At 40.3% G+C, this 72089-nt stretch overlaps 2 protein-coding genes across 6 annotated transcripts; one reads left to right on the plus strand and one right to left on the minus strand.

Annotated features, from left to right (window-relative positions):
* The first annotated feature begins 9341 nt into the window (after positions 1-9341).
* On the plus strand, positions 9342-36355 carry LOC105939520 (Scm polycomb group protein homolog 1). 4 transcript variants are annotated; one of them, XM_036135280.1, is made up of 17 exons: positions 9342-9432; positions 10013-10122; positions 11722-11790; positions 11974-12051; positions 12562-12635; positions 12720-12954; positions 13495-13583; positions 14428-14674; positions 23841-24100; positions 24865-25050; positions 26275-26401; positions 27606-27806; positions 28032-28202; positions 30502-30624; positions 32154-32273; positions 34411-34544; positions 34694-36355. In XM_036135280.1, the coding sequence occupies exons 3-17, from the start codon at positions 11766-11768 to the stop codon at positions 34811-34813; spliced, it is 2190 nt and encodes a 729-aa protein (XP_035991173.1). In that variant the 5' UTR covers positions 9342-9432; positions 10013-10122; positions 11722-11765; the 3' UTR covers positions 34814-36355. The 4 variants fall into 4 exon arrangements, with proteins under 4 accessions (XP_035991173.1, XP_035991171.1, XP_035991170.1 ...); XM_036135278.1 differs by lacking the exon at positions 10013-10122 and having other exon boundaries at positions 9365-9432; positions 14431-14674; XM_036135277.1 differs by lacking the exon at positions 10013-10122 and having other exon boundaries at positions 9366-9432.
* Positions 36356-49348: 12993 nt separating this feature from the next.
* cited4b (Cbp/p300-interacting transactivator, with Glu/Asp-rich carboxy-terminal domain, 4b) lies at positions 49349-51769 on the minus strand. Of its 2 annotated transcripts, none has more exons than XM_012881764.3 (2): positions 51525-51769; positions 49349-50641 (listed from the first exon to the last, which is right to left on the minus strand). In XM_012881764.3, exon 2 carries the CDS (start codon positions 50634-50636, stop codon positions 49845-49847), a length of 792 nt encoding a protein of 263 aa, XP_012737218.2. In that variant the 5' UTR covers positions 50637-50641; positions 51525-51769; the 3' UTR covers positions 49349-49844. The 2 variants fall into 2 exon arrangements, with proteins under 2 accessions (XP_012737218.2, XP_012737219.2); XM_012881765.3 differs by having other exon boundaries at positions 51542-51767.
* Positions 51770-72089: the final 20320 nt, after the last annotated feature.

Raw genomic sequence — 72089 nt, forward strand, 5'->3', positions numbered from 1 at the left:
AACTAAACAGCGAGCATCCGCCTCATACTTTGCTCTACGGGATGCATTTGTGTACGTGCGTGCATGCGTGTTGGTTGTATCTATGTTTAGGGTGTTTGTGTGTCCTTTCTCCAGCAGGACCCCCAGATCAAAACCGCAACCCACTCTCCCTCCCCATGCCTCGCTCTTTCTCTCGTTCTCCATCTCTCCACCCCCTCTCTCATTAAAAACTGCAGGCCCTGGTTTCTAATTAAATCCCACTTGAAAAGTCTTAAAGTCAGCCTCAGATTGATTCAATTTGCATTTCTGAACAGAGAACATTGCCTAAAAGGATTAATAAATTGGACGAAAAAATGCCTTCTTTCTGCTCTGTGCCGTCAGAGCTTGTAAGACAACATCCAAAGAGAAATATCCCCCCCCCCCCTCAACAAGCGTCGATCCAACATATGCTCTTTCTCTTGCATGTCCCTCCCAGGATGCTAGAAGAGATGGGATGTGTGTATTACGAGTGTGCGCATACATGCATGTCCTCGTCCGTGGAAATCGACGAGAGCAGGATCCCCTTCGAGGCTCAGTTGCAAAAGAACACACACGGTGCGCCGCTCACAGTGCGCATGAGTGTCTGTTTGTGTGCGAGAAGGGTGACTTTGTTGTATCACGCCAAAGTGCCGAAAGTGACAGGGAGGCACAGTACGGAGAAGATCTTCGCTGCCCTGTCTGCGAGTGCGGAAACAGGCCGCGATGATGGAGCCATGCCATTGGCTAGTGGACACCTTCAGCAAGATGTCTGTAAATCCAAAAAAGCTATTTGCCAGCTATGAGAGCCAAGCTTGCTAAGTGTGATAACTGGAAAAGAGCATGGAAGAGATTCCACACAGATAAAGCCCTCGTATTGCTTTCACAAAGTCAGGGAGAAAAGGATTCTGTGGCACTGACTCAACTAATACAGTATTTTGCAAAAGTATTTATGATTCATCTGCAAGGCATGGCTTTCAAAAAAAAGAATGTACCCACTCAGAAACCCCATGAAAAGTTTGGTGCTTTTTTTATCCAACCCCCTTTTCTTTGATTCCCGCAAAAAGGTTACAGTGCAAGTGATCGTCAATTGTCACCTAATTAATTAAATGAGCAGACGTATTTCAGGGTACAATCTATTAGAAATGCAGCTGTCAGGAATAAAGTTGTGGGCGAGTTTAAATTTGGGTTAGGATGTAAAACAATGTCCCAAGCTTGGAGCATCCCACAGAGTACGGTTCAAGCCATTACCTGAAAATGCAGAGGGTATGGCACAACTGCAAACCTGGCAAGGCATGGCTGTCCCCCTAAAGCGACATGTGGGGTAACTAAGGAAAACATTAATCAGCGAAGCAACAAAGAGGTCAATGGTAACTCTGGAGGAGCTGCAGGGATCTATAGCTCAAGGGAGAGAACTTGTCAAAATGACAAATATTAAGGACAACAAACATGTCTAAACAAACATATATAAAACAACAAACATATATAAAAAAATATATGCCAAGTTCATTTTCTATCAAACAGTCCATACCAGTGTTGTTTAGTCACTGGGCAATATGCCAAGCCTCAGTGTGCGATGAGCCATTTTAAACCTACTCGATTCAGAAGCCTTGGTGTTTCTGATAAAATTACCCACTGCAGATGTCCGTTATATGTTTTAGCAAACACTTAGGAAGACATGTATATTGATTAAAGGCCAGTAACTGATACCGCAGGACTGCACTGTGGTGATCTTAATATCTGTTTTCCTTCAGTTGTGCATGTCAAAAGTCTGGGCTCCATGGAGGATTTTCTCGAAGAGAGCACTGTTGAAGGAAAATCATAGTAAATCAAATTTTAGCAGAAAAAGGAGCTCTGGTCGGATGAGACGATAATTTAGCTTTTTGGCCTCTATGCAAAGTGGTGTATCATGGAAAACTAACACTGCACATTACCCTCAACACACATTTGCACTATGGCATCTGGTCATGGTAGCATCATGCTGTGACAATGCCCTTTTCCATCAGGGACAGTAAAACTGATCAGGATTGATGGGAAGATATTGGAGCTAAATACAGAGATGTTTTGGAAGACAATAAATTATCAGACAATGGGAAAGAGTCGAGGACAACCCTTTTTTTTTGAATGGTTTAAATCAAAGCACATTCATTTGTTAAAATGGCCTAGTCAAAGTAAAGACCTAAATACAATCGACAAACTGCGGAAAAACTTGTATAGTGCTGTTCACATATCTATTTAATTCAAACTATCATAGCTTGAGATGTTTTGGAGAAGGGATTGAGCAATTGTTTGGTCTCTAGATGTGCAAAGATACCACAAAGGACTTGCAAATGTCATTTTGTGGTCCACATGTGGTTCTACGAAGTTCTGATTCAGGTGGACTGAATACAAATGCAATACAAAATAATGCAATAAAAAACATGCATTATTTTCCTTTCATGTAAAAAATATAGATTTGTTTTTGTTGGACTCAACAGATGAGACAAAATGTGAAAAAAGTGCAAAAGGCGTACGACTAGATTCATAAGACAGTGTATGTCTTATACATACATATAATACATATATTTTCCAAGTGTATTGCAAATGCATTACATGAATTGGTGAAGCAAATATCTCCTGACCGTACCCCTAGAAATTATTCCATGTCCATTGGGACATGTTAAACTGAGCTGTGTCCACCAACGTGGACTTCGTGGCAGACACCATTGTTGAAAGCAAATCCTAAAAGAGCAGGACTGGAATTTGCCACAGATTTTAAATTGTACAGCCACAAAGCTTCTGGGAGAATTTCCTTTAGACAGATGAGACAAAACTGGAGCTTTTTGGCAAGGCACATCAGCTCCATGTCCACAGATGAAAAAATAAAGCACACCTAGAAAATAAAACACTGTTCATACTGTGAAACATGGGGGTGGCTCGGTTATGTTCTGGGACTGTTTTGCAGCATCTGGCACTGGGTGTCTCAAATCTGTGCAGGGCTCAATGAAATTGCAAGACTCTCAAAAGAGAGAGAGAGAAATGAAGAGAAATGTGCTGCCTAGTGTCAGAAGACTTGGTTTTAGTTGGAGGTCATGGTTCTTCCAACAGAATAATGACCCAAAACACTCAGACGGCTAGACGACTATTCTGAAGTGGCGTCCTATGAGCCCTGATCTAAATCCTGTTGAACATCTATAGAAAGAGCTGAGACAAGCCGTCTGGAGAAAGCACCCTCCAAACCTGAGACAACTGGAGCAGTTTGCTGACGAGGAGCGGGCTCAAATACCTGTTGACAGGTGCAGAGGTCTCACTGACGGTTGCAGAAATTGTTCGACTGCAGTGATTGCCTCAAAAGCTCGCACAACAGAACATTAAGTTACTGGTACCGTCATTTTTGTACAGGCCTGTTTCATTAGGCTACTTTTTGAAATGATTCTGTTGAACCACAGTTAAAAAGCAATGGCAGAGGGACTGGACAAAAATGGCATCTGTGGGAGAGTTTTTAAAGCAAAAACCACTGCTGACCAAAAGGAACACAAAGGCCCATCTCACATCTGCCACAAAAGATCTCGATGAAGCCCAAGACTTTTGGAAAATATACTGAAGAGGCAAAAGTGAGGCTGTGTTGCCCATTACATATGGTGTATGATGAGCACAGCATTTCAGAAAAAGGAACATCATACTGATGGTGTTAGTCTGATGGTGCTTCAACACCTGAACAACTCTCTGCAACTGATGGAAGAATAAACTCTGACAGAAAATCCTGAAGGAACGTGTCCCGCCATTAGTTTGTGACCTTAAGCACAACTACACTTGGATTACGCAGCAGGACAATGATTCAAACCATACCAGCAAGTGAGAACCGCTGAATTTTCACTGGTTAATTTTCAGTAAAGATTTTTTCAGTATTACATTTGTCAGTTTTAAGTGATTGTAGGGTTTTCTTTGATTAACGTAGGAGTACCAACTATGTCCATGACTGCATATATTAAACCAAGAACATCTTCTCTGAAATACTTCCATCCCCATAATGGATACAAATCTTTAAGTTTCATAAATGTTCTAAGAATTGCAATTTAAAGGCTGTTTTTTTGCCATTCTAATAATAAAAAAAAGTTGTTAAACCTAAAGAAAGCAAGGTTTATAAAGAGCAGACAGATAAATGTAAAACACATCGTTATATATCTGAGCCAAACAAGATTGCATGATGGCAAACAGACCTTCATAGATTTTTCTTTTTAATATTCCCGGCTCAGTGTTCTGACGTTTTCTTATAAAGTACTCTATCCACATGGAAATGCTGTCAGTCACAAAATCTTGGTTTAAAGGAGGTTCCATACAGATCAGATACAGATGTCAAATGAATGTACTTTTACATAATGAAAGACGAATGAAAACACGTCATGTAGAGATGGACATTCAGAATCGGGCTAAATGTAGATGAGTTAATAATGGCAGACGATACTGAGTGGTGGAGAAAAGCAGAAGACTCATGGAGTGCGTTGTGGTCAGTTGAGAGCCCTCATGATGAGAAGGAACTAAAGTGCCAGAATTACTTAGCCCTGCTTTATAAAAGACTACACTGACCCCTAGTGGTGCTGATTGGAAGAAAACCCCAATTTTGATCTGCAGGATCCCTTGGTTTATGCAACAGTTTACAACGTAATGCGTTTGCAGGATCAGAATATGCATTATTTCCCGTGTGTTTAGCATGTTTTGTCTTTTTGGGTGTAACTGTGTTCCTGTAAGGATACATGTCTTTGTAGATTTGAGCTTTCTGCACGCGTGATTATGTTCTCCTCTCCGATAAAGGTCTTGCATTAAGCAACACAGACTCCACTTGCAGGGCAAGGCCATGAGGTGTGCGTGCGAGTGTGTATGTGCGTGTTCTAATATTGGCACCCGGTGGACTGGAGCTTTCTTTGATGCGATGAAGGCTGACAAGCGTGAAACAGGTCCAAGCAGGCACGTGGGTGCTGCCAATTAACCCTTTTCACCGTGTGAAACCAAACATAATTGCCTGTGTGTGCAGGGGGCCAATAGGCCATGGCCTGCCCAGCGTAGGCTGAAATGGGCATTAGCTGTGCTGCCAGGTGACCATTACACACAATTGAACTGCTGGGTGTCTCTCCAAATCACATAGTTACAGTTGCTATCCTCAAGTAATTGGCATGATATTACCAAATGGAGCGTAATTTTAATTTTCACACATTTACAGTTTATCTTGGACATCTTTTTAGATAATGTAGAATTCACATTTCTTACTTTGTTACAGGTTCATATAATTTTTTTTAAAAAAGTCTACCGTGGTTTCACCCTTTTAATGTATGAGAAATGAAATTTACCCTTGGCCATTCCATGAATAGCAATATTTTTTGAAGAGAACCTTTAGAGATTACTAAATCAAGCTTTTTGTGTAATGACAATCACATTTTTCATCATATAATGCTCAGGTCAAATGCCCAACATTTTTGAGTTTTTATCTTCAAAAACCTAGAGCAGAGTTTAAATCAAATTAGAGCCTGTTTTTGCACTGTTGTAGGACCAATACTGAGCAAAAATGCTCCCTAATTCATTTGATATTCACCCAATTATTCAATAATTATGTTTATTAACGATGCAAGACTTATTATTATTCATTATTTTTGTAAGGAAAAATACACTTGAAATGTCACTATTTTACAACATTTGTGCAAGAAAAGGTTTCATACCAAAAAGCATAAAAAAAACACTGAAAAGTATATAAGAGACGCAAGAGAAGCGTATGATCCTCATATTTCATGTGAGGATCATATGTAGGCTTAATGCAAAGCATGTTGTAATAATTGTTTGGATTCATTCATAAGATTTCTGAACATATTCATTGTTTGTTTAGCGTGGGAGTTGTCAGAGGGGAATTAAAAGGAAGCGTCTCTGAAATAAACCAGAAATGAATTCAATTAATGAATTATTGAATTACTATTTTTCATACAGCAAGGCCACCAGTCATATACAGTATGTACATGAGAGCATGAAAGTTCTACAACATCAGTTCCTAAAAGCAACATGCATATAGATACCACTGTACTCACAGGTAAATGCTTAGTTGTATTTAAATAGAGTAGGCCAAAAAAATTTGCATCGTTGTAAAGCGGAAGGTTTTAATTTGTTTTTACAAAAAATATCTGAAAAGTGTGATGTGCATTTACATTAAGGTCCTTTGAGTCAATCGTTTTTTAAAACCTCCTTTCTCTACATTTACCGGCACAAGTCTTTTGGAGTCTCCACCAACTTTGTGCATTTAAACAACATCTTTGCCCAGTCAGACTGGATGGAGTTTGTCAGTAAACATCAGCTATAAATTTTATCAAAGATTACCAACTGGAATTAGGTCTGAACATTGACTGGGTAATTTTAGCAGTCCATTTCAGCTGTGGTTGGACATTACGGGGTTGCTGTCTTGCCAACAAATAAAACCTCCTTCCCAGGTTGAAACCTTTTTTGCAGCCTAGATGTTCTGCAAGAACTGTCTTGTATTTAGCCCGAGTAACTAAATTCATAAAGACTGATGTTATTTATGTTAATTATGAATATTTTCTATTTAGAGCTAATGAAAACACGGCATTTAAGGTTAGTATATTACATCTTTCCATCTATCCATTGTCTATACCCACTTATTTGTGCGAGAGGGACGGTACACCAAACAGTCATGCTTTTGAACATTACATCAGATCAAATAGAAAAAAAAACAGAAATTTCGGTTTAAGGAAATGTATTTTTAATACCTGATTAAAGGTTGTTATTTTGAAAAGGTACATTTAATCTGACAAACGAGACTCATCAAAAAGCATATTCTAATTTATTGAATATGACTGTAAGCATCCCCATGGAATTATGGTACCTTCATGTTTTCATGTCAGAATGGTGTGTTCAGACTGATGCATTGTGCTTTTTTCCTGGGTCTTCATGATGATGTTTATTCAATAATGTTCACTAACAAACCTCTGAGGCCTCACTAAATAGATTAAATTACACACTGGTGGATCATGGTTTTCACAGACCAAACTTTGCACTAATAGGTCATGTTTTAAAGCAGTAGGTTGCACTGGATTTTGTTTAAGAGTATCAGAAAAAAAGAGATGATGACAAAAGCAGAATAAACATTTTAGACATTTATTAGCAAAAATCATTATTTAATTAATCACTTTAGGCATTGGTGCATCATTTAAAATCTCATTAAGATTGGATGTTTGAGCTTGTAACTCTATCTTCCATACAGGAAACAATTAGGCATAAATATATTTAAAAAAAATCTTTGTACAGAAAAGTACAACTGCAATTGTCTAGTTCACTCCTGATCAAAATCTGAAGACCAGTTAAAACATTGCATGAATTTGCATTTTGCACTGTTAGATCTTAAGTAGAGCTTCAAAGTGAAGAAAAAAAAAGAAGAAATGGGAACAAGAGATTAAAAGTTGTGAGCAGGCAATTTATTGAAAACAACAATTTAACTCAAATAGGCTGTTCACCAGCTGTTTAAGACCACAGCCCTTAATACCCAAAATCTGTGCAAAAAAATTTGGCTTCCATGTCATTTCCTGTCAAGTAATCTCACTGTGAAGATCTCTTGATGGCAAAGGCCAAAAAAAGCACACCATCTTTGATCGTGGTAGGGTTGTTGAGCTGCATAAACAAGGCCTCTCACGACGTGCCATTGCTGCAGGTTGGACACAGTAAGAGTCATTTTGCATTTCTTAAAAGATCCTCAGGGTTATGGAACAAAATAAATAAATAAAGTGGTATACCCAAATAAATTTCACCGGCACTGAGCCCAAGGATACAAATAAATGTCCATCAAGGGAGCACCAAACATGGGAAATTCAAAGTTGGAGGAAAGTTTTATTCTTTGACGAGAAATAAATTTAACCTTGATGGTCCTGATGGCTTCCAACGCTTACTGGCATGCCACCTGAAATGTTTTCAACATGGCACAGTGGAGGGAGCGCCATCATGATCTGTGGTGCTTTTTCCTTCAATGGAACCATGGAGCTCCAGGTTGTGCAGGGGCGTCAAACAGCAGCTGGCTACGTGGAGACGTTGCAGCGGGCATCCCTCATGACTGAGGGCCCTCGTCTGTGTGGTAATGACGGGTTTTTAGCAGGACAACGCTACAATTCACAATGCCCGTCTGACCATCCATGACTTTTTTCCAGGAGAATAACATCACTGTTTTGGACCACCCTGCATGTTCCCCTGATCTTAATCCAATTGAGAACATTTGGGGATGGACGGCAAGGGAGGTTTACAAAAATGGACATCAGCTCCAGACAGTGGATGCCCAATTCGCGAAGCCATCTTCACCACTTGGAGCAACATTAGCCTTATGCAAACACTTTTGCATCAAGCATGCCAAAACAAATTTCTTGATCAACAATAATGGTGGAGCTTCAGTTTTTGACATTTAACTTCTGTTTTAGGAGTTGTTGTTTTTTTATATAGTTGTGGTCTTACACTTTTGATCAGCTGACGAGCAGCCTACTTGAGTTAAGTTGTTGTTTTCAATAAATTGCCTGCTCACAACTTTTGGTCTCTTGTCCCCATTTCTTCTTTTTGCATTTTTAAGCTCTACTTAGAACCTTCTTAAGATCAAACGGTGCAAAAATGTCAGTCATTTACATTTTTTAACTGGTCTTAAGATTTTGATCAGGAGTGTATGGGCCAACAGAAAACTCCGTGGCATAGCATTGCACTAATGCAATTTTGTGATGAAGCCACAAAATGGACTCTGAAATGCTGAAGCCACAAATAGACTATTGCTTACATTGTTACATTGTTCTTCATCTCAAATGTTTACATAAATTGCTGCTGCATCTGGATACGTGAATAGCACACTGTCCATTTCCCATGCATTGTTTACATTGTTACATTGTTTTTACATAAATCGCTGCTGCATCTTTATCCTGAAAAATACTGTGATTTTTAGAGTGATTTCTAGAGTGATTCTTTTCAAGCTGTATGCAAACGAAATTTCGTTCTGTACGCACTGTGTGCATACAAAATGACAATAAAGATATCTATCTATCTATCTATCTATCTATCTATCTATCTATCTATCTATCTATCTATCTATCTATCTATCTATCTATCTATCTATCTATTGTCGCCAAGAAACAACATACATTCAAACAAAACCATGTAAAAAGGTGTATATATATATATATATATATATATATATATATATATATAAACGATATAAATGTTTTAATGTATATATTATTTATTTATTTATTGCTGTAATATATATTTATGGCCGCTAGTAGGCGTCGTTCTGCACTTTCTTGTTGCCACAGCCTCCTCGCCGTCCGCCTGTCCAAATAGAAATGCTGGCAAAACACCCCCTCCTCATCTTGTTGAAACAAAAAAAATGGCGGACGGGCGCTAAATCTACGTTTGAAAAACATTCCCACGTTACAGCACAAGGTAAACGTCCTCGGACCAACCGACGGGCGTCTCGCCGTTTCAGGTTCCGCTAAGCCTCGTGTCGGGACGACCGTTGGATAAACCCAGCGGTCCTGCCGGGCTCGCGCTAATATCTGCGGTGGGGTCAGGAAGCTAGCAGGCTAGGTTAGCCCCCCGTCCAGGGCGCAGTGGGCATGTCTGTGTGCATGTGTTGAGCGTAATCCTGCTGGATGGCGCGCCACCACTAACTGCATGCCCGTTGTGTTTCATTCACTCGTGTTTAGGTTTAAAATGACTACGGTACTGGTAATATAGAGCGTTTCGCGTGTTTATTTTTGATGTTTTTTGCCGTTAGATGAAAATATATTATGCAAATATAGCGCAGGAGTAGACAGAAGGAGGGGGGTTTCCATGTGTTTGGCTTTTGTGTTGGGGACGGGTATGGATACAGTTATGGAAATGTGAGCCGTTTGACAGTAGCACGCAGTCCACAATACAAACCACAGACGGGTTAAAAAAGCAGCCGAAGCCGTGTGTCAGCACCGGGAGGGAGCTTTTGTAAACCGCAGTCTTCCTGTCGCCTCTCCGGCTTGGAAAACAGGGAGCGGGGTCGCTTTAATTCGGACGCCATCCCCCTTGGCGGAGGAAAAAGGCGCCCTTCTGTTGAAAAGGGGGAAGCGAAACGCTGCCCAGCGGCTATGAAGTTCTAAGGTAAGCTTGTTTATGTGACTTGCCCAGAGATCCAATTCAAGCCACGGCGTGCATTCCCTTATCATAACATATTCTACTAGCTAATCGACGACGTTCACGCAGTGTTTTCTGTCTTTTACCCGATGCGTTCAGTGATTCGGCTTTTATTTGTGTGGGTTTGCATGCTTTTATGCTTTTTTTCTCCTACAGTAACGCTGCAGCAGTCTCGCCTCTGTGCCATAGGCCAATAGATTTTGGTTTTTGATACATCAGGACAGTTTTTTTTTTTTTATAAAATGTTTGTGTTACTGAGCTGACAGTAGGATGCTGTATTTATTGGGCCACTTTTCTACATTGGGTGACTCATTTGTATTAATTATTGTTTTTACAGCCAGCAAATATATATTTTGTACATATTTTTTGTTTATTGACCTCTAAATACGCAAGGGCCTCCCATTCTAATATGCAATCCTGCCTCTATTCTTGCATAGTTGGTACAGTAAACAGGTGTCAGGATGGGTTGGCCGATGCCAATTTATGGTTTTCTTTCAAGGTTTGATCTGCTGGTGACATATTTGAACCCCTTTCGTCTTTAATGAAGAGTAACAAAAGAGCCACCTCTGTGACACAGCTCAGATTCTTTTAATACGACTGAAAATGTATGAATTACAGGATCATCCCCATTTGTCCCCAACTAAAAAGTGCATCAAAGTACTCTCCATGCTGGTGGTTCATGCATTAAAATTGTCGGGATTACTTTTAGTTTCAATGCACTTAATAAACAGGCACTTATCTGAATTTTTGGTCCTGTGTGTGTGTTTGATTGGCCAGTGAAGAGAAAAAAAATTGTCAGATTTCATTATTTTGTATGTTTATTGTTGCATCTTTGATAAACTGCAGATGAAGAATTGGGACATTTGCTTTGGTGCGTAGGATAAATAGAAATAGTTTTTTCAGGTTCCCTAATTTTGTAAAAGAGGTGCATGTGACTGAGATGTGCTGAGCTCAGTACAAAAAAATGAGATCTTTTTGAACATTTGATAAAAAGGGGAGACAAAAATGTCCTTATATAGGACATTTTTGACCAATCTGTATAATCTGACCCAATCTGTATAATATGATTGAACTTGACTTTGTAAAGTGCCTTGAGATGACATGTTTCATGATTTGGCGCTATATAAATAAAATTGAATTGAATTGAATTAAATTGAATGATAGGAGCCATTAACCAGATCACTTCAATCAGTTGAAACGAATGAGGGGATGATGTTTATGTCAGTTAATGCTTAATCATCATGTTCTTTTTACTCTGAAATGTATAGAAATCTCAAATGTGAGATTTTGTTTTACCTGTAACATTGTTCCTTGTTAATTCTGAACTCTCTTACAGTTGTATGCTAATCAGTGATGCCCTTTTTAAAAGACAACATCCACTCCTGTTATTTATTTTTGCTTAGTAGTCAGTTGCATTCTGGGCTAGTCACCCAGTTAGTTGTATGTAAATTTTTTCATTGCATATTTTTGATTTTGTTTGTTAAATAGACAGATCTCCTGCATTTTGAAGTACCCTGTTAGATGATTTATTAATTTTTGTTTTATGTCCTTATTTTGTCTTTACAGTGGAGAACACTGTTGTGTTGTTAGCCGGTCTGAATTGTTGGAGCATGAGGAAACCCGTGCCACAAAAAGGTAGGAATCCAGTAACTATAAGCAAGTCAATCGTCTTTCACTTCAATCCATTTTTGACGTGGACTTTTATCGCTCAGTTTAAGTAAAGAATTACGGTGTTAGAACCAATTTAAGCTGATACTTTGAGCTGGTATATGAGAAAAACAAATATGTAGAGCTTGTTTTCTGATCCTTGCTTTGCAGCTATAGAATGGAAAGACGCCCGAATTATCAAGCATGCTCGGAGTGGACGGCCCTCCCGGGTGCCCTCGCAGTATCAAGGTACCAATAACCTGTGCTAGTCCCCGCTTTATGACGGGTGTTTTGTGTTGTTTATGTCATTTAATATTTATAAGTGCAGTTTTGATATTGATAATAGAAACCTTAGGGCTTTTTAACGTTGCATTTTGTTTTGTTCGACACACAATAGGCAGGGTCCAAAATTAACAGTCGCCAGACGCCAAATGCGAGTAAATTTCAGAGGGCTAGCTCCCTCTTGGCGAGTAAACGTTTGCACCAAATAAGTTGTGTTTTTCACTCACACTTGAACAGGTGATGCGGGAACTACAGCCACTACATCATGTACGTTTGCTAACTACTAGCGTTTAAATCAGGCTAATTACGTAGCGGGATTATGTGGGGATATTTAGCAGGGGTCAGTCAGAATGAATATAAAAAAATATGCTCGGCCGGTCGATTCTTACATCTGGAAGAATCGACCGACCGACTCAGGAAGGTTCATTTCGGACACTGACAACAGATTTGCTGTCGTACTTGCATCTTGTTCTGCAGCAGGGCACTTCAGCTGGGAGAAGTACTTGAAAGAGACGGGTGCTACGGCTGCTCCTTCCTCTTGTTTCAAACAGGTGACCGCGTTTTGCAACTTTCAGAGAGATTTCCGACATGTTGTAGTGCGCGCGTGAACTCACTCGCTTGTCTTCGCCGAACAGAGTCTGACGCCTCCACTTAACGAGTTCAAAGTGGGCATGAAGCTGGAGGCCCAGGATCCGAGGAACACCACGTCCACCTGCATCGCCACGGTGGTCGGCCTGACGGGCTCGCGGCTGCGGCTGCGCCTGGACGGGTCGGACAATAAGAACGACTTTTGGCGCCTGGTGGATTCCTCTGAGATCCAGCCCATCGGCAGCTGTGAAAAGAACGGAGGCATGCTACAGCCCCCGCTTGGTGAGAGGAAAAAATAAATAAATACACAGGCTCACTGCTTTGCATCAGCAGGACTTTTTGTAGTAGTTTGTCCTCTAGAGGTCAGTACCTGCATTACATTCCTGTATATCAATACGCAGCTTAAAACGCTAGCTCAGTCATTTCTGTATTGATTCATGGGGGAAAAAAAACACAGTTTTCTTCTGCTATTTTTTGTTCCTGCAGCACAATGATACTTTTGATAAAGGAGTTCCTTTTTCTCCTTCTTTTCACTGTTAACCTGGAAAAGAACTTCAGCAAAACGTCAACAAAAATGTTGAAAAAACAGGAATCTGTTCCACTTTTGTGAAGGCTTGAGGCTTTATTCCATGAGAAATATTTGCATTTCTCAAGGCTGAATAAAGTAAAAAAAAATACTCTTAACGAAACAATCTATTTTTTCCTTATTTAGCTCAACACTCATCGAGTTTCCTGTTCATTTATTTATTCTGCCTCCGTGTTTATCATTTGCTGTTCCAATAACTCAGATTTAATCCTCCTTCAAATTATTTTCTCATTCAGGTTTCCGTCTCAATGCGTCTTCCTGGCCCATGTTTCTGCTGAAAACACTAAATGGTGCTGAAATGGCTCCCTCTCGCATTTTTCACAAGGTACCTGTACAAAGCTCGAAAGCCCAACGTGTCCAGAAAAACTCTCTTGACTGTGTGTGGAAAGTAAACCAAACATGTGTATTATTTAGGTCTGCTCTCATATTTCTGCAAACATTAAAAAAATGATAAGTTGTGCAAAAGAATGGATTGGAGCAGCGAGGTGCTATCAGCTGTCTCCTAAGAAATAATCAAATCATTTACAGGATGATCAGTTGACCGGCGAGCAGCTGGTCGAAAACTCGAGGATAGTTAACTTTGTGTCTATTTTCAGTATCAGCAAGGTGTTTAAATTGAATTTAGAGGACGCAAATAGGTGTAAGAACCTATTTAGGAGGAAATTGGATTTACTTGTTGCACTTGAAGAGGTCTGCACTTCATTATTGAGGCTGCGAGGGAGAGAGTAAGACTTTTAATGTTTGTTATGAAACAACCTAGATTTGTAAATGTTAAGAATCTTTATTAAGAATCTTTATCTAAATTTTCAAGGAAAGAGTGGCTGCAGTTTTAATAATCAGAGCTGTTAAACAGTTCACCAGTTCAGATATCAGTAAACCTCTGTTTAATACCACCTGCTCTCTCTCTCTCTCTCTCTCTCACACATCACTGTTGTGTTGCTTCTGCCCCTAATATAAATAACTACTAAATGCTCAGAGTACAAGGGTTACAAAAATGTTTTGAATTATTTCTTTCTTACATGCCAAAGTGGTTATTTAAAAGAATTTGCAAGAGCTGCCGTCGTTACATAGAACATAAATCCTGATCTCTAGTACAGGCGTATAGCAGATATGTTCTTGGCACTGCGTAATCTAAGCCTGACGCCCCTTTGTGTCTCCATCTTCCCCAGCAGGAGCCGCCCGCTCCGGAGCAAAACTCTTTTCAGGTGGGAATGAAGCTGGAGGCGGTGGATCGGAAAAATCCCCACTTCATCTGCCCAGCGACAGTGGGTGCGCTGCGTGGAGTCGAGGTGCTGGTCACCTTCGACGGATGGCGCGGAGCCTTCGATTACTACTGCCGCTACGACTCGCGGGACATATTCCCGGTCGGCTGGTGCACCCTCACCGGAGACAACCTCCAGCCGCCTGGCGCCAAAGGTTTGCCCGCTTATTTCTGCTGGTACCGATAACTTGGTGCCGTTTCAGCACCGACTCCTTACTGAGCCGAAGGGAAGAGCCACTTTTCTCTGAAACTGAAAAACAACCGACAACGTGACAGCAGTTTAGGACAGATAAAGTTAAAACGCAGAGAGCTCAGCAGATGAGTACAACATAGTTATTATTCATTTTTCTGCTGTTTCGCCATTACTCATCATTTACCAGTTTAACAAGGCCAGTGTGCTGCATGAAGCTATGGTTACAGGTGTCTCCATGAAAATCATTATGTAATGAGCTTTTAAACACAGTCACTCTTTTTATATCGTCAGTTACAAGTAGAGATATTAAATACAGTGTTAAATTCTGTTTATATCTATCAGAGAGCAGCCAGACAGGAATGCTTGGGAGCTCTGCAAGTGTTAATAATGAACATGCAGGCTAATCTGTTTTTGGGGATACTGAGATAAATAGTGGAAGACACTAGGAAGACGTTCATCTTGGCGCACTGCATTCCTCCGCAAATAATCAAAATACAAGAGACGAAAGGTTCTGTTAGGATTGCTACGTTTATATTTGCATAAAGGCAAGGCACAGAGCCAGCTTCCTGTTTCTACTTTTACTTAAAAAACAGAATGACAAAGTCCCGATGAGGAGGAATTTGATTCAGTGGAACCTCCAGATAAACATTTAGGATTAACAGTGTTGCATTAACATATTGTTTGTTTTAGCCCCCATCCCTCCCCCCCAAAAAATAAAAAAAATAAGAACAGCTCTGCATCGTTGCAAAAGTTGTACAGTATACTCAGTAATAAAATTTGAGCCAACAGTAACAGAGTGGAATGGGAATCTAAATCAAAACAACTACTATTCAGTTGAATACCTAATATGAGGAAATACTTAAGCAAAGGAAAGGATTCCATGTGTTGACAACATTTATTATATCAGGGGTGTCAAACTCATTTTTATATTGGACCACTTTAGCATCATTAAGTCATTAAAAAGGCCGGTTGCACTTGCATAGATGACACTTTTGATTTCATAATTTCATAATTTCATTCCAGTTTACATAAAAATGTAAAACAAAATCACAGTAACATAAAAGTAGCACCCTTAGGCCCTTTTGAACAGTTTATCTGCAAAAAAAAAAAAAAAAAAAAGTTGATATTGGGGTGAGTTACACTTTAAACTCATCATTCTGCATCAGTTTTTTTCGCTTCGGACATTTCTGGGTTGTTTTAATGTGTTGTGGGAAAACTGTTATCTAGTGGCAGGATGCTGTTACTACACAGTTTAAAAAAATAAACATTTGCTACAGGAGGCATGATTTTAGCCACTTTATGCACTTTAAAAGGACATATGCCTCTACTTTATGACATGAGATGCCTTTTTTGGCTCTTGAGGACCGGATAAATTGCCTTGATGGGCCGGATTCGACCCACGGGCCTTGAGTTTGACACGTGTATTATATAATATTGTTAATAAACTGATATTAACAGTTTTGGCTAGGGGAAAAAGAAGTCATGACTGAATAAACTAAATGCTGCTTTACTAATACTCCCCGTTCCTTGTTAATGGATCACTTATAATATTTAAATATTAAACTTCTTGTTTTGTCTCTTGTGCCTGATTTGCTTTTGGGGGGTTATTTTAAAACTTAAAAAAAAAAAAAAGCGAAATACTAAGTAATGACTTGCACCAATCAGCCTGAGATTGGAATCAAGCATTTTCCTTTGATTGGCTTTGATTGGTAATTGGTGAGAATTTTTATCTTCCTCTGCACTAAATTGATGCTGGAAAAACTCCTCGACATCAACCAAAAATAAGACGTTGGTTTTGGCCAGAAAGCGTCTGATCAATGCATCTGTGGATATTTTTAACAATTCTGCTTTTTTTTATCAGTGTTAATGGGGCTCCAATCCTGTCTAACCCATTCTAACACCGCGTCGTTTTACAGCAACTTTTTTTTTTCTTCTTTAAGCCTGTGCGCTGGTCTAAAAATGTGTAATTGTTAACAGAAACCATGATTACGCAGCAGTGAGGTCCTGACTCCTCTTTGACCTGCTCTGTGGTAACAAGCTTGCTTGTCCAAACTCAAAACCAGGAGTATGTTTACCTGAAAATATACTTTTACACCTTTTTGTCCTCATTCGGCCTCTCCACATTGGTGAGTCTGGCTTTAAAATTTTATGGCAATGAACACATTTTTTCGTTTCGTTTAAGCAGGAAAAGTCTGTAACTTTTCAGAAGTGGCAGCCATTTTTTTTTGTTTTACTTATTTTTTAGCTCAGGGCATGAGATTTGAGACAGAAGTAAAGCCGTTTTATCATGCAGGAAACTTGAAAGGAAGCGGGGACACCAGGGCTGTCTGCCACAAGGTCATCTGTAGAGTCCCCCGCATGTGGAGGAGGGAGAGAAGGGGGGGGGGGGGGGGATGTTGAGGCAAGACTCTTCTTTGTAGACTGCTAGTGTTTTATGGAGGTCTGGCAGCCACCCAGCTGGCAGAATGGACCGTGACGTGGTTGAAACGAGCCGAGGTGCCCCTCCACAGGCCTCTCCTTTTGGCGCTCTGGCAGCCAGAATCTGATTCGACACCTAGAAAAGAGTTTCCCTCAGAAGAGTGGTGAGGAGCGGTGAGAAAAAGGCAGGCAAATGCCTCGAAAGATGGATTGTTTACATTGTTAGTAGATGGTGGGAGGAGAGCAGAAGAAAAGGGTGGAAAAACGGAGGAGGGGAAGGAGGAGCAATGCAGAGGAGGCGAGGGAAAAGAGGAGCGGGCATCAGGAGAGGGTGAATCTGAGGACATCTGAGCAAGACAGCCGCATACGTTTGGGGTTTTGTGTGTGCTGCGGGGTGAGTTTATTTCTTAAAATTACAACAGCAGTCATGGTGAGAAATGGAAATCTAGTTCATAGAAGTAACGTTGCTGTAATACGATGCTGGCAGTAGTGTCACTGTGAACTCAGTGAACTCAAAGCACTGAAAGGAGGGGGGTTAGACAAGAGCTTGCTTGTTAACGCATTCATTCGCGCTGTATTTACAACTTATATAATTGATTGTAACCTTTAAATATGCTACCAGGAATTTGTCTAAGCAGCTTGGGATCAATCAGGTGATTATTTTTTATTTTTTTTTTCTTCCAGCCTAGCTGTTGGTCCCTCCTGAAAAGCAGCAGCAGTCTGCAGACGGGCCTTTGCATCGATTGGTGCGGCTGTGTCAAAGTGTTTATTAAATACAGCCCCACGGGCCAAGGCCTGCGCTAACGAACGCGGCCGCATGGCTCAGGAATCTGCGGTGAATACCGGTGCATTTTGGGTTTGTGCAGCGTGTGTGTTTAGGCCCGAAGGGGCATTCGACGGGAGAAAGCTTCACTACACCTCGTTTCCTTCCCTTTATCTCTGCGCTTGTTTTCGTACGCGGCGCACACATTCCTGACGTTTTGCCAGGCCTGGTGGCAAAGTGCACAGTTTGCTCGGCTTGTTTGAAGCGCTTCACGTAGGCTCGCTTTAGTGTTTTACCGTGTGCTCGTTCTCGCCGAGGTTGATTGGAGTTTTGCCACCGTCGACGTAAGGGTGCCTTCTTGGAGCGGCGTTTCGGAGATGCTGTTCAATGCTCCCGCCTCGCATCAGACTGAGGCTTTTGTCTGGAACTCTTAAATTTTAACCCCCACCTTGTTAGGTTAATCGTTTGTCTAATCCTGGTTTAGATTTCAGGTTTCCGTTATTCCCAACACGCCAGTATTGTCCTCTTGCATGACTGTATAGAGAGTTTACTGGGGCGTGAGTTAAATGCGTGACTGGCGACGACAAACGGACAGTTTTTAAGTGTCGCTGCAGTCACTAGTGAGCAGCGGATGAAGCCAGGACAGAAAGAAATCATGTTCCCGCATCTGTTTCAAACAACCTCTAAAGCTGCAATAATTATTAGACTTTAATGAGTACCAGTGCCTGGCTGTATGCCGTTAATAATTTGCTGATGCCTCTCGGTTAATGTGACAGAACATGTTTTAGGAGGGCATTAAGGTGTTCTAGTAAAGCTATTATGACACTAAAACTAAGTTGTGTCAGCAGATGGAGCTAGATACAACTTAAGATCAGTGTTGTAGTCAAGTCACTATGCCTCAAGTCCGAGTCAAGTCCAAGTAATAAAAAAAAAAACCCGAGTCGAGTCCGAGTCAAGTCCACTACTCATCCGAGTCAAGTCCGAGTCGAGTCACTACTGATCCAAGTTCGTTGTAGGAACATGCCGTGACGTGTGATGTATGACATGAAGCAGTAACATTCCATTGCACTAAATGGAAGTCTGAAAAACCATGGTTTTTAAACATTGTTGTTATGGAATGTGCAACAGCGACTCGAGGTACGCTGATAGGCCGCATATGAAGGATGTTAAAGCCGCAAGCGGCGTCGATCGGCCCTTGCAGCCAAGCGCGCTCCGGCCTATTGGCCACCGGCGTGGTACCGGCCGGCCGGCGGGGTTCGCGCACCGCCGGCCGGCCGCCACCGCAGATGCTGTCACGCATTTTCCTCGCCCGTCCACCGGGCGATTCCCACAAACGCGTTCGGCAGCACCCCCCCATGACTCACAAAAAATCTGGTGCAGACCGGCCGATGCAGCGAGGAGATACAGCCGTTGGATAATGATAATGCATTTGGCCACCGGACCGGACTAAATTGTTCGGCGGGCCGGACAATTTATACCGATTCCTGGACGGTGACTAGCCTCGTGAGACCATCCTGATCTCGCGAGCTTTCAAGGTTTCACTCGCAGATCAGTCTGGCTACTCTCCGTTAAAGAAAATTTGGAGCCGTTCACCAAACGAGCGTCCAATCAGCGATGGCTTTGAGGCGGGTTGAGGTGTGACGCAACGAGAAGCGCGACAGTTCAGTCTAAAGAACATGGCGGCTTCAGCCGATGAAACTAGCGTTAGCGTGGCTATCGAGCAAGTTTTATCGGAATTACAGAATATTTCTTTGCTGAGCTAACGACCCTTTACCTGCAGCAGCAAGAGTAGCTTGGCTTGTGGTTGTGTTTTCGTCGTCGCTCGTAACAGAGCGACGACGAATCTGATTGGTTCATTTGGCCCGTCTATCACCAACATAGGCCAATCAGCTAACCAGTATTTTCGCCCCTTCCCAAAATTACTTCAACGGAAGGTTTCCAGATGGATATGCGGAGCAAATCTATCTGGCGGAGTCAGGTAAGACGGTGACTACAAACAGAAAAAAACGGCCGATGACGCCATGAACGCCGAGCAGGAGAAAAACATCGACTTACCTTTCTATCAACTCGGCCCGCTTTCCAGTCTTTCTAAGCCCTCGACACTCAAGCCATCGTTTGAGCTGAACGTTGGTATGTTGTTCCACAGTTCTACCAGTAAAATGGGCGCCTGGACATCCTCTTGTGAAAGTTTAACAGCTAAAAAGTCGGTCATATCGTTGTATCTGTTGCATGTGTAACGGCTGGTTGCTACGTGCGCTCTCACACTGTTTGACCTACTTTAGCGGCAAGGGGCGTTGCTCATGAGATGGTGACGTCACGTGCACGGTACGACATTTACATATTAAAATCATACACCAAATAATATTCTAATGACATATTAAAATGATAGCCTAATAATATAAAAAAAGTTGAGTCTTTTTCTCAATTTCCGAGTCAGAATGATGTGAATGTAGGAGTCCAAGTTCGAGTCATCAGTGCTCAAGTCCAAGTCAAGTCACAAGTCTCTAAATTTAGCTAATGACTCGGACTTTAGTTCGAGTCTCGGACTCGAGTACTACAACACTGCTTAAGATAAAACCAGAGATAGAAAATAAAACAGCAATTCCCCCCCCCCCCCCATAGTTAGAAAGACTATTCACCATATGTTTGGAAAAGCAGAAAGACGTGAGCCCTGCTTTATTAAGTATTTTTTATGTATTGTAAACCAAGTCGACGCCGGCATTTACCAACATTAGCGTGTGCTGTGTGTGTTTTTTTAACGTTTGGCCCCATTAATGTTTGTTTTCACCCTCGTTTCCAGATAGATCACTTTGTGGCAACTCTCATAGATTGTGTGCGCAAGGTGGCCATGCCAAACATTTATTAGTCAGATTCAGGCATACTTTAATGATCCCAGGGGGAAATTACTTTTGTTACATGCTCCAGAATACACACATTGTTTTTTATATATATATATATATATATATATATATATATATATATATATATATATATATATATATATATATATATATATATATATATATATATATATATATAAGGTATTACCATCTAGTCCTCACTAGATGTTCAGCAGTTCATGATTTCAGGTCATTTTGTGGTTGATATTTCACTTTTCTCCATTACTTCAAATATAAGGGAAGCTGAGAGGCCTGCACAATATACTGAATTGCAGTTTTCAATATGTGTGATGTTGCAAAGAGCTGCTCAGATGCAATATTTTATATGCTATAATATTATTTTATGTAATGCACTCCAACTGTGCTTACCAATATTATATCTGGACAGTTGGATGGACTTTTACTGTTCTTTACACCCACTATTAAAATGGCTCTTTTCTGGCTGAGATGCTAAAGCTCATACAGCACGATGGAGTCATTATGATCAAGATGGAAAAGAGAGAGAATAGTCAGGAAAATGCAGGTTATCGCATTTGACTCCATTATTGCAATTTCCAAAAGCAATTTAGCCATCTGATTTTTTTTTTCCCCCCCCCTTAGGCTCTAGAGCTCTAGAATCAGCTGTAATAAAAGGTATTTTACAGCTGAACAAAGTTGGCAGGTACTGAATTTATGATTTGTCTGGATGTACTTAAGTTATGTTACTGTATGAATCTGGACTGTACGAAGGATTAATTACCGACTGCTTAAATTGAACATTAAGTCAAGTAATGCTCTTTAATGAATCCGCCCACAGGGGACACTGTTGAGCTCCACTGCTAAGGGTGTTGCAGTACCATGGACCGTAAGGCACACTGTGAATTAACGTCTCTGTCCACGTATAAGGCACACCGCATTATAAGGTGCATTAAATAAGTGTGTAATATCACTTCGCCCCTTCACGTACACAGCTCTCTAACCGTCTGTCAGGAGGACAGAGTAATTGGACGACACTGCCCTGTTTCTAATTTAAGGCCAAAATAACCGGAACTTTTATGTTGAATTAACTTACTAGGTTTATTGTTGCTAGCGCGTATCTGTCCAGCACATTGTGCCCTGGATTTGCCTACATTTCTTGTGGCAAATTCCCACAATTCCCACACTTTCTGCCAGTGGGACGAAGTGGCAGAACGGATCGTAAAATTTGTGATTAGCTAGCTGAGCACCCAGTGCCGTTTCTTTTCCAGCAGGCGGCCACCTCTCAGTGGAAACAGAGAGGGACGTGATGCGGGGCGTCCTTGCGACCGCCTGCTTGGAGCTGCTCAGGTTATCGAGCTCAGTGTTGCATATAAAACAGTTTTATGTAAAGACTTTGTCACCGAGAAGTCGTAAAAATTTAGCTGTGCTCGTACCTGTACGCACGGACCTCCATGGAGTGACCTACACCCGAGTGACACGTGTACCGTAATGCTCCGAATATCCATTTAGCAGAGCACCTTCGTTACTAACCAAAGTCATACTTACACATTTTAACAGATTCTTGTGTGCATTGTACCACATAAAATCGGTCAGTAAGCACAACTTTAATCATATATATGTATATATATATATATATATATATAAAAGGCACACCATTGATCCTTTAGAAAATGTAAGGATTTTAAGTGTGCCTTATACTCCAAAAAATACGGTATCAAACCGAACCATGCTGCCGTGTAGTGGCCCAGTCTGGAAGCTCAAACAAAGATCAGAATACTTTAAGTATGACAGTTAAATCGCTAGTGTTTGGTGTATGTGACACTCAAATAACAAGATGTTAGACATTACATGCAGTGTCTTTCTGGTTCGATGTGTCATTGACCCTCTGTTTTTAACTCTTGTCACTTTTAGATCTGGGAGAAATATCTCTTTTACCCTATGCCGTTCATTTGTCTGCTGGTATCGGTCGGCATATGCACCATTCCATAAACCACGCATGATTTGATAAATGAAGCCCAAATGATACTAAACTCCTAGGCTTCTGGTCAAAATAGGGAAATATTATGATTTTGTTACAAAGTTCTTTATTACAGGCAGCAGATTTTATTGAGATGAAATATAAAACTTGTTGTATTATGTTTACGACCTAGATATGCTCGTTTAGGCGACTTCCCAGATCTAGTAAGCAACTGATTTGTTCATGCGTCTGATTCCGCATGAAAAGAAAAATAACTCTTGATGTATTTCCCCTTGATGCCTTGTGTCTAGAACTCTGCAGGTTGAGGTGTACTTTATGCGAGGTCATTTCTGGTGCAGCCTTAAGAGAGGGAAACTGTCTGAGTCTGTTTCATCTTTGTGTTGCACTGCTGAACAAGTTCAGGTTGTTTGAGAGGCGCAGATTTCGCTCTGCAATGAAAAATCTCGAGTGCTGATGCCATGGAGTATGGACATGTGAAATGTTCTGGAAAGTATGCAGACAGGTCGCTCTGTATTTTCTTTTTGGGTTGCAGATTCGCTGTTGTAGAAATACTTTCTTTTCATTCTGTGAAAAGAGTTGGATAAAAATTGTTTCTGGTTTTTTTTTTTCTCTCTACTGCACGGTCCAAAATATCATCACCAAGTGAGCGGAAAGCTACGCACAGGTCAGAAAGAAAACGTGCGAGAAGCTATAACTCTCGACTACACACGCGTTTAAGGTTACACAGAGAAATTCCTCAGGGACTGGCTGCACAATCTCAACTCGCAACCAACATGTCGTCCTCCCGGAACGTCTTTAAACATTTCAGGGAGAAAGTGGATGTCTGTGAATAAATCAAACGAGCGTATGTGACTCGTCTGAAAACTCGCACCCAGAATTTTCTTTGCGCTTTTCTGAATAAAGCAGCCGCCAAGATGCCAAACGCGTCCTACTTTGTGCGCCGGGAGCTTCGCCTGTCAGCCGGGGTTAAATCGAATAGTTTTTGGGTTTTAAGTGAAGGCGTGTTTATCATTTTTGCAGGAGTCAAACAGATTGATACTCGGATACAGACGATGTTTACACATCCTGGTGATGGAAGCTTTATTCTAACCATACACTGTGTGTTCGTCAGTGTCTGCCTATTCAGCTGTGCTGCCAAAGAGCCTCGGGACGCTGACGGAGGGCTGTGGGGAAACCCCGGCGATGAATCCCACCCCGGCAGTGGGCAGACCTCCGGGTCAGAGGGGTCGCAAGCCCGGCCGCAGGAAAACAAAGATGACCGGATCCTGGGGCCAAAAACCTTCTGCGTTGGTATCACAGGGCATCCAGCCAGGGAAGGATTTGGAGCCCATCAAGATCCCTAAGAAACGAGGACCCAAGCCTGGCAGCAAGGTAGGCATGAGTTGTCCAGTACGTGCTTCTGCGTCTGTCGTAGAGTGGTGATCCATGTTGCTGCCACTGGGGGCCGCTCTCGGGACTGCATGGGGCAGTCTCGTTGAGGGTCGACTGCATAGAGTGCAGAACGAAAAAGTGGCCTGAAAGAGGCTTTGGTTATTTGTGAAATCATTATTTTGTTGATGAAAAGACAAAAACATGGTTATTTTTATGCTTTTGTGAAATACCTCAGATCAGAAATGTAATTCTTCATGCTAGCTTTAAAACAATCAGTGTTATGGGTATAATTTATTGCTCTCTCTTTTCTCTGAAGCTCAAGTGCTTTTAGCCCTTGATTGGTTCACCAGGCTCTCTGGTATTTTGCACTGTCGGTTTATTTTGAATAATTGTTAAAAATTTGAACATCTTGATTCCTGACTGGAGTCCTAAAAATAAGACTGCTCTGTCTCCAGTTTTTAACTAAAATTATGGGAACCATTAGTAAGACTGCCCTATGAAGTAGAAGCTCCTGGTAGTAATAGTAATATGTAATATCTTAGATTTCATTATAAGGTACCAAGAACTCTCTGAATGTTGGACAGGCAAAAGGAAAAAAAAAAAGAAGCATTTTCATGATTGATGTGTGTAAACTTATTGTGTTTCAGTAGCAGATATTGTGTTTGTCTTCTTTGCGAAGCAAATCTGAAGTTTGTTTTTATTTTTTTTAATTGAGGGCCAGCAGTAATGAAGTTGTTGCCCTGACCGTTCCACTGTATTTGCAGCTGGGGTGGGGAAAGAGAGACGGCTGGTTCGAGGACGCCCTGACCGGCCCGGGACGGCCAGTGTCTGGACCTGGGAGAACCAGAGGCAGACTTCCTCCCAGTTGGACCCAGCAGATCGCTCTGCAGCAGGCTCAGGCAGAACCAATCAAGATCCCAAAGAAAAGAGGGCCTAAGCCTGGCAGCAAGGTATTCATCCTGAAATGCCAACGTGGTCTTAATTATATTTCTAAGCTCTAACATTATAGATGATTGTTTTGTGGTAAACCGCTATTAAATTATAAGATTTCCAAAATATCCGATAAAATGTACCTGTTACTTAAATCAGAGATGGTTGGATGGATAGATAGATAGATAGATAGATAGATAGATAGATAGATAGATACTTTATTGTCCCCTCCGGGGACAATTTGTCTTGGACATTGTACGCTAAGCAAAGCTTCTTCACCAATTAAATACATTACAAACAGTAAAAATCACATGGATAGAATAAACAAATAAACACATATTGCTCGATAAAAGCTGATCCATAAAAGAGCTTTGACCCATTCAGACATACAATAAGACCAAAGCATCAGAAGCATGACAAAATACTATATACCTGCTTTATTTTACAATCTGATGGAGGAAGGGACAAATTAGTTTTTAAATCCCTTAAGTCTGCAAGCAGAGATTGTAAACCGTTTGCCAGACGGTAACAGCTCGTGAGTTGAGGATGTGAGCGGGATCAGACGGTAACCTCTGAGCACGTCTGAGGACAGACTGTTCATAGATGGACTGCAATGAGGAGTTATCAGTCGTATGGTACAAACTGCAATGAAGGTGATAGGTAGGACTACGTTTAGCTTTTAGTTGGACAGAGAGGTTGTCGTACCATGCTGACGTTCCAATACGGCCTGATAGAATAAAAACAGGACAGGAACATAACGTATTGACATGAACTTCCCACTAGCTGTGCCTTCTGTGGTAATCCTTCTCCTGGAAGGTTAATATTGCCATCTCTTTATTAAACTTAGCAACTGCTGAACTTAAATTGTTACATTTTGTTATTTATGTCTTGTTTGAAACTCATTAATAAAAAATGTATCACACACAGATTAAATTAAATTTTGTTAAGTCGGCACAGACGTTAAAAAGATAGCAGTAGTTTGTTGTCCAGCCGGACACAGCCCTGTGAAAATATTTGTACCTTTTTGAACTCTTTCACATTTTTCAATGATAAAACTACAAACTTGAATGTGTTTTATTCGGATTTTATATGATATACCAACATAAAAAAGGGCATATTTTTGAAGTGGGGAAAAAAAAAGAGGAGTTTTCAGATTTAAAATTTGTAATAGTGGGGTTTGTGTTAATTGTATCATTAAATAAGCCACAGGTAATTTATCACTTAATTTTTGTATGTTTATACAGAGAAAACCTCGAGTGCTACCTAATCCAGTCCCGACGTCTCCTACCAGCAGCACTCCAGAGCCGGACACCAGCACTGTACCTCAAGATAACGCTACCATCCCCAACTCAGCACTTCAGGCTCCCACAGGTAAACAAACACACTCTTGGATCCAGATATAAGGTTTATTATCTTTTTTTTTTTTTTTTCTTTTTATTAATGTTGAGTGAATTTCAGATCAGTACATCTTTCTGCTGTGTGTCAGACACAGTATCACTAACTCTACTGTCTTAGCACAACCCAAAAGAACCAGCTGGGAGGTTTTTGTCACAAGATAATGACGTAATGCTCTAATATAATACCTGCATGTCCACTGATCAGGATTGTGTATTCGTACTGAAAATGTCCTGTACAGCCCTTTAGCAGATATGCCCCTCGGTACACGCGTGTGTCAAACAAACACAGAGTTGGTTTATACCTGAACACATGCAGAATGTTTATGTGCTGCACTAATTTTGCAAGGCAAGATTCAAAAAGTCACCCCAAAGCAACACAGACGACTTCCTGCTATCTCTAAACTCTGCTTTTTGGAAACATTAGTGTCTGCTGCAGCTAAAGTGGAGAAAGAAAGGTGGACCGTACTCAGGTTTTATGTTAGCATACGCAGTTTTCAAAAGCTATAAGGTGCCTAGTCCGCTTTGCACTTTACTGAGTTACTCACCTGAAACAACATCAAGCTAAATGTAAACCTCGCTGCTACTTTATTGACCAATGTGAGATTAATAAAGCTTATCTTATCTTAAAAATGAGCTACAGACTAAATCCATGTGCCTGCCCCACTCAACCAAACCAAATCTCTCCACAGCATATGAGATGCAGCAACACACTGGTGCTGTGACCAGAGGGGGGTTCCCCAACAGCTGCACAATTATGGTGCATTCGAGTTCATCTGGTACACAGATCGTCTAAATATCAGAACAATTCCAAAGCTTTTTTTTAATTCTCAAATGTCTGCACAATTTTATATAAAATAAAAAAAGCACTAAACAGCAACGTCCAACATTTTCAAGTTGTTTCATTGTTGCGTAATCTTCTATCCAGTCTGTGGCTGTACCCACGTATATGCCCACTTTATGACCAAAAAAATATATAAAAAATCAAACCAAAACTCCAGTTTTATAGGAGCGGCTTCTTTTTTTTTTCCTCAATTGACTGAAGCATATAGAAAATGTTGCGTGTGTCCCGTTACACCCCTGTGTATTACAGAGAAACGGGTTTTGATCTAATGTGTAATAAAACAGTGTAGCCATTTGTAAAAGGTTTATAAATGCCGTTATTTTTTTCTCTCCTAAAGTTTGTGTGTACCTAAATAAGTACGGGAAGGTGGGACCCCACCTGGACCAGCGGCGCATCCAGCAGCTCCCGGACCACTTTGGTCCGGGTCGAGCCTCCTCGGTACTGCAGCAGTGTGTTCAGGCCTGCGTGGACTCTGCCCACAACCAGGCTACAGTCTTCTCCTGCCTCAAGTCGGGACAAGGAGGCGAAGTCATTTCAGGTGCTGACTGAACCTTCTTGTTGTCTGTCTTTGCTTTTAAGCTCACCCATCTGTCTGAACCATTGTTGTTTTTCAGTCAAAGCAGATTGCATTGCTTAGGAGGAAGAACTGTTTAAACAGGGGAATGTTTGGACTATAAATGTTACATTGAGATGTTAAAAATAGAGTTTAAACCGAAATGAATGATTTGCAACAACTTTCTATCATGCCGTTTGTATTTTTCAGCCTTCTTCGACCAGCAGCAGCACACTCTGACCCTCCCCACTGTCAGTAGTGTCACGTACGTCCTCCGTTTCCTGGAAAAACTCTGTCACAACCTCCACTGCGATGCTCTGTTCGGCAGCCAGCCCGTGGCCAGAGGAAGCGTCCACTATGACAGCGTCTCCTACGCTGCAGGTCAGAACCATTGTTCTCTCACTTGTTGATGTTTTAGGCTTTAATTTAGTGTCTAGACCAGGGCTGAGCACCCTGTTTCAATTCAAACAGCCACTTTTACCCCTGCTGCTACAAAATAAAGTTTGTCTAGAGCCGCAAAAAATATATCTTTTATAGACTTGTATTAAATTAAATTATTTATTTTGAAGAATAAGGAAAATAAACTTACACTTGCCTCTGTTTTCATATTTTAGAACTGAATAATCTCTTACTATGTAAAAAAAAAATTTGTTTGTTGAGTGAACACCTTCCATAAATATAGAAAAAAAACAAATGTAAGTTGCCAACTTTAAACACATAGCTTGAGGCTAAAACGAAGTACTTCTACTTCTGTCATAGACAATCTAGGTAGATATTGCCTAAAAACATACAGAACTGCTAAAACCACCCTTTCTTATTCATTTAAAAACATTTCTTGCTTGGTTTTAATAGAACCACAGGTTGCAGACCCCCAGTCTAGACTTTAATATTAAAAAAAATCTCAAAGGTGTAACGAGATGCCACATTTTTCAGACAGAGCTTGAAGGCCTTAAGTTAGTTAAATTTGGACGAACAGAACAACAGTTTTTAAGACATAAAACTCAACGGAATTGGACACAATCATCCTTTCTGTATAGTCTATAATTGTGATTCTCAAAGTACGAACTGTGATCTGGATCCGAAGTGAATGGAAAACCAAGTCGGACCTAGTTCTCACTTTATTTCTAGGGCATGCTTAGGTGAGGCTCAGTCACACTGCAAAAACTGAATTGAAAATAAGTAAAGATTTCTTTAAATTTGTGTATTTGTCCTTAATTTGAGCTGATAAATAAGACGATATGCCAATGGAAAGAGTATTTTGACCCCTAAAATAAGATAATTAGATAAACTGCACTTCAAATAAGATGATAAAGATGAGTTGCTCCTATTATAAGTGCAAAAATCTTATTCCATTGGCAGATAATTTAAACTTGCTGCTCAAATCAAGGACAAATACGCTAATTTCAAGAAAGCTTTACTTATTTTTAGTCATGTTTTTGCAGTGCAGCCTTGGGAAGAGACCTGACGTCAGTGCAGACTGCTGCTGTAACACTAGTCATTAAGAAGTTCAATCTTTAAAGCAAAGCTCTTGGTTTTTGAAGGACAACAATTCTTCCGTAGTTTTTGTCCACATGATTAATGGAGTGTGCCCTAACAGAGCACATCATTAGCTGAATTTATTAACTGGTCATATCAAAACAGAAGAGGAGGTGGACAGGTATTAACCTGCTGCTTATGCAATTTCCTCCTACTTCAAAGATCCTCAGAAGAGTGGGATGTGCTTACTGCCAAATCAAACGGTCCCTTTAGACATAGCTGATAGATTGATTGTAGCTTTCTGAACCACGGTTAACCCTGTGTTGGGACAGAAAAGTCTGACCAGAAAATCCAGGGTGAGGAAATAATGTTTAATAAACAGTCATGTTACTGTTGCAGAGACCATAGCCAGACTGATGGTTGTCAGAAATTCATATTAACAAATAAAGGGCAGGGGGTATCTAAACAAAAAGATTGTTTCTTCACTTTTATATGAATTACGCATCTTTTCTTATTATTTCAAAACAAAGAGAGTTTTATTAGGATTCTGAAAATGTGAAAATGATTCCAACAGGGTGATTATATAATTTAATAGTGCAAATAAAGGCTTAACAATTCAGAGCTTTTGATGGAACAATGTCTTTTACTTTTTGGTTCATTTCATTTTTGGGCTTCTTTGTATTTGAAGAAAGGCACTTCATTAGTCAAGGCACAAAAAGTGATAAAGTTGATCAACTTTAAGTAAAACCGTTTTATAAAATCAGAGTCCTCGTTACTCTCTAATTAGCAGGCCGTAGGATCAAAAACTCCTGGATGCAGAAAGTGCAAATTGAATGAGGGATTTTGCTCATCACTAGTTTTTCCTCTGAATTCAGACTTATATGGTAAATGTAAATGTACTGAACTTATATTTCATTAAAAAAAAACTGTAGTGCAGGATGCCTCTTATTAGATCATTGCGTTTCTTTAATCTTTTTTCTCTGGCCTTGCCTGGTTTCTTATTGACATGGCTCCCTCCCAGCTCTGCTCACTAACTGGGGGAAACGCTGACCCAAACAGCCTGTTTTCCTTACACTTTACAGGAATAATAAAAAAAAAAAAGCCATCTGGTCAGCTCATTTGTATCTTTATCACAGCTTGTTTTGTGGATAGCCTCTGCCTCTGAACCAGCTATTGATCTGTGCTCCATGTGTGCCGATTTCAGACAGGAGAGGTTTTGCAGACGCCCTGACCACTTGCCCAGGCAAAGGCACAAAGCGCTTCCCTCAGGACTTCAGTGGTCCTCTATCTCCGAAACTACCTAAACTCTCCAGACACTCCACTGACGGTATGCAAGACCTGTTTTTATAGTGATTTAGTCCAGCAGGGGACCTTCTCTTTGTTGATTTTGTGTTGCAGCACATGTAATACACTGTTATTACCTATATTGATCATATCAAAAGGTTACCGTACTTGTGAAGGGAATTATAGTTTAAATGCTAAAATCATGCATTGCTAGACTGCATGGTTACTATTTTTTTTTAAAGGCTTTTGTAAACATTTTTAAAATTAGGTTAAGCTGAAGTCAGTTCTGTCTGTTTTGTTGACATTCTTTCATAAATATGATTTATATAGATCATAAATTTGTTGATTATTGTATATTTTTTAAATGTCCCAAATGACATAAAGCAATGAAAGTTGTATGGCCTGGTGGAAAATAGTCATTTTAGTATTTCACTTTTTACTCTAGATTTCTTGAATTCACAATGGAGTTGACTTTCTCAGAAACCTGAATAGGTTTATGCATATTCAGTAGCTCTAAGATCTCAGTGCACCACGTTCTACGTAAAGAGTTTAATTTAACAAAAGACTACTTTGACTGGTCCAGTAAAGCTTTAAATAATCATATATATAAAAAGGAGGTAGTTAAATCTCAGCTCATAGCTTGGGAGAGGGTGATATTAAATTTTGGAGCAGGAGGTTAATCATTTAATCATCTTTCAATTTCCTCCGACTTTAATTAAGCTAATGGAATATTTGAAGAGATTTCTATAAACGGGTAATAACCCCTTAAAAGGCTCTTGCTCTATTACTTAAGGCCACAAAACACACTTAAACCCCTGAATGTTGGAGCAATATCCCTGTGAAAAACTGTCTCAAATGACTGATTGACTTTTTTTTCCCCTGTTGCTTTCAGGACTGTTTCTCCTTCTTCTTGTAATTCATTTCAGTTCAATTAAATCTTATTTATATAGCGCCAATTCATGAAACATGTCATCTCAAGGCACTTTACAAAGTCAAATTCAATCAGTTTATACAGATTGGGTCAGATTATACAGACTGGTCATAAAGTTTAATCTCTAAGGAAACCCAGTTGATTGCATCAAGTCTTGACAAGCAGCATTCACTCCTGAAAGAGCGTAGAGCCACAGGGACAGTCATCTGCGTTGTCCATGGCTTTGCAGCAATCCCTCATACTGAGCAAGCATGAAGCAACAGTGGAAAGAAAAACTCCCCATTAATGGGAAGGAAAACCTCCAGCAGGAGAAAAAAAAGGGAGAATGAGGAAAAATGAAGAAATTAAGAAAAAAAAGAGTACAAAAAGTTAAAAGCTGAAATGACGACAAGCAATGCAAAACTGGAGAACAGTAATGAGTTCTACTGTTCTCCAGTTTTAGAGTGAGAAAAATAGGCCCTGATGTCCTCCAGCAGCCTAAGCCTATAGCAGCATAACTATAGAGGTAGCTCAGGGTAACATGAGCCACTCTAACTATAAGCTTTGTCAAAAAGGAAAGTTTTAAGCTTAGTCCTAAAAGTATACTTGGCATCTGCCTCACAGTAATTTTTAATCTTTTTTTTTTTTTTTTTTTTCTACAGGTGAGAACAGTGTTTCTGCATCGGAGCACTTAAAAAAAATCCCATTGTCCCCGAACTCTCCGGGACTGACAACTGGCCACAGGTCTTCCTCCAAACTGCTGCATCATAACAGCTCAGCAGGTAGAAAAATCATCATCAGCTTTTGCTGGACTTGCTTTCTGTTCAGTGTCTTATGTAATTCTTGTACATTAATGATCAGAAATCAAGCTAATGTGCAGCATTGGTTTCTGTGTATGGACGGTGTATGGACGATGTGGGTACATCTCGACCAATCTTAATTGGATATTTTAAAATTGTGTAATTCTATAGATTCATTACAAATAGTGATGTAGTTCCCGTGTTTATTTCTATTTATCTTTAAAAATATAGTTCACAGCTAATGAAAAAGCCAAATTTAGTATCCCAGAGTATTAAATTAAGTTTTTAAAAATCATAAAGGTTGTGTTGTGCCTTACATAATCTTGGGGAAGACTGCTGACCTGAGTTGTCCAGCAGAAAGCCGTTAACACCCTACGCACGCGGCATAAGTCATAAAAGATCATAGCAACAGAAGCAAAGTGTCGTATCCAAGCTCACTATTGGAAAGTTGAGTGGAAGGAAGAAAACCGTTGCACAAATTGTTGCATTCCTTGTGTTAAGCCTCTCCTGAACCAGAAACCACTTTGAATCGTCTTACCTGGGCCAGGGTGAAGAACGACTGGCTTCCTTCATTTCTCACCCAAGCTGCAGGCAGTTCACCTACAGCATGCCATCACCCATGATGCAGTACTTTATGTAAAAGGAGCCTTTAGCAAGCGTTGAGTGAATGTATGATAAAATGCATTGATACACTTTTCAGTAGGCAGATATATGTAGTAAAAATCATTTTTTTGTGTATTGGTCTTATTTAATGTTCAAATTTTCTGAGTTTGTTGTTTTTGGTTTGATTTTGCTGTAAGCTATAGTCATCAGAATTAACATAAACAAATACTGTTATATTCAATAAATTAGGATATTATTGAAAAGGGAATCTATTTCGGTAAATGGTAAATAGCTTGTACTTGTACAGCACTTTATCAAGTCCAACAAACCCAAAGCGCTTTAAACTACAGTCAGTCATTCACCCATTCACACCCTGACGGTGGTGAGCTATGTTAGCAGCCACAGCTGCCCTGGGGCAGACTGACAGAGGTGGGGTTGCCATTCATCGTGGCCCTTTGACCACTGCCAACAGGCACAACGACTGAGACGGTCAGAGCGGGGGGAATTGAACCGGCAACCCAACAGTTACAGGACCAATTCCCTAACTCTTGCGCCAATGTCACACTCAGTCCACTAAGTTAAACACATCATTTAGAATAAACACAGTAAGACTGATGTTTTAAAGCCTTTATTTGTGTTGTGATGATTTTCTGCTTACACCTTCAGAATGAACATCAGAGCAATAACAAAAATATGCAGAAATGTGGGCTTAATGAAAAGTATACTTAATGCCGTTAAAAATTAGCCTCATCTGCATATTATATTCTGAATATTCTGATTTATTAAATATGTCTATATCCCTTTGTGTGTTTATTACACATCTATATAACACAAGTTTGCCTTCTTGAAATTAGGTAAATTAAAGAAGCAGTCTAAAGGTTAAATTATAATTATTTTTCTTTCTCATACAGTCCCATGCAGTCACCCAATGTGTAAAATGAGTTTTCCTCTACTTACCTCAGTTGCCTCTATAGGCTCCATTACTCAGTTCATGAGAGAGTGATTCGGGTCGTATTTTCTGGGGTGCAAGTGGGCGTGACGCACTGCGTGCTGTCGTTCAGCTGACTACTTTGAGCGTCCGCCTCCATCGGCGCATTAGCAAGAGAGCATTGGCTAACGTCAATATTTATAACTTTCTTACCTTAGAAGATATTACTCCACTAAACAAAAGACCTAAGGAGTTGCAGTGGCTTTTCCTCTTTTCCCATGCACATGGACAACACTGGTGTCATTTCAGCTTTTCGCCAGAGGGGGGCAAACTTCTGCTGAAACTCTGGAACTTGCGCTTTGCTCCTTTTAAATAAATGTATTTGTCAATGATCACATTTATTGAAATGCACCTGTATTAGATGGGGAATGTGGATTTAGCTCCCTGTCTTTATCTCCCTGTTCTCATTTTACTATATATGAGGCCTGGGATCATTGCAACTTGAACAACACAAGTAGATATTAGAACCAACAGCTGAGCTTCCTCATTAACTTTATTTTGTGCTTTTTTTCTTTCTTCTTCTTCTAGGTTCAGGCAGTTTCCGGGAGAGCCCCAGGCCCAGTGGTCAGGATCCAAATCTTTGGACTGTCGAGGAAGTTATGCAATATATTCGTGATATTGACCCAGTTCTGGCTCCGCATGCTGACCTTTTCAGAAAACATGTAGGTATCCATTATACCACTGCTTTTCTTTTTCAGACATTTTTTTTATCGTAATTGCCATGAATTCTTTTTGTAGAAATAAATATTTCTGCAAAATGCATTTCTGTGGTACTTAAATTGGTTCATCTGGTTTTCTCCCTGTCTTGCAGGAGATTGACGGTAAAGCCCTTCTGTTGCTGCGAAGCGACGTAATGATGAAATACATGGGTCTAAAGCTTGGGCCCGCTCTCAAACTCACCTTCCACATCGACAAGCTTAAACGAGCTTAAAGAAGCTATAGAGCAGCTGCAGCCTTCAAAAGGGCTCTCCCCTTACCCCATCTCCTGTTTCTAGTGTCGGTATACCATGCACTTCACAAAGGACATATACTGACCACTTACATGTAGCAATTTTCATCTGACCATCATATATCTGGTCTTCGTGTCCTCCTTTTTCCTCATCGGATGAGGAATGTTTATTTTGTGTCGCACAATCCAGCTAAAAGGCAGCACGGGATATGTACAGTCGTTGGGTGAAAAATCCATTTCTGTCAATATAGTCCAGGAAAATCTAAGTCCAACCCTTGATTTAGTTGTTTGTAGAGCCACAGTTGGTATTATGTGGTTTTCTTTATATGCTATTTTTAGTTTTTAACCTAACATTGTGCCATGCACGATTGCCAAACACCTACACTTTAGCCACATCTGTTCAAAGCCTCAGATGTTGTGCTGCAAATTTCTTTTTTTTTAAAGAGCAGAAGCATTTGTGTGGCAATCCTTCCAGATAAGCTGTGTGTATTTAATGTTTTTGTCTTGACTTAAACAATCAGCGTGCTAACTAAGGTGAACATGATTTTCACTTTAAAAGGCTGAGATTCAGATTGTTTGGACATATCCTTATAACCCGTACGAGCTTCATGGGCAACCACAACAGTTCCTCTTTAGCAGGGGACACCAACATGGTGCCCATGGGCACCAAGTAGCCCCCGAGGACCACATGTGGTGCCAACGAACCTGTTCTTAAAAAAACAAAAACCTTGCTCTAAAGTCATCGCTAATATCTTTTCCACCTTGGATTTGTTGTAATCCACACTGATGATGAATAGATATTAAAGTGCATTTGATTCTAAGTTTTCCCTCTTGAATGCTATGGAAGCTGGAAGGGTGTACTTGATTTTTTTTGTTTTTCCAGTGTCTGTATTGACAGTCAAGGAAACTCACATTTACGTCTCAATTCTTTTATCATTTCAGTCTCACTTGAAAACTGCTGTGGCTATTTTTTTAAAGTTAAAGGGCTTTTCAGCCTGTTTTCATAATGTTACACGTAATCTGTACATTTTCATATTTTGTACTTCTATAATGTATTTTTCAATATTAAGTGTTGGGTTAAGTGAAAAATCAAGAAACCCCTAAAACGAGTAGAAAACACTACATGCATCCCAATAATTGGGAATTTTTCTATTGGTCTCAGTTTGAGGCACAACTTTTGCATCTACAAGATGAATCTTGTTTTGAGGGGGGTGTTATCATTTTATGAAAGAACGATTAACTTTTATTCCAGAATTGCAGTTTTATTCTCTTTTCTACATGTTGTTTATGATGCTGTGTTATTTGTACTTTTTTTAAAAATTTTATACTTCATTCGTGCTCCTACGGAAAGAGCCCCATCTTACTCGGCATGTTAATAAATTCATATTTCAGCTGTTTGTTTTCTGTTTGCGCTGCAATGTCTACACGGTATGTACGGTAGTTGTTTTGTTTATACTCTTGTGTTAAGTTTGTTGTCTCAAAAAAATGTTCAGTTATTTAAATTAAAATATATGCTCACGATGACGGGTGGTTTCATCGAGACTTCTTTTTGCAAATATCACAAACGCAGGTTTTTTTTTACTGTTAGAGTTGAATTTACAGTGTGTAACAACATGGCTCACAGACAGGGGGCAGTACAGACCTGTTCACCAATCCTGAGGCATGCTTTAACTCTGCCATGTTCTACCTTGGGTGGCCATCTCTCCATCTGGCAATCTCAGCTTGATGTTTTCTGATATTTTTGCAACATGTAACTGCCTCCTTTGGTTGTCTCCATTATCAGTGCTTCGGAGAACTTATTTCATTAATTCTCTGCTATTTAAAGGTCCCCCGCAGGCTTGTTTCAAGATAGAGAAAATAATTTGAGTCTCAGTTGATTTTCTTTTTTATACCCATGCTTTCCACCTCAGTGAAGACTTCCTTTAATTGTACCGATATATCTAATTTTATAGAGTTTATGACCTGACAGGTCCAGCTAGCGTTTACTATTAAAAAAAAGAAGATTCTACATTTGCATACAGAAAGGTCCCAGACAATCTAATGGGTCTGTTTTGACTGCAGAATAATGAAACTTCATGTCGTTCAACTTGGATTTAGAGTTAAACTTGCCAGCTCCCTGTTGTAAAGCTTAATAGCTGAGGTGCAACCAGAAGTGGCTGCCAAATTCCCAGTTCTCCAGTCAGCAAAGTAACCAACTGCTGCAGCATTTTTGAGAAATTGATGTTTATGCATGTATAGAAAATAATTTGCTGCAAAGGGTGAACTCGTTAAAGGTTTTAAAGCAAGACTGTGGATCCTGGCTCAGCTGGACGGTGACTGTTATTCCGCATTAAACTAACCAACTCTGGGCCGGTTAGTTTCCCCGCCTTGTAGCTCTGGAAAATGCTCCCACTGTTAGACCTAAGGGGAGGAAGTCAGATTTAAGCACAGCTACATAATTTTTCCTTTTCTTCAATCAATTAACTCCTTCTTATGAAAAAAAAGAAAAGGCCAGACATATGCAATCATGCTCCTTAATTGGTATTCATGATAGACTCAGGACTCATTTAAATTGTTTAATTGCTTGTTACGCCAATTGTGGAGGGTTTTCCAATTATCTTTTTAAACCCTTGACAAACAGGTATGCACAACCTTGCTTACTTTTGTGGATTACCCTTTGGTTTAATGGCCTGAAATAGTTGATTGCTTTGAAATGGCAATTATATACAGTGTGTCTTCCGAAACTAGTCTTTCCTCGTGAACCTTTACATATTTTGTTACAATTACAAAACCTTGATGTATTTTATTGCCATTTTATGTCAGACCACCAGAAGGTATAGTGCATAATGGTGATGAGAAAAAAGGATGAACGGTTTCAGAAAATATTCGCAGAAACAAGAATTAGAATTTTTTTTAAAGAAAAATGTGTTTGTATTCAGTTCCCATTACCCTGATACCATAAATGAATTCCAGTTTGACATTTAGTAGGCACCTAATATGTAAATAGAGTAGACTTCCAACATTCAACGGATAATCATCTGCTCAACAATGGCTGCCTAACTCAACTAACAGGGCGGACAAGGAGAGCAATGATTCAAGAAGCAGGGATCCGCATCTAAAGTGAAAGGATATGTCAACAGGACAACTGTTATTTACAAGAGTTAGACAAAATCAATAGAGACTTCCATTTGCAATTTGTCACAAGCCATGTGGGGGACACCATGAACAAGACAAAGAAGGTGCCCTGATCAGAGCAGATCAAAGTTCAACGTTTGGGCCTACAAGTAAAGTTCTGTATAGTGGAAATCTGACAAAATGGCTGCAGTATCATGATGTGGAGATACTTCAGTATAGAAAATTGATGGAGCAAAATTTAGGAGTCCTGGCAGAAAACCAGAGGCTGAGGCAGAGTTTCACCTTCCAGCAGGAAACTTGTAGCAGACCTACAAGTTCTACCAAAGTGTTGACCCTGGGAGGCTGAATACAAATGCATTCCTCACTTTTCTGGCTTGTTTTTGAAGACATTTTGAAAACCGGCCGTCCCTTTTCTTCCACTTCTCAATTATTCATGACTTTGTGGTGTATCCCAAAGGTTTCTGGTTGTAGAGTGACAAAATGTGAAAGGGGGGATTTGAGGGGGCACATATATTTTTTTCCCAAGATAAACAAGCCAAACTGAATAGCACACAAGATCCTTGGTGTTAGAGCAAAGTAAACGTCACCCATCAGCTTTAAAAACGCATTCTAAGGTAGGTTTTGTCCTTAAATGACTAGATAACTCAACACGTGGCCAAAGAATAACTTCCAGTGAAGCCACTCTGAGCAAACAGAAGAAATCAACCACACCCGCTGAGTCAAAACAGGAACGCATACCGCATAATGCTGCAAACAGCCACCAAGGTTGTTACAGTTAGAAGCATGAATGCGTGTCTGAGTGTACATGAGCATATGACACACACACACACACACACACAATCTGTGCTGTGTTTGTTATGCTCTGGCACATGTGACGGGCTCAGAGCTCGTGGTTGATGCATGCGCTCGTTGATGTGTAATAGTAGCCAGCGTGTTGAGCTTTTTATAGATGTAACGGCTCCTTGTGGTGCCTGTTGTTTTTGTGAAGACTGCAAAGTCAGATTTTAGTTTGGTTCCTGAGATTACAGTGGGATTTTTTTGTTCTTTGGTCAGCAGCCACTCTTGTTTCATTTGGTTCTTGTTGTGAGATACAGTGACACCTGGGGAAGTCCTGCCCTTAGTATGTACCATTCACGACTCCCGAGCTCCTTCATCCACCACAGTCATTGCCCCAACAGTCAGACACTCTATGAAACAGCAAAACAGTTTCACTATGTATAAAAGGAAGTCTTGTGGGCTTGCAGTTCAGGCATAACTGTGACAAAGATAAACGACTTTCTCAGGTCCTTACTTTAGGTTTTGTACTGTGCCATAGAGGTGCATTCTGTTCTGTACAGGTCTGGCATGTTGTGTTCACCCACTTGATAACAGTTTGAGAACTAAAATTCAAAAAATAAGATGCTAATTACACTAGCCTATCTCTGGATGATGAGAGTTTCCATCAAGCCAGATTTCAGTGGGTGAAAAAGCCACGGCTTTTCCTAAATGGCAAGAAAGTTTCGCGTTCTTATGCAGTTTGTCATTGTGGTAATTCATTGGTTTATATGGTAAACTTTAGTTGTTAAAGTCTCAGTAATGGCACACTACACATTTCAGTCACACCGCTAATCAGTCTGAAAGGGTAGTTTTATGTTAATCAGTATTAATGTTTGGTTGTAATTGTCATGCTTTTCAGTTCAAGAGATTCAGTACAGTGAAGAAAACATGTATGTGTTATTGATTTCTTGTCACATTCAAATGTTTAGGATCAATAACCTTTTTTTAATATCAGACAAAGATAACCTGAGAAAACCCCAAAATCTGTTTTCAAATGATGATTTAATTTACTAAGGGGGGAAAAAAAGCTATCTAACTCAACCTGGACCTATTTTAAAAGATGAATGCATCCTAAATCCGATTGGTTGGGTCACCCCCTCACATAAACACTCATTGTCATGCTGTATAACGCATAAGTGCAGATTAATTTATGGTTGCAAGCATTCCACATAGATTCTCCTTCAGGATTTTCTGGTAGAAAGCAGAATGTATTGTTTACAGCCAGTCCTCAAGGTCCTCATCCAGCCCCAGACCCTCACACCACAGTGGCCATGTTTGGCTGGTAGTCTGATGTCTTGTTTATTAAGTTGTGTTGGAGATGCACACTTTCTATAAGGTTTAAATTTTTGGTTTGCTAGTCCAAAGAATATTTTCCCAAAAGTCTCATTTTTTTGAATGTTTTTTTTTTTTTTTTTTTTGTAGCAAATGTGAGAATTTGTTTTCTTTTTCTGTTAGCAAGGTTTGCCATCTTGGAACGCTCCCATAGATGCCAGTTTTACCCAGTCTCTTTCTTTTTTTAAAAACACAAACACTGACCTTAACTTAGGCCTGAGAAGATCCTCGGGGTTATTTTGTCATGTCCTGGATGAGTTGTTGATGCTTTCTTGAGTGTTTGTGATAGGTTGGTAGGTCCTGGAAAGCTTTACTTCTGTTCCTTGTTTTCTCACATTGTAGAAAATGTCTCTCACTACGGTATCCTGTTAATCCTAAAGTCTCTAAAACAGCTTTGAAACCTTTTGCAGATTCATAGATGTCAAAGAATGTGTCTCTTGTCTGTTCTTGTATTTCTTTACACCATGGCTTGATGCATTGCTTTTAGGGACCTTTTAACTAATTCATGTTGTCAAACAGGTTCTATTTAGGTCATTTCTTGATTCTGCAGGTCTGGCAGTAACGAGACCAGGGTGTGTCTCAAGAATTTGAACTCAGCTTTTTTTTCCCATTAGTTTAAAAAATTGATGGTGCAATGGTCACAGTCAAGTCATGACTTAACAAGAGGGTGTGATTACTTTCTGACACACTGTTGGTTGGTCTGGATATCTGAAAACTGCATTTTTTTGTTCACTCAAGTTATCTTTGTCTGGAACTTTAGTAACATTTTAAAACATTGAAGTGTGGCCAAAAACTAGCAGAAGTTTTAAAGGGGGCAAACACTTTGCTTATTAGTCCCCTATCAGAGGTCTATATCTAAACAGATTTAACATCTGAGTTAACAAAAGACGCAACTGAAATGGGATGTATCTTGTTTCAAACCTTGATAATATCTTACCTTGAGGAAATAACATATATTGCAAAAGTCTTAAAGGTGACCTATTATGCTTCCTTTTAAATGTTTTAGGATATGTCTATGGGCTATACTAAACATGTTCTCTTCATGTTTTGCACAAACAATTCTCAGATAAGGAGATTTCATCTTGTCAGTTTCACCTATTTTGAGCTCCTTTCAGAATGAGCTGCCTTGAGACTCTGTCACCCTTATGCAAATAAGCTGTAGCTGGCCGCACCTGCCAACTCAGTGTTTACACTCGCACTTTATACACGTGAAGACGACCGCAAACAGATGCACAATAGTACATCTTGGACCCTGAGTCAGACCTAGAAGCAGAAGAAGTGGTTTCTCCTGCACAACCAGCAAAGATGCAGTATGTGGTGTCTGAATGGACACATGGCTATCAATAGCCTATTGTTAGCTTTAGCTTGTGCTAAATACTAAATCATGTTCATGCTGAAGAGCAACACAAGACAAGTACTTACATCTCCATCACCAGCAGCTTTACAGCAAATAGTAGGCCAAGAACTTTCCTTCAGTCAATGTGTTTGGCAAATCCTGCCGTGTGCGGAGCTTCATGTGGAGTTTTGGTGGCTAGCTTAGGGGTTGGCCTCGGCTGTGGTTGCTAGGTAGTGGGCAGTGTCTGCAGATTGTGATGTAATAATCGGCAGGTTTTTGAAACGGCACGTTTTCCAGAGACCAACAAAACATTAATTTATTGCCAAAAAATGACTGAATGATGTTTTTTTCCGCGCTTACATTGGGTTTACAAGTACAACAACGTTCAAAAGGTGAATTTTGCATAATAGATCCCTTATAAACAATCCTTTGTTTTTCTATATACTAGTCTCCAAAGATACTGAAATTTCTTCTTATTTTCTGAAGCGGGAGCTCTTAATTTGTTTTTGGTTTTTTTAGTAAATTGTAGGTGCCATCAAATTTTAAACAGTTATAAAGATAAGTATAAAATACAAAAATAAGCTAAACTCTCAATGGGTGAAATCTTCCTGCAACAAACTTGCACACACACTTAAAGCAGATATGCTACTATGCACAGGTGCAAATATGAAAGCATAAAAAAGCTAAGATAAATTGGTGCAGCTGCTGATGTATAAGGATTTCTGCAATGTGAATTCACATAAATAAGCACTACATGAACAAAGCAGTATGTGCACTCTGCATCTGATGATGTTACACCATCAATTTAACCTGCAAGTAAACATTCAACAAGCCTTGTAAGAGCTGCTCAGCGTAACTCCACCTCTCATTGCTCATTAGTCGGCCTTTGGTAGCATGTGCTTGTCACTGTCACCACCAGATTAGCAAGCAGGCTTTAAGCCCTGCTCACAAAGACACTGTGTACAGAACATAAACGGTGCTAATACTGTTCGCTTCCATTTGATCCCTATGAATCCTTCTCTCCTGGGTCCGCCCAAATAATTTCCCAACTGGCCTTAAACGGGTCAAATGCAATTTTTCAGAAAGTGCAGAACTTCTCTATTGCCTCACAATGAAACGTTGCAACAAAGAGCACCTTTTGTGAAGCATTACTTAGCACACTTTGCCTTGCAAAAGTGTTCATGCCACTTGAACTTTTGTTGACAGAGAACTTTTATTTGTTTCACATTTGTTGCAAAATTTAATGTAATCTAATCTAGTCTGATGTGATAGACCTGCACAAAGTAGTGCAAATAATACGAAGAAAAGAAAATTATGCATGGTTTTCAACATGTTTTACTAAAATAACATCCTTTCTTTACTCTGTTACCCCTAAATTGAGTCCACTGCAATCAGTTGACTTTAGAGGTTGCCTTATTAGAGATCACTTGTGTGTAATTCAATCTGATTATAAATACATCTGTACTGTGAAGGCTTCTGTTTGACTGACAACATCGCAGCATTGGGAAGACCAAGGAACACAAAAGGTCAGCAGGTTAGGTTATAAAACAATATCTCTAATATCCATAACCTGAAACTGCGAACAGTATGGCACATAGTATGGCACACATGTGAACTTTCCAAGAGATGGGCTATCATCTAAACATCCTGACTGGGAGGAGACGGCATGAATCAAAGATGTAGCCAAGATAGCCACAGCCACTCTGGAGGACCTGCAGAGATCCACGACAGGAATCTGTTGGCAGGAAAACTTTTTGTTGTATACTCCACAAATCTGGTATTTCTGGAACAGTGGAAAGAAGAAAGTGAGTGTTGCAAAGAAGCCAATAGAGATAACATTGGTAGTTCAGCACAAGGCATGTAACAAAAGCAGAATACTTGTGGGAGTTTCTCTGGTCAGATGAGACCAAAACTGAACTTTTAAATCTGCATCCAAATGCTATGTGGATTGAAGTAAAACTAATACTCTACATCAGCCTGAAAACCTCATCCCCACAATGAAACACGTGCTTTTCTTCATCAGGGACAGTTAGAGGCTGCAAATGACTTGAGGGTTGGGGTAGAGGTTCCCCATCCACCAGAACGACTATCCTTAAGGCACAGATATAGCTACAAAGTGGCACTGATTAGGACATATTCATGAGCCACACTGATCCAGTAAAAGTTCTATCCTGAATCCTATTATGAATTTATGGCAAGACTTGAAAATTGCTGTTAGCTGATGCTTCCTATCCAATCTGACTGAGTTTGGCTAGGCTTCTAGATTTGAAAAGCTGATAGGGACATGCCCCCCAAAATCTTGCAGCTGTGAGAAAGAGAAATGTGATTCTAGAAAGTATTTACTCAGGGGGATTGAATGCAAATGCACGCTACACCCCACGTCACATTGGTCTTTGTAAAAAAATAATAATAATTTGAAAATCATGTAATACTGTCCTATTTCTACACAGTTGGACATTGTGTTGGTCTACCATTTCAAATCCTAATCTAATAAAATGAAAATTGTGGTTGTAACGTGGCAAAATGCGAAGAAATTAAAGGGACATGAATATTTTTAGCAGGCACTGTATAATCATTTTGCAATACAACAGGACTACTCTGACCTACAAAAGAGGATGTAAGATTGTTTTAGTCGTTGAATCACTTTGATTGCAATCAAGCTCTTTGTGTTTTGTAATATTTTCAGCAACAGGCATGATATCTTTCTTTCTGCCGCTGTTGCGAAACTGCAGCTCCAGATCCGTTGCAGCCAGCTGTGAAAAACCGCACGGCTCTTCGGTCTTTACCACCTTTAACGTAGTCAGGACATCTTGGTGCTTTAGCCGGCCAGACTGAGAAGTGTCAGCTGTGCGACGGCAAATAAATTATTTACACCACCTCCCTTTGACTTCAAAGAGCTGGCAACATGCACTACCCCACATTTTGGTAAGGGGGTTGGAGGAGGAGCTCCCAGTCACTAGGCAACGTCACCTGCCCCAACATGCAACAATCAGCTTTTCTTAAACTGCCAGGGCTCCAGAGGTAAACCGGCACTGAGCCGTAGCTGGATGTACCATGCTGTGAAAAAGTATTACCCCCCGTACAGCTGTCTACTGTTTGTTTAATATATATATAGTTCACTGTCACACCTAAATGTTTCACAAAACAATTTTCCATGGAACAAACATAACTTGAGTAAACAAAAAAATCCCATTTCAAATGGTTTCAATTACTAAAGGGGAAAAAACGACCAAAACCAACCTGTCCCTATGTGATTAAGTAATTGCCCACTTGTTGAATCATAAATTAACCGTGATTAGATACATTCTTTGGAGAGCGTTGGAAAGCCAGGCATGAATAGTTTCTAGCCTGTAGAGTAAAAAATAAATAAATAAATAAATAAATAGAACCTGTATGTCTGACAATGAACACAAAAGCAATACACCATCCCCATCTTCCATAAACAGAGAAAACATGGAACAGTGACTGTCCTACCAACATTACTCCAAGAGAGAATCATCAAGAACAAAAACATTTAAAGCACTGCAGGGCTAATTTGCAGTGTTCACAATTCAACATTAACAGGTTGACTGGGAAAAACTGGCATTAGTGGAAGACTTCCGAGGCTAAAAGCACTGCTGACCTCATGGGATGAGAGCCATTCATTTATTAATTCATATTATGTGCATATATTTTCCTCATAATAAACCAAATTATAATAAGAAGACTGTAATTTGTATTTATTCTGGTTATCTTTCACATAATACGTTTCAAGATCTGAAACATTTAAGCATGGCAAAAAAAAAGCAAAAATAACAGAAATCTGTATAGAGACAAAGATTTTTTCATGACACTGCATGTGATCAGCTGATGAGAGACTGAGCTTTCATGTGCAACAATTGATTATCAACAGGTCCCGGGTCACTGCTTGATCTTAAGGGGAAGAAAAGGGAAGAACACGGCGCAAGCCGACCAAATGTCAAGTGGACAGACAAGGTGACTGTTGAGCTAGAAAATCAGGAAGTTCGGCTTGAGCAACGTGTCCACTCAGTGAACCCTGCCTGTCCAGAGGGAGCTGCTGTTTATTTACCCCCTGCCAACACAAACACGCAGACAAGGTTAACGAAAAGAACTCTAAACAGAGAGGGGGGAAAAAAAATTACCTCTCCTGTGGTAAAGCAGTCACGCTCAAACACGTGCCCTGGCCACACAATATTTACACATGCAAAAACCTTCCCCTTAATGACAGTACTTCACTTCTCATCTGATAAAACCAAACGTTTCTTCTCATTTTCTTTAAAAAATTCCCCCGCTGGATTGAAGGAATATAATGACAGCTACTGTTAAATTCAATCACACTGAGTTACAAAAGCCAATTTACGCAACCTGAATGCTCTTTCACCACTGATTTAGTGGTTGCATTGAAGTCAGCCCACCCGACACCCTTCAGGAGAAGAGAGGTAGGGACCACAATCTGCTGAGATGAGACATAAATCTTTTATCTTCTCTCCTGGATACACACCGATACCGAGCTATCCCGGCTAGCCTGTTTGATCAGGTTGTGCACAGATTCAGTGTGTGTGGACATGTGAGAGACCTGGCCATGCGTGACAACAGCAAATGACCAACTATCCGTCATTGGCGCCATGGCTGGAGATTAACGTGAGCTCAGGCTCGGCACCAGCTGGACCAGAGCCTGGAAAAGAGGGAAGAAAAAAAAAAAAACTAGACAGCACTTGCTACAGACCTGCAGCAAGAGAGATTTATGTTAAACTCTGTTGTGAGGATGTTCAGAGAAGGGTTTTGAATGGAATCCTAGAGGTTTTGTGGGAAAAACCCAGAGAAGCAAGAAAAAAAAAAAATCCCCAGGTAGTAGAGATGAAAAAAAAATCCCTCCAGCTAATTTCTAATAGTAAAACTCCTCACGCTTTCTCTCCTCCCCCCTTCTTAACGTATGTTATTCTGTCTATCGCGTTGCCTTTCTGTCAGTATGTGGCTTTTGCGCCTCTGACTTATACAGAGAAAACAGCGAGCTCCCACAGGAAGACACACTGTTGTGTCGAGCAGTTGCTGTGGGTGGGTTGAAGAAGAAAAAGAGAAGACATAAGTAACTGTAAGCGTCCCACCCTGCTTAGCCTGCGTCTAGACTGGCCTCTGTGAAGCCCGTGGCAGTCATAACAAGGGATTGGGAAAGCAAACAGGGTTGTTCGGTGCAGTTAACAGGCCGCCTATAGAATTACAACCGAGATACAAAAGCGCAGCATTTAATTGGGGCAAAAACAAAGCGCTCCAAGAGTAGCATACAATTATGAGATATACACGGAGACAGAGCATTAGGTGTGTGCCAGCACACCAGAAGACCATCTCACCAGATTGGCACAGGGTAAAGAACTTGCGACGTGCCAAAGACTGTTGGCCTACTTATGAGCCATTCTCTTGTCAACGTCAGACTAAAGAAGGAACCATGCTCACTTTACTCGAATCAAACTCCCCCCATTTAGTCAAACACGTCTCAATGTGTGTCATCAGCGATGCCGCTTTTCAAACCGAGCCCCACGGCTATCAGCACAAGTGGATAATTGAGCCAAGGGGGTTTGCTTTAAGAGGCGAGCCGGGTTTAAAAAAAAAATTGAGCAATCAGCTAGCACTATTTTTACAACGCTGCTCTCATTTCCCCCTTGTTACTTAGGACGCCGCTAAAGATGCCTCTGTTGACAGTGTGGAAAGAGCTAACTGTGGTGATGACATTCCCAACATGACCTCAATCAAGCATTTTCACAGCCCGGAGTCACAAAACAATTCCGGCAACTCTGCCACCACAGAAAGTCTATTTACCCTCATTTCACAATTAATACAATTATATTAGGAGAATGGTTTCATCCCTAAAATGGCAATCGGGCAGCAGGCTAAATGGTTGCCATTTTGGAATAGTGTAAACCTTTTGTTCACTTACTGCTTGCAGCCTATAGTCAGATTCTGAAACTATTCTCTATGTGTGCTGGCTAGGACTATTTGCAAAAAAGATTTTCAAGAGTTAATCACTTAAACTTCACCCCTGTGTGCTTTTCTGTCACTGGAACTCTTAACATGGCTCATTTCCTTTTACTGCATCGCCTACTTTATGGTGGCATCAGCAGAGCTAACGTCCAAGTAAAGGCAAATCCAATTTGAGTATAATTACCCGACATGTCAGGTCAGAGTTCAACTGACAAATACAGCTTCCCTCATTGCCAACAGTAGAGAAACGCATATATGCCAAATTGTCACTTAGGTTATGTTCGGTAGCAAGTATTACAGGATTATGATAACCTGCAATTCCATCAGATTCGTCAGAAATAGCATGCCATGTAGGAAAACACGTCAGCAGCATTGCTAAAGGTGTTGTGCTTTTGCTTAGATATAAAATGAACGCAGCACATAAGCCCATTTTTCCCTAAGTCATCGGCAATTAGACTGACTTCCCTTCAATTGCTCAGGACGGTAAGAGAGGTAGGGGAAAAAAAAAGGCTCACTGCTGGATAAATGCTGCAAAAAAGGGTCACCTTATCGTCACCAAGTCACCATAACAACCACTGGAGGTTATTTACAAGCCAACTGGTCACTTGGGAGGCTTGCCAGGGAAAAAAAGCTTGCCAAAACAAATGTAAATGTGTGGAGGTTACTAAACTCTACCAGGGCTTTTTGCTGGAATGGTTTGCTTTGCTCCGGTGAAAGTAAGATAGAGCTTTTTAAAAGCGACATTCTGTGGAGTTTTGCTTCAACAGGAAAAAAATAAAACTCCTGGAAAAAAGGATCAGTGAAATACAGTGGAGGATCTGTAATGCTGTGGGCCAAAGACCCTGGGAACTTGTAGCACATGGCAAAATTATACCCTTTAAAATACAAGAATTAGAGAAATATTTTGGTCACGGAAACAACAGAAAGGGTAATCACTGGATTTTGTGGCAGAACCAAAACTGAAAAACATAATTCAGCAGACACAGATTCAACCAGCTCACTGTCCAGTCCTGAATCCTATGGGAAACCTTTCGGTCAAACTGAACAGAAACAAGCGTAAGAGAACTATCAACCACTTATAACCATGGTACTTTTAGTTGTTCCTCAATGTCACAAATTTGGGTTTTCAGTATTTGCAAGGCAGAACATTTGCCTTCATCTAACCGGAAAAAAAAAAGCTTCCGACATTTAAAAATGTAGTTTCCAGAAGTGCCCTGAACAACAAATGAACTGCTAGAGCTAAAAAGCAGACGCAGCCAAAAAGACAAAGTAGTTCCAACACATCAACCTAAAGAGAAAACAGTGAACTGTGCGTGGGAACTACTCCATTTTCCTCTGGAGTTGGAGCTGGGAAAGACATCCAACTCAAATTAGTTGTAGTCTAGTACCAAGCTACGCACCCACTGGGAATTGGTCATTTATATTCTCAATGACCAGTCACGCCACTATTAGTTATGAAGACTCCAAGTCACCAAGTTGTTAATGCAAAGCAGCCATGTTGGATTTTTAGACCAGGAAGAAATGTCCTGACTTCTTCATCTGGAGTTTCCCCGCGACTTCAGATTTTCACTGCCTGAGAAAGGAGCTATGCAATGAATTGAAAGGCAGGCCACACTTCTATCCAGGCCATTTTTATTGATCGTCAACCCCCCCCTTTCACAAAAACCACCCCCAAAAAAAATGGGAACAATATAAACAACCAATAAATAAAAATCTGCATGATTAAGGCGGTTCTACATCTCCAATAGAACACAAACAGTGTGGACATGTTGGAGTTATACAGCTTCATACAGTACAAGCAGTAGATTTTGTTTTGAGAACATCACGTCTTAAAAAGGCCGCACTTTTACCAAAAGTTAACCATTTTTCTCGAAAGTGTGCATTTCACCATTCTAATGATCCACTGTATCACTTGTGTGATTAGAGAGAAAAGTGATCATTGCTTTCTTTAATGAGCTAATTTTAATATTAAGCCAGACAGAATAGGAAAGTTCATGAGCAGAGAACCAAAATTTGAATAATCCTTTCAAAAAAAGATCATAAAAACCACTTGGATCCCAAAACAGAGAAGGTGGCTCTTCTGCTTATCAGTTTTCTCAGATAGGAATAAATAAATACACCTTTTTCACTGGTTAACTGTCACAGAGTCCAGACTTAGAGGCTACATAGTGTCATAGTATTGTTCAGTGGCTTTTGAGAATTTAAGGATTTCTTTGTTACATTCATGTCCGGGATGAGGAACTGTCTCCAGCCACAACCCAACACAAGCTGTGGATATCCAGAGTTCTCTTCTACACACCCAGCACTGCAACTTCAGTTTAGTTGTACTGGTCCGTGCTCATGAAAAATCAAAGCCCACCCAACCGCCTCTCTCCGTCCTCCCTGGACAATGCTGACACCTCCTCCTCCAAGTGTGGCCTGTCACAGACAAAGGTCCTTTCAGCAGCTGACAGTGCTGGGTTGCTGCTTGCTCACAAAGTCTGAGATAAAATCAAACTCGTTCTGGCCCAGGAAGAGTTCTGGTAGCTCCTGGACCCGGTCCAAGCCCAGTTCCATGACTAGTGACGTCAGGACGTCCTCGTCAATCATATCTGCGTCCATTCCATTCAGGGCCAGCGCGGGCCCGGCCATGTGCTGCATGCTAGCCAGTTGAGCTGGGTTCATTCGGTACTGGTTTGTAGGCCCCATGTGGTTCCCACCCATAGGTCCCAGCGGGTGTCCATGGTACTGGGTGTTTAGCTTCTGGAGCTGCATGCTGGCCATGAGCTGCTGAGACGTTAAACCTCCATTCATGAACTGTTGTTGTTGCTGCTGCTGCTGCGGCTGGGCCTGCTGCTGATGCTGCTGCGGATGCATGTGATGCTGCTGCTGCTGCTGCTGTTGCTGCTGCTGAGGGTGGTGGTGGTGGTGTTGGTGTTGCTGCTGCTGCTGAGGCTGTCCATTGTACATCATGTTACCAGAGGTCATCTGGTGGTGACCTATCTGGGCCCCGTTGAGCTGTCCATTCATGGGCCCGCCCACCATGGCCTGCCGCTGCCTCATGGCGGCCTCCATGCTGGCCTGGTTGCCTCCGTAGTGCATCATCTGGCCGTTGGGAAGCGCCCTCATGCCCTGCTGGTTGGCGTGCTGTTGGTGACCTGCCTGCAGGCCGCCATTCATGCCCATCCTGTAACCGTGGAGACCGGTGCCTGCTGAGCTGTGATTCATGGGCATCATCATATGATCGGCCATGCCTCCTGCGTATGGGCAGAAAACAGTGTCATTTAAGGAACAGACAAGCAGCACAACTGTCTCACGGCACGTTCAACACTTAGATGTGACGCCATCCGGTGAAGATAAACAATGTTATAAGACTGGCTGTTTAAATCCAAAGCGAGACTTCTTGGGAAAAAAAATAAATTAAAAATAGGCAAAACTCTTAATAATTAGGCGCGTTTCCTTATAAGGGGAACATCCTGGCGGAACAAAACATGTGCATGGATATTTTGCCTGCCTGCCTGCCTGCGTGCGTGCGAACGCACACACACACTCACACACAACCCTCCTGGTGCGCTTCAATCTCCAAAAAGCTTCCCCCTTTGTGCCAAAGCAAATAACGCCCAGGTTTAAAATGACCGCTTAACCATAGGCTGGGCGCGTTTTCAGATCGAGAAAAATCTAAAAAAAAAAAAAAACTACAACGCCGCTTCCGAGATCCCACCTACAATGCACGCCAGCTGAGGTGTGTATCTGTTAAGATTTTTTTTTTTCCCTTGCACGTAAGGTTGCAACAAAGAGCACTGACATCATGCAACATCTCCCTAACAGCTGAATCACCACAAAACCAAACGAGGCGTGCGAGTCCAATTAAACCCGCGGTTCTGTTTCTGTGGCTCGTCGATATTTGCGGCTCCGCGGCCAAAACATCAAATCTGTGTAAACGTTTGGATTCAACATTGCAGCGCGATATATTTCCGTTTTGTTATGAGCGACTTTGAAACAAGGGAACGCAAACAATGGAGCAGCAAGCACGCGTCCCCTGAAACCGACAACCAGCGAAAACCTCCGATTTGTCCAACAAATAAATCCGATTACCAAAAAAAGAAATAAATAAGAAAAATAAAAATAAGAAAAACTAACCGTATATATTCGCTCACCCGTGTCCGCTGCGTTTTCTCAAAGTTGCGCGACTTCAGTTTCCCTGTGCGAGGCGAAGGTCCTCCGGATTACAGGACGTATTCCTCGGGGTTACACTTCATGCTCAAAGCGGGGACGGTGCGCACAAAGACTGCCGCATCAGATCTTGAAACGACTGCCTATTTTCTGGGTCAACTCAGGGATTATGTACATCTAAAAAGCTCAGAGGATGGCAAGTCAGAGGGGAGGTGGAGCCTCGGCGCTGCCGCTTCTTTGTTCCTATTGGCCCTACTTGATATAATTGTGCATGGGCGTAGAGAGAAAAAAGGGTCCGTTGGAGAGTTGGGGAAACAGTAGTCAATTTAAATACCCTCCACCCCACTCTTTCCTTTTAAAAGACCCTTGTTTGTACACATAGTGATTAATTTAGATAGATAGATAGATAGATAGATAGATAGATAGATAGATAGATAGATAGATAGATAGATAGATAAATAGGTTTATACCAGAACCTTTTGAAAAAATATTTAAATTAAAGAAAATAGAGCTGTCTATTTGCTGTAATTAATCACTGTTATTTGGTTTGGTTTATGTAGCCAGATATGTGGAATCAAGACATCCTTTAGTTTAGAACCTTTATTGCCACACGAAGTAGGCTAAAACATATCCAAAAACAAAAAGCATACTCTCCTAACATAAAAATCCAGATCAGACGAGGAACTAATGGACATCTATCCGCCCAGAAAGGGCAAAACTGTGTTTAAAATCTTTGGGAGCCACAAATGGAGAATACAAACGGAACAAAGCGGAAACAAAGGATCATGGAAAAACTTTTGCAAGACGCTGAGTAACGACGGCCCATGAGAGTTCCAGGGCCAAAGGCATGGCTGACCACGAAGAACCCAACACTTGTTGAAAAGTATTTTGGCATTCCCAGTGATTTTCAGGAAAATGTTCTCTGGATTGTGCAGACTGGAGTGGAATGTTCTGAAAGTTGTGCTGCTCGTCTAGTCTTAAACCAACAATTTCAGAAAAAGAGCATCATGCACACAGTCAAACATCTTGATAGTGTGAGAGTCTGGTGCTGGTTCACTGTTTCACATCCAAGACAATTGACATGATAGCAGAACTAAAATACAACATGAAGAAAAATGTCTTTAGCAGATAATTATCATATCATGTCTGGCCATCGGTTTGTGACTCATCCTCAATCGCGCTTTGACATTCTTGAGCTGGGAAGAAGAAAAAAATGCGGCTAAAAAAAATGAATATGGCTGATTGGCAAAATTAAGCCAGAAGCCCATGACCTTGTTTTGCAAATACTGTGATGTAATTGTTCAAAAAAAAAAAAAAAAAAAATTAATAGAGAGCAGAGAAAACTGAACAGCCTGAAAAACATGACTCAATCAGTAAACAAAGATATATGTGCAGCACCTGGAAAGACTAAATTCAAATTGTTTGCATTCCTAGAGACTCCAAGTAAACATCAAAATGTAATTAGGGGCCAAAAAAGTGGATTTTACATGATGTATCCCCTCCTATAAAGGAACAAATACTTTTTTTTACAATTAGATAGATAGATAGATAGATAGATAGATAGATAGATAGATCTAGTCTGTACAAGTTTACTTCCTTATTAAATTAGTATTGCTAGATTGTTGCCCGTGTGTGTGTGTGTGTGTGTGTGTGTGTGTGTGTGTGTGTGTGTGTGTGTGTGTGTGTATTCACACTTCATCTCTAAGATCCATGAGATCCCTTTTAGTACATGTGACCCAGCAGTCTGCTGGCTGGCTGTGGAGGGAGGGCAGAGGAATGTAGCCGCTGTGCTATTCTAAGCCACTCAGGCTGCAAGCTGCAGTACAACCACAGTCACTCATTGATGTTCACTTGCCTCATTCATGTGTTTTACGTGACACCGAATGCATGAGTGTGCTTTTCTGCATGTCAGAGCATGTGTGTGTGTGTGTGAGAGAGTGTCTGCACATCCACTCCTTACATGCACTTGTGTCTTTATTGCTCACTTCAGGACAACGACCCCTCTCCTGCTGTTGGAAATGAATGAAAGCCGCTTTGGTTGAAGCAAGCCTGCCAATTGTCAGGGGAATTTGTCTAAAAACGAGCAGCCACAGGCAGAGGTTTGTCATTGTGTGACATTGTCCGGTTAACTAATGTTGTAGTAGGCCACTCCCAGGTATGGACATTCTCTGAGAAAATCACCCAGCCAGGCAGTGCAAACAAAAACACAGAATTCACATTGCTTTTTTAGTACGGTTGGATTCACATTCTTTGAGTCAAGAAAAAGGGGGCTGCCAGAGACTACTGGCAGTAAATCAAACAAAAAAACAACAACTTTAAAACTTGCATCAAAAAGTAAATTAGTTACATTGTTGCATTACTTTGAATAAGGAGTGTAATGATAGATTCAGTTTATGAGAACAATCCAAGATCTTAACATTATTTCCGGGAAAGATAAGATTTTCCTTTTTTTGTTTTACAAGCAGAGTAAAAGTCTCAGAAATTACAAATGATTCTTAAAACTATAGTTGGTAATCCTGTTTAGAAACACTTTTTGTTATACTGGATAAAATCATCCTTCCATCCTGAAAGTAGTTATTTAAAAAGGGACCTGGGGAAATTTCTTGAGAAATCACAGACTCTACATTTAAATAATCTGTAATTAGTAAATTATATTCCTATCCTTTTTTGACCAGTCCATATTTTGCTATTTTTATCTGTCTAAGGCGGTCCTAATCCTAAAAATCTTCAACGTGTTCCATTTTTATGTTTTCACAGTCTCATGCTTGATCAGTTTGAGTAGATTTTGAATCAGAGCTGATCCAGTGTGTACAGACTCATCACAAAAATTGTCAAACCTCCACTCACACTGCTCCTAGGGAAACAGTGGCCAGCTGCGGCTCCAGCTGCAGAAAGGGTGCTTGCAAGAACAAAAGTTCACATGGTCCGTTCTGTTGCTGTCCCTAATAAATGATTAAAAATTGGTTATCCGTGTGCATAAATAACCCATTTCATCCTCCAAAAGCCCCTCTGTCTCCTCGTGTTTCTGTGTTGCCGTTTTGTTTACGCTAGTCAAAGTTAGCGTAAGTTGGCTGGGTGATTTTACTCTGAGATTCACTGGAACTTTACCCCATGTGGTGCCCGATGTTTCCTGTTTGGCACGTGAAATTCAGGAGCTTGATCCGGGGACAGTGTGGCGCCTGGTCAAACTTCCCTCTTGCAAATTTTTCGCAGTACCACACGTCTTCGGTAACTGGACCCCCAAAGGCACGTGGCTGATGTGAGTGTACACATTGAGTTTTATTGATTTGGGTTCTTTGCGGTGCCAGAACCCTATCTGCACCATGTACAGTGTGAGCCCGGCGTTATAAACAAGTATATATACATACAGTACACTATATTGCCAAAAAGTATTCACTCACCTGCCTTGAGCTTGAGTGACATCCCATTCCTCATCCATAGGGGTTCAATATGGCATCAGTCCACCCTTGCCAGCTAGAACAGCTTCAATTCTTTTGGGAAGGCTGTACACAAGGTTTAGGTGTGTGTTTATGGGAATTTTTGACCATTCTTCCAGAAGCGCTACTGATGTTGGACGAGAAGGCCTAGTTCTCAGTCTCTGCTCTAATTCATCCCAAACTTGTTCTATCGGGTTGAGGTCAGGACTCTGTGCAGGCCAGTCAAGTTCATTCACACCAGACTCTGCCATCCGTGTCTTCATGGACATTGCTTTGTGTGCTGGTGCACATTCATGTTGGAAGAGGAAGTTCTACCTGGTTCATGTAGTGTTGGCTGACTGAAACAGCGTCACTTCTGGCTCAGTAGGAGTGAGTGAATCACTCTTCAGTGCTGATTCACTCACTCTTGTACTGGATGAATCAGTTTGTGTATTTGTTTCCGCTATCACTGAATCAAGATTTGCAAACCTACTGGACACACCTGGAACTACCGCTGAGGAACAATTCACAAACTAGTACTGTGCTGCTTCATTCGTTCGCCGGTGAAACCTCTGTTACGACGTGAATGAACTAACGGCTGTGCAGTACAAAATGGTTCTGAAAGTGCCGCTGTGTCATTTACTCTCATACTATAACGATGCACTAAATTAGGAGGGACAGGCATGATTTGGGATAGATAATACAATGATTTATGTAATGGATTTTTTTCTGACATAATCTGAAATTCTATAGCAGAGGTGTTACATTTTTTTTTTTATACAGAAGTCATTTTTAGAGCTGTATTTTTCATTTTTCTATCTGAGCTGACTGACTTCCGGTAGCTAGAACTTCAAAATGAGTTAAGGAGAGTCACCAAAAAATGCAGTTTAAACTCTATAAATAGGAGACTAAATATAATCTCAGCCACGCTGACTGCGTAATATAATTTTAAGGAACTGGAAATGTAGTTACATGAGCTGAATGATTCGGTGAAGAAATGTTTTGAACAAATCATTTTAATGCACTAATTCTAATGATTCAAAACACTCAAATGAACTGTTGTTTCCATCACTAAATCAGATATGTAACTTATGATGGATCTTGATTATAAAGGGCTCCTTATATGTGAGGAGATATTAAATTTTATTACTAATTTAACAAGGAGCCAATAAAGGGAAGACAAAATAGGAGAAACATGATCTCTCTTTTTAATATTAATCAGAAGTCTTACTGCAGCGTTTTGGATAAGATTAAGGCTTTGAACTGTACTTTGTGGGCTTCCTGATAATAAAGAATTAAAAATGTCCAGCTTTGAAGTAATAAATACATGGACTACTTCTTCAACATCACTCCTGGACAGGATACTTCTAATTTTAACATAATTCCAGAGGGGAAAAAAGTACACACTAAAAACTTGTTTAATATGGGTTTTAAATGATATGTCCGGGTCAAAATTAACACGTTTTCATGCATTATCTTTTTATTTTATTTATTTTTATTTATTTATTTATTTTGGATGTGTTTTATCTTGTAGCAGTGTACAGCACTTTGTTTCAGCAGTTGGCTGTTTTTAAGTGCTTTATAAACAAAGATGGTATGGTATGGTACCATGGGTTTTTACTTTATTACAAGAGGCCAATTAATAACCCTTCCAGATAATGTAATTGATTGAGAAGTATCTTTTTTAAAAAACTGGTCCAAAGATGATGACATGTATCTTGTCTGAATTTAAAAGAAGAAATTTTAAAGTAATTCAGATTTTGATGTCATCAAGACATGCCTGTAGTCTAAGTAATTGTATTCATCACGATTTATGGATAAATATAGTTGAGTATCATCAGCATAACAGTAAACAGATAAGATTTAAAACAGCCAAATGCTGCTCCCTTAATCCCTACAGCATGTTCAAGTCTTTCTAGGAGAATATTGTGATCAACTGTATCAAATGCACCACTGAGATCTAACAGGACAAGTAAAGACACAAGTCCATTTTCTGAGATTGAGGATATCATTAGTGACTTTCATCAGAGCTGCTTCAGTGCTATGATGAGCTCTGAAACTTGACTATAACCCTTCAAACATGTTATTATTTCTATCACTTTGTAAATATTCTGTAATTTATTACATCACCATGATCAAGCAGTTTCTTAAAATGTACCTCACTCCCAAAACATTTTTTTTTTTTGCAAATAACATTGTTAACATTGTTGTCTGATAGTACTGTCTACATATCCTGGTCATTATTTTGACAAATTATTGCATATTTGTTGATGTCCGGCGTTTTTGTCAAATATCGTGTTTGTGGCATATTTTGAAGAAACTGATGCTGTGGTAATTTCGCGGACACCGCGTTTGGTCTGAATGCACCATACGAATGCTAATGTTTTTCATGTTTAATAGAACCAATTTTACTTAAAAGGAGTCCCATAAAGTCAATACTGCTGAGAGCTGAGGGAATTGATGAAAGACTGTTAACCCAAGTGTACTCAGGATGTGTACTCTGTGGTCATAAAGAGATAGACATGGTCAGCAAAAAGGCTTAGGTAGTTAGCGCCATTACAACTGTGGTTAACTGGTACTAAGCGGTATAAAATGAGGCAGCAAACTATTTCTCACACCATTATACTAGCATAAGCCTGAACCTTTGATACATGGCAGGAGCGATCTATGGTTGCATAATGTTTACTGTAACTTCTGATTCTGCTTGAAAGTCAGTCAGTCAGTCTGAGTCAATCTTTCATTGCAGTATGAATGTATGAACTGTAATCTCAGCTTTCTGCAGCTGACAGGGTTAGCACATGGTGTGGTCTTCTGATGAGCACGACCTCTGACATCAACAAGGCATTTTCAACCACAAAACTACCACTCACTTGATATGTTATTTTTTTAAAACCATTTTTAACCATACATTTCACATACAACCATCCTCGAGATATGGTTGAGTGTGACAAATTCTAAAAAAAATCTGTAATTTATAAAGCACTCAGGCCAGCACATTTTGCACAAACATCCATGCTACTTAAATCTCTCTTTTTTCCCCCCTTTTCCGATTCTTGGTGTGAAGTTCAGCAAGTTTTCTAGATGCTTAAATACATTGAGTTACTGCATTGTGATTGGCTGGTTTGCTATTATAATTAGCACACAATTTAACCAATATACCGATTAAAATTAACTGTGAGTATATGTTACCATATTATCTGAGATAGATCCGACATCAACCAGCTTCAACTTCTTTGAACTCTCTGTCTGACTTCACTGAAGCCTGCAGACCCAATTCAGAAGTGAATTCTCACTAACTTCTGTGGGTTCCTTTGCTCCCTTTAAAGGAAAAGCACCACTGAAGTGCATTAAAGTAAAGATGTCACAAGGGAAATGCCTGCTAAGTGATGTAATGACTACCAATTTCCCTGGCTCTGAAAGTCGGTTGAAAAAAAGAATGCCATCGAACAATGACATAATGGAACATCATGATGGTTCTTGCAGCAAATCAATAAATTTAATGTTTTGGTCAAAGAGCATCTGAAAAAGTGTTTCTTTCTTCATGGGCCATTCAACTGCTCTGACTACTATCGACACTCTACACTGCTGAAACGTTAGGAATCATATTCGATAAATTAGAATATTATTGAAATGTTCATTAAGTCAATTTACTTAATTATACACCAAGACGGATGTTTTTGAGACTTTATTCATTTTTTGTGGCACTAGTGACCCTTATTTAAAAGCAGACTGACAGGAAACAGTGTTGAGAGAGAGTGGGGAGAGATGCGACAAAGGTCCATGGTCTGGGAGTCGAACCCAGGACGGTCGCATGAAGGACTGAGGCCTCTGTACATGGGTCGCATTCACTCCCCCGCGCCCCGATCCTTCCTTTCTGTTAACTATCATTTCCCACTTACAGCGAATGAAAATGAGTCATTATATTTATACCTGCTTTAAGGTTGTTCAAAAGTTGCTGGACTTTTTATCGGAACCTATTTTCTAATTCACTCAATATGCTTGTAGATATTGTATGGCCCGAATTTTCCTCTTTAACTGTTATCAGACATTGTGTTGATTCTCCTGTAATCTAGACTTTAGCTTTGAAGTAAATGTGCTTAATCCACATTCTGTTTTGTGTCCAAGTACAGACAGATGAAGGTATTAAACAAGGCTGCTGTGCTCAAGGCTACAAGGGAGGGTAGAGCTTGCATCTTATTACAGAAACAATGATTACCTGGGTGTAACGTCTCATGTTTACAGATTCAAAAACAAAACAAAAAAACTCCCAACTTACTGCTGCTTATTACTGGTACTGTTCTAAAGGTAGAACCACATTTTTTAGAAACAACCCTGAAAGCCAAAAACCCATGTTTGTGCAGTGTTTCACACAGGAACATAACATTATTGGAAATTTACTGTACATGCCTTAAGCTCTCCCAGTAAATTTGAACATGCTACTACTGGGAATTGGAAAGTACATTCTTTCAATCACAGTGTTTTGTGTAAGAGGATATATTAAACCTACTCTTATCCTCGCTATTGTTTGTCATTACTTATTGAACAAAGATGAAATCATAATGGAAAAACTCTGTGTGGAAAAACTAAGTACACCCAAAGAGTCAATAGCTTTTAGCTTTAGGAAGAATAACCTGAAGAAGTAATTTGGACTATTCTCCCATAAAGCTTTACCTTGTTGCAAACATGGTCTAATTTGGGCCAAGCTGACGAACAGTTCCATTCACTTTGGGCCTCTTTCACCAAACAAAGGGCAAATGTCCAAGAGACATTGGTCCAGAGTCTTGTGCTTTATTGAAATGCAACTTGGCAAACCTAAATTATGTCGTCACATTATTCAAAAAAGAGGAACGCTATTCTCTGGGTAACCCTAACAAATAAGCTGCTGGTCTTTTTCTAATTTTAATGTCTTGAACTATAACAATGATACACTCCAAGGTATGCCAACAGAGTATAACTTTAACTCCTCTCTGACCATTGTACAACCTGGCCTTGGGGTGATTCTGCTGGGATGATCGATTCTTTATTAAAAGACATTTTAAATGTTTCCCACTTGAGAACAGTCTCTCTCAGTTTAGAATTATGGACTTCAAATAGCTTGTCATTTCCCCTAAAACCCACAGCCAAAATTGATGAGCAGCAACGGTTGCTTCTCTGCTACCTCTCCTTGTTGCCATTGTGTCTTAAAGACCTGTATTCTGTGGACCCACTAACTGCCAGTACTTCTGCTTTTCTAGATGATGAACAGTTATCAAGTGTCTTTTACTAGTAGTAGTTGGCTGCCACTTTCTCTCTTCTAAACACCTTGGAGGCAGCAAGAGCAGCCATTTCATTTTGGCTGCATTTCTGTTCAGTAAATAGTGATATTAAATCTGCTTTATCCGTTTTGTGCAGTTGGGATTAGATTAAAAAAAATAGAACATGGTAAAGAACACATTGTTGGTGTAAGCCCTGTTAAGAAGGCTCTTGAAGTGATAAAGGGTGCTATTCTTTTTTACCATGGTAGCGTAATGCCTTCATTGAAATAGATGATGTGATAAGACCAATTACATCTTCCTTTTCCAACACCCACATTAGTCATCTATCAGTGGGAGTTTAAATAATCGCATCCCACTCAATGTTTGCCACTATGACTCAATAAAAAAAAATTACAAAAATGATGATTGGCTAATTCTACCCACTTGAAAAAACCCTAACCCACTCCATGGTGTATTTGTTAATACAAATAGACTTAGCACTTAAAGATTCTCCCATGTCTCATAAAAATGAATTTCCAGACCCTGAGCAATATGATTAAGCCCTTGCAAAAACATTGACCCCTCACCGCATCCTAAAAAAACATGGGTTATTGCGTCACATGATTTAGTGTATTTCTTGGGAAGCATTGCTAATTTAGCGTGATGTACTAGGTTGGTCCATCTCATAGGAAAATGAATCCCTTACTGGGGAAGGTTTCACTACCAAGAATTGAATAAGCAACTTTTGAAGAGCATTGTACACATTGCACATGATCAATGAGCCATATTTTTAGCATTCTCTCTACCCTTCCCACGGCTCTAATAGAGATATACCATTATCCCACCGAATGGGTGAAACTGTGTACTAATTTATTTCCCTTGAGATGTGAAACCAAAAGTTAGTTTGGCACTCTCTTTCACACTTAGCGTGGGGGAGGGTTGATATTGTTCTGGTAAATGAGAGACTCTATAAATACTCCCAGGGCTTTGGTGTCCTTTCTCAACCACCAATCACCAGAAACTGTTCAGCAAAGCAATAAAAGAGCTTTAAATTGGAGTCAAGGCTGAGATGGAAGGAGTGTGGGAGGATTTTAACCAATGTTTTGAAGAAGGGGGTGAGGGACTGGATGGAAGTGTGCGTGTGTGTGTGTGTGTGTGCATGTGTGTGTGTGTGAGGAGGGGAGGGGGAGTACTAGGGAACTGCCATTCACTGACAAGTTGCCATGAGTGGGGGGATGAGCCCATGTGCGAAGGCCTTGGTTTGGATACAGGCATGGTTGGAATGTGGCTCACTGAAGGGGTTATTCAACAACACCTTTTGATTGCGCCAGATGACAAATTAAGAGCGATTTTTTTTTTCCTGGGATTTTCACTCTTTCACAGCTTGATGATGACAAGCTCAACAGTTCTGTCATCGCCTATTTTTATGAATGTAAATTCCCAAGTTTTCCACTGTATTAAAGTTGTTGCAAATTTAACAAAACAAAGCTTCTAAAAAGTTTGTAATAATGTGTTCATCACTCATTGATGGGACCTATACCCTCGTTGGTAAAACACCATCAATTGAAATGGCAAAAAAATAAATCACTATGAAAAACATCTTAAGTGTACAGACAAAACAATTGAAAGATTTTTAGAACAGCAGTCTTTAAGTCAATATTTGAACTGCAGTCAAAATCCTAACGAACCAACTTTTTGGCCCATATGTGACCAATCTATTTTTTTATTCCGGCATTTTAGATAGCACAAATTATAAGTCGGGTCTTCTGTATCTGGGTCACTTCAAGCTTGTACACTGACAGCTGAGTCTGATAGAGGTTGTATTAAAACAAGTAGATCAACAATGTAGCATAAGAAGCACTCAGGAATCTGACCTTTTTGCAGCCCTATCATACTCTGACCAAGAACTGGGCAAAAGGGTTTCACCATGACAGTCCATTGAGCTATTTTTGTTTTCCTGTAGATGATGATCCTGCAGTTATTAAAAATACACATATGCCATGATTGTGACTATGCAGCCGTTATGATAAACGGTTTTTATTAGATGCATTCCATTACATGTCAAGTAATGCTCTTTATGGTGACTGATTCTTGTATCTATTCTTGGTGCATGTTGATAGTTCTTAGACTTATGCTTCCAGCCAGGGATTTCTCGGGCCTGTAAATAAAATCTTTTGAAGAAAAAGAAACGTTGTGCAATCTAGTTTTTTCTTAATGCATGTCTACTGTTACTTGGCACACATTCCAGATCTGACATAGATAATGAATTGACTGACAGACGGAACCGACACCAACCACGAGCTTGATCTGACCCAAAAGACACTTCTGATCTACTGGTTTTACAATTCAGTTGCAATGTTTTTGTTTACAGCATTTTTGTTTTTGTTCACTGTCTAGTCTTTAAGTTCCAGTTGTTTGGTTCATTTTTCCTTTGAGCACCTTCAGTAGCGTCTGAACTCCAGCTGCTAATCCTGAGGTCCCAGCCGAAATCATTACAAACCATCCAATAGAAAAAAGGTTTATAACATTTTAAAAGAACTTCACTTGAAATTATTGAACTTTCCCTTTAAGGACACTCCCCCTTATAGGAATATAGCTTTCAAGACATGACTTGATTTGCACAGTTATGTCTTTATTTTTGCTTTAGGAGGAAAAAAGGGCAGCATCAAGACAGGAGAACAGAGTCCGTGTTTTAAAATAATCTGCATTTAATCTGCATTTCTCTTGTCTGATTCTAAATGGTGAAGGTGTGGACAATGACGAATGCTTTCTCAAAACAGCCTAAACGGATTTGCAATAAGCATGTGCTACTGACATTTCTATTAACAACTTCAAGCTCAGGGGTTCAGTGATTAACAATGTTTGTCAGACTTTCCGAGTCAACCCAGTTGACACATGAGATATTAGATCTTAGTCAGATATTACGCCCCGTCCATGTGTAAAAGCATTAAAGAGACAAGGCCTTGTGTCATGAGATGAAAGTCTGTCAAATATTGAAACCATAACAACTGAGGCTCAGAATGAACACTTGTTATTCCACTTAACATTTTGATGACGCACTTACTAGTGATGGCTCAATGCAAGCTAGGCAAACAACACCAGAGTCCTCTACATCTTATGCACGCATGCAGCGGTGCTCATTTACAGTCAACACCACGACTTCACTCCCTGCATCTCTAGGCATCACCAGTCCTCAGCATTTACTTGCCTGAAGGGATCCTCGCTGTTCCAAACACTAATCATGTCCCCTTCACCTCACTTCCTGCCTTAAAGCCAGCAATGATGTTTCAAGTTACCTCCAGGAACATCCATATACGGCACGGCTGTGCTGGGGGCATGCATTAACTAAATGGACAACAACAGCAAGTAAAACCTGTCAAACAAGAAGCTATTATGGAAAGTAGGAGTGGGAGAACATGACAATGAAGTAAAGAATGACCTATTAATCATTCATTATCTCCCTGTGCTGTTAATGAGGTGATGACTCTTAAATAATTAGCAGTGTGACTGTAGCATATTTCCATTGCACTAGCCTGAGGATACAAAGGGCATCGGGGACGAGTGAGGAAGGGAATATGGGAAGCAGTGAGCACAAGAAAAAAAAAAAACATAACAGCCCCCATTTCAGTTTAGCAAACAATAGCTATCCTGATAGGAGACTCTCGATGACATGGACACACAGATAGAGAAGGAAGTGAGGAGAGATTAGGAGGCTGTGTGCAATATCGAGACAAGAATAAGCCATACAGAAGATAAGCCCTGAAATAGTTATGTCTATATATGTTGGCTGTTTAGTAGGTTGTTCACCTGGTACGTTTAATTATTTGAGTCTTTCATTTCAGGCCTTTTTTTTTTTGGAGCACATAAGTCAACGAAGAACTGTAGCCAGCAAGCAAGCCAGACTGCCACGGACCTATTCATCTCGTACAAAGCACACAAAAGAGCAGACCATGAGCCACATTCTTGACATCCAACCTCATCACCCCCACTACCCTCCCATCCCCAGCTCTGACTAGCAACCCTCCCCCAGTGACTCCTATTATCCAGAGCAGACAGGAGCTGTTTTTGCTACCTAACTGGCTCCCTGGTTGGTCGGAAGGAGAGGCACAGTGAGTGAGAGGGGGCAGGGATGTTTTTTTTTTTTTTTCTTCAGTCAGCTAATTGACTCACCTCACACATGTCAGGAGGAGTCAGGTCTGCAGTGGGGCTAAATCACCCATTGACACATTTCGCCTCCACATACAAACATAACGCCTCATAACAACAGCTCACTGAGGGGAAGACTGTCTATGTGCCTGCACGCACTTGCATGCTCAGGTACCTGTGGTCTGACCATCTGTTTCTCTTACACAAATCTCCTCAGTAATCAGAGCTAAGAAGTCCCCCCCCCCCCCCCCCCCTTACAGATTTCTTCTGTTCTTCTTTTTCTAATCATGTACATCTTCAGGTAGTAAAACAAATGTTAAAACCAGACAAATATGTTAGGTACTAATACAAAAATAAGTTTTCTAGTGGCTTCATTCAGTAAGGGGCATAGCTGTCTGTGGTGTTGTGGTGTGCTTGTAGTTCAGCTGTATAGGAAAGGTGATGCCGTTAATCAGGGAACATTAGTGGGTGAGGGTGATTGGAACAAACTGTGGTGTCTTTCTGATCAGTCTCCCTGTACTTAATCACAGTAACATGCTGTCTTCCATCCAGGCATGGAAGACCAGAGGAGCGTCAGAGGCGTGGACGGCAGGCACTATCTGCCGCCATCACCACACGTATGTATGCCAAAAACAAATCATTAATAAAATGCTCAACTCTGCCAGAATCTCTCTAGGGTTACTGGTGGGAAGGAACCTAGTAGCACGGGCTACACTATCCAAACAAACCTGCCCCTGTGTGAAAAGTAATTGCACCCTACACTGCAAAAGCGGATCTAAAAATAAGTAAAATGTTCTTAAAGTTAGTGTATTTGTCCTTGATTTAAGCAAGTAAAAAAGATTATTTGCCAATGGAATGAGTATTTTTTAGCCTTAAAATAAGATAATTAGACATTCTGCACCTGAAATAAGGTGATGGAGATGAGTTGTTCCTATTTTAAGTGCAAAAATCTTATTCCATTGGCAAATAGTCTTATTTACCTGCTCAAATCAAGCAGGTAAATAAGACTTATTTTAAGTTCCGTTTTTGCTGTGTAAATTTAATAACTGGTTGTGCTTAATTTTTTAGCAACAACTGCCATCAGCTGTTTGCAATTTTGGCCACTCTTGTTTGTAGAAATGTTTTAATTTAGACACATTGCATGTTAGATGCCATGCCAGATTTAAATCTGATTTTGACTGTGTCACTCCAAAAACCTTATTTTGTCTCTTTTGTCTTGCTAGCGTGCCTTCAGTCAGTAGCCTGTTGGACAACACAACTGTGCATGTCCAACAGGACCTGTATTGATACTCTCCTGCGGATGTCTTTTTTGCTATGTCCCTAGGTTATTATTACGTCATTAAAATGTTCTGGGTTGCTCTATTTGCTTCATGTTAGATGAGATAGAGGTTGTTCTACTGGGCATTATAAAGTTGAGGAAGAGAAGGTTCAATAAGAAAGGAAAAGCACTGTGGAAATCCCAGTACCAGCGCCATCGTGAGTTTTTGAATGTCTAAATATATTACTGCTGCCTCCTCTCAGTTACTAGATATAAATACAACCCACGTTACATCTTGGAGAGATCTTGCAAGGCGGGACACTCCTAAGGAAGTTCACCATTCCCCGTTTTCCCTATTTTATAGTAGTTTCTCTGTCGCTGGTTTATTAGTCAAAAAGCCTTAGAAAAGGTCTTATTACCATTTCACTTGTTGTATGTTACCAGGCATGTTCTTATAAAAACAATTTCTTGATTATACAGGCATATACATAAGGCAAATTAAATTGAACTCAAAAAGTCAGTGTGGGTTAGTTTTTTCCCCTTATAATAAATAAAGTCATTATTTGAAAACATCTTGTAATGGTTCACGAAAATGTGCTTGATTATCTGAGTCACTTATGTGGGGCAAAAACAAACTAAGAACAGAATAAATTTGTTAGGGGGCACATATTTTTTTCATAGCTTTGAGCATCTCTATATAAATACTAGAACCTAAAACCCATCTCAAAACCACATGTGGGCATGATTAAATTTTTCTCTTTACCACCTGCAGGTCCCCCATCTTCTGATACATTGGTGCATTAACACTTGAGGCAGTTCAAATACTGTACAACCTGTGAAATGACCTATTTTCAAGCCGAGGTTCCATGTCACACCATGTTAGGCCACTGCAATTCAATTTCCTCCCCGACGCGATGCAGAATTCAAATCTCTTCTGCGAACGTCCGAACCACTGACAGGTGTGTACATGAGTGTGAGGCTGTCATTGTGCTCGTCTGTTTGTGTGTTTCAACGAGGCTGCTAAACAGCTGAGCCCAAATTGAAAGTCAGTGCTGTCGTTCCTTATATTTGCTGTATGACTCACTCGCAGCAGATATCCGTTTGGACAAACAGTTAGTATTCAAGCCGTTTCAACACTTCTGACAGCCACGAAATGATTTCCAAATAAAAAAGAAAAGGAAAAGTGTTTAAGTATTAAAAATAAAAAGAGTGTGCTCTATTAATTCTCCAGGGTGGATGTTACAGCTCCATTATAAAAAGCTCAATTTTGTATGCTTTTTCTACATATACAGTAACATGGTTAAACCAGTTTTTAAAATACCTGTCTATAATGTAGATTAAACTATGCAGATTAACACCTTTACCACTGGGAATCCTAGTATTGCACCAAGCGCTATAAGACTATGATGTACACAGCCACTATCTTCTCCCAAGGGATTGGCCTAGGGAATAGAGGCTTCCCTTAGCTATCACAGCATAAAAGACACCATATCGGCATATGTAACAGGCTATTTTAGAATAATAAGTTTCTAAAATTATTTTTGCTCGTTTACATAAAAGAAGAGCATCCCACAAAGATTCTGAAAGTTTGATGTTTCCCATTCAACTGTAGCCGTGTTTCCATCAACCTTTTTTAATGCGCATTTTGAAATATCGCATTTGAAGATGGAAATGGCAAAATTTTAATCAACTCAAAAGGTTTGCAAAATAGTTTTTACATTCGCTTGAAGTGGTTTTGACTCAATCAAAAACAGTAAAGGCGCAAAACGGGAGATGGAAACATATTTTTCGAATTGGTTCTGACATAGCAAACGCTTAACTCACATGATCAACTGTTTCTGCTGCCGCAGAGATATTCTAAAAATGCTCAAAAACAGGTCTGGAAACCACAAGCGGTACATTTAGACCGAGAAGTTGCAAGAATTTCTCATTCATGAAAAAAAAATAAAATCACCACATTCTTTAAAGCCTCACTCCGTCACTGATCTGTGGTCCATGATAGCTAGCAACTGCTACTTATTTATTACCGCCAACATCAACGTATGACGACATTACGCCGTGCGTTGCCTTGATAATTAAAACTGTGAACAGAAACACATCTCATGCACGTTTTTCTTTTTTGCAATATTTTAAGAGTTCACTCAAAATTCGCATGAGCATTGGATGGAAACACAGCTACTGATTCAAGCTATACAGATAATGTTGTTTCACCATCCTGATATACTAATTTACCTTTCTTGTATGTGTCTTTTAAAAATGTTAACTTCTTAAATCATAAAACAATGTACCAAGTTCTGTACATCATCAATTCATCAGTAGAAATTTGAAAAAGTATGTCACAAATAGAAACCTACTAAAACATGGCCGTCCTCAAAGCTCAAGTGCGAGAATCTGTTGACAGGACAGCTACTAGTCAAGAAGTTTAGCACGAGTGTAACACCATCATGGAATGTAAATCACATCCTTATCTGCATGAACTTCATTAATACTAAAATAGTTATTGATCATATAATATTAGTCCTACCTGATCATACAGTAAAGAGTGCAAAACCCACATCTAAACTTAAAGTGTAAAGTGCTATACACTGACACAACAATGTACTTAAGGAATGTGCCTTACATCAGAGGCAACAAATGTCACATATGGGGTTCCCCACCGGTCCATCCTGGGTCCCCTCCTATTCAATATCTACATGCTCCCTCTAGCTCAGATCATAAAAAGCAACAACATCAACTGCCATAACTATGCAGACGACACACAGCTCTACATCACCATGTCACCAGGTGACTATGAACCCATTCAAGCGTTGAGTAAATGCTTAGAAGAAATCAATGCATAGATGTGCCAAAATGTTCTTCAATTGAATAAAAACAAAACTGAAGAAATAGTTTTTGGACCAATGGAGGAGTGATCAAAAGGTAATACAAAGCTTAAGCTGCTGCAGCTATTAACCACTGATCAGGCCTGGAATCTGGGTATAGTGATGGACTCTGACCTGAACCTCCAAAAGCATCAAAACACAATTATAAAGTCGGCTTTCTATCACCTGAAGAACATTTCCAGGATTAAAGGACTGATGTCTCAGCAGGATCTTGAAATACTAACCCATGTGTTCATTGTTATGTTTTCCCTCTGTCTTTGTAATGTTTTTCTTTCCTCTGTTTTTTGGTTTTGTTTTGTTCATGTACAGCACTTTGCATCGTTGTCCTGAAAAGTGCTTTATAAATAAACTTGCCTTGCCTTGCCTTTAATGGCCACTCCCCAAAAAATGGAGACCACAAAACAAGTCCTATTATGACGGGATTAGTTTTACCAAGGAACCATTTGCAATTTGTAATAATTGCAGAGATTGTCTGTGCTGTTAATCCCATGTAAATCGGCCATGTCAGTAATTAGTAAAGTAAAAATTCTGCCACACATTAACTACTATATTTTGCTGAACTCCGAGCTCCTGTAATGACACTAATGCAATGCGAATAGGCATCTTTGTGATGCGGACAGAAACTGGCAGGTTCCGACATGTGGTTAGCAGTGGTGAGCACAGTTGCACTATTTCAAAAATAGATAATTGCGAAGCTAACTTTTTGTTCATCACATTGTCGCTCATGATAAGTTTAGAAATTGTTTGCAGACTGATTAGTGTCAATTTTTGATGGGTTGCGATAACTGTAATTTCACAACAAGATATTCATCCGCCATTAACGTCACTGTCCTGGCCAATACACATGCACCGAGACGTCTCCACAACAGAGCAGTCACGGCTACACAAACAAGCATTGTTATGAGCTGGGCTGTTTTCTTCTTACCTTTTCTCTTCTTATTATTATTATGATGTAGCCGGCTCCAATTGTCAGCTCCCATCAATAGAAATAGAAACACATTTTTTTTTTCTGTAAACAGTACCCTGTATCACCTTAACCTTTTAATTAGTAGTGTAACCAAGCTTTCTTGGTTTGCTACCAGCACTGCATGAGGAGGAAGGAGACTGGACTCAGAGCCAGACCTTTTGGTCACTGCATGGCTCAGCATGGTTTATGTTAGGGTTAGGTTTGTAGTGGTAATGGTTAAGTGTAGGATTAGGGTCAGGGTACACCATAGAAAGGATTGTAAATGAATGGAAGACAATGGAAGTCAAAGCACTGTCGTCAGTAAGTATTTAAAATAAGGGTGTGTGTGGGGGGGGGGATGGGGTGGGGGGAAGGAGGTGTTCTGATTCGTGCACAACGCTTATGGAGGGCTTGGCTATTCTTCTTTTACCACTCTGTCTGTAATGCTAACGCTGAACTCAGGCACATTTCTGGGGACAGTGTGATCCAAAATAGGGACTGTCTCTGAAAACCAAGGACATTTGGTCAATCCGATATTAGTTGCATTCACTAAGGCATTTTGTCATTTAAGCTGTTGTTTAAGCTGTCGTTAAGTCCACACAGAGTTGGTGTTTTTGTAGACTGTAAACAATAATTTCTAAAGCCGGGTCCCAGAGTGCATACATTTCAAAGCCCTAGTCATGTGTACATGTGAGCCACATCTTTTCTTAAACTATGAAGTACCTTCGCTTCTCTACGCAATCTGCATACAACTCATGCTCACAAATAACAAACATGGTACCATTCGATGTTGTGTTTATGGTAAGGCACATATTGGCTTTGTCATGGCTGTTAGTAGCATCCTCACATTCTTCCTTTCTAATGAACCCCCTGCCATCCAACATAAAGGTCATGTTGAACATGCATAAATGTTTGTGTCTGATCCCCGCCATGGTGCTGTGTTTACTTCACATGAGTTTCTGGCATGTTTTGCATGTTTCTATGACACAGCGTCCCCAATTGGCCCGACATACCTACTGCAGCGTTTTCAGTGGCGTTGCTTCCTCATGTGTGGATGCACATTGTTTCTTAATTATTCATAAAAATTTACCTTTGACAGGGGCTTAATATTTTCAGTGGTTACTCCCGTCCCTCTACAGCTGTCATGGACTTATTTGCTGCTTTATATATGATCTCGTAGCCCACAGGTTTGCAGTTGTGGCGTAGTGTTTCCATTTTCCCTGACCTGCCTGACCTGTCTGGTGTGCTCCTCGGTCATCAAGATGCCATTCTAATGTTTTCTAATAAACCTCTTATGGGCCGCTGTGCTCTCAAACCCTTTATTTTTAATGGCAATCGCCGTGCAAGGGCCTAAACGCGCTGTGGCGAGCAAAGCGCAAGCGATTTCGAACTCCGTGCACGCCACAGTCAAAGTTAAACTATGTACAACTTTGACCGTGGCATACAGTAACATATACACGCGTGACCAATAGAAACTGGGCCATTCAACTGTCAGCCGGAAAGACCAGGATGCAGAATGGGGAAGAACTCCCTGAGCTGTATGGCACGAGTTTGAGGTCGTATCGCTCTTTAACAAGCTTCCTGGACCTGAGGGTTTCATGCACCCACAGCCTCTTTTTCCTTGCTGCTCATTTTCTCCTATCTAGCAGAGCTTGCTTTTTAGCACAGGACAGATGCATATTTGCTGCTGACAACAAAACAAATCACCGCCGACCCAGCACCGAACAGCCAGTGCAGCAGCAGTGCGCAGCATGGTGCTGCGTTGAACCCAGCGGCAAACGTAGCACACACTATGTCCTGTCTGGAAGGCCCATTAGGCCTTTCAAAGAGCAGCTGTATTTATATTGAGATTAAATTACACACATTGATTTAATCTACTAATTCAGTAAACCACTTTTATAGGGGGGCAGAATACAAATGTGTGCCACACTTTTCTGATTTCTTTTGAAAATCATGCAAAGTCTTTGCTAATATGTCAAATAAAAGCCAGTTAAAATACCTCAACCCGCTGGGGTTGTAACATGCAAATATCAGCTCTTGTAACAAGTGCGAAATTGCTTCAGAGTATATTATTTGCTAACAGTTGAGGTGTTTCTGCATTTTCTGACATATTCATCTTCTGGAGGGACATTAGGAACCAAGCTGTTGCACTAAGGAAAAACAAATCATACATTATTGATTTCACCCAAAAGCTCCATGCTGAGTTGCAGCTCTCCCTGCGACCTTTGTCCATTGGTCCTCCCATCATGAGGTCTGTTAATGTTGGAGCCACATCCTACTCCTACACGAGTGCTGACAACTCGACATACCGATCAGGAAACAACAAGTTCTCCTTCCTGACCAAGAGGCCTATCTCTGTTGCACCATCCTATGAATATTGAGCAATGCCCTGGTGAGCAGATGTCGTTGTGGGTTAACACATATGCTGTGCATGCACATGGACACATCCTCAGTAGAGATGTAAACACGTACAAACATAAACAACAAAGAAAATCCACCGCCTATAGTCTGCCTGTCCACTTCCTGTTTTTCCACTCACCCACGCTGCTGTCACTGTCCAGGAAGCTGTGGGAGAGATATGCACGACAAAGTCTCTCTTTATTAAATTGGCAACGAGTATCTGTTGTGCTTTGGGAGTCGCTGCATGTGT

The sequence above is a fragment of the Fundulus heteroclitus genome, chromosome 3, assembly GCF_011125445.2.
Source record: "Fundulus heteroclitus isolate FHET01 chromosome 3, MU-UCD_Fhet_4.1, whole genome shotgun sequence".
NCBI classification, from domain to species: domain Eukaryota; kingdom Metazoa; phylum Chordata; class Actinopteri; order Cyprinodontiformes; family Fundulidae; genus Fundulus; species Fundulus heteroclitus.

Coding starts and splice junctions, on each gene's coding strand:
- LOC105939520 (XM_036135280.1), top strand. CDS start 11,766: ATGAGGAAACCCGTGCCACAAAAAG. Junction 13,584..14,427: donor CCTCTCGCATTTTTCACAAG/GTACCTGTACAA, acceptor CATCTTCCCCAG/CAGGAGCCGCCCGCTCCGGA. Junction 28,203..30,501: donor CAGCGTCTCCTACGCTGCAG/GTCAGAACCATT, acceptor TGCCGATTTCAG/ACAGGAGAGGTTTTGCAGAC.
- cited4b (XM_012881764.3), bottom strand. CDS start 50,636: ATGGCCGATCATATGATGATGCCCATGAATCACAGCTCAGCAGGCACC.